At 38.9% G+C, this 71,718-nt stretch overlaps 5 protein-coding genes across 6 annotated transcripts; 2 read left to right on the top strand and 3 right to left on the bottom strand.

Annotated features, from left to right (window-relative positions):
- The first annotated feature begins 9,929 nt into the window (after positions 1–9,929).
- On the top strand, positions 9,930–13,375 carry LOC104226989 (WUSCHEL-related homeobox 8). Its single transcript, XM_009779115.2, has 3 exons — positions 9,930–10,291; positions 11,736–12,260; positions 12,776–13,375. Exons 1-3 carry the CDS (start codon positions 10,090–10,092, stop codon positions 12,859–12,861), a joined length of 813 nt encoding a protein of 270 aa, XP_009777417.1. The 5' UTR covers positions 9,930–10,089; the 3' UTR covers positions 12,862–13,375.
- A 9,403-nt stretch (positions 13,376–22,778) lies between these two features.
- Positions 22,779–23,477, bottom strand: LOC138885055 (uncharacterized). The gene is made up of 2 exons (XM_070165945.1): positions 23,312–23,477; positions 22,779–23,164 (listed from the first exon to the last, which is right to left on the bottom strand). The coding sequence occupies exons 1-2, from the start codon at positions 23,475–23,477 to the stop codon at positions 22,779–22,781; spliced, it is 552 nt and encodes a 183-aa protein (XP_070022046.1).
- Positions 23,478–40,228: 16,751 nt separating this feature from the next.
- On the top strand, positions 40,229–40,612 carry LOC138885054 (uncharacterized). The gene has a single exon (XM_070165944.1). It carries the CDS (start codon positions 40,229–40,231, stop codon positions 40,610–40,612), a length of 384 nt encoding a protein of 127 aa, XP_070022045.1.
- Positions 40,613–43,918: 3,306 nt separating this feature from the next.
- LOC104237290 (DNA mismatch repair protein MLH3) lies at positions 43,919–61,233 on the bottom strand. Of its 2 annotated transcripts, XM_070167972.1 has the most exons (25): positions 60,976–61,229; positions 60,567–60,696; positions 59,790–59,841; positions 59,636–59,683; positions 57,810–57,964; positions 57,663–57,720; positions 57,522–57,579; positions 57,316–57,408; positions 57,070–57,232; positions 56,962–56,977; positions 56,640–56,836; positions 55,488–55,554; positions 53,768–55,171; positions 53,556–53,685; positions 53,335–53,429; positions 52,991–53,064; positions 52,703–52,900; positions 46,951–46,995; positions 46,824–46,877; positions 46,588–46,694; positions 46,380–46,428; positions 45,272–45,331; positions 44,975–45,047; positions 44,587–44,672; positions 43,919–44,463 (listed from the first exon to the last, which is right to left on the bottom strand). In XM_070167972.1, the coding sequence occupies exons 2-25, from the start codon at positions 60,690–60,692 to the stop codon at positions 44,290–44,292; spliced, it is 3,582 nt and encodes a 1,193-aa protein (XP_070024073.1). In that variant the 5' UTR covers positions 60,693–60,696; positions 60,976–61,229; the 3' UTR covers positions 43,919–44,289. The 2 variants fall into 2 exon arrangements, with proteins under 2 accessions (XP_070024073.1, XP_070024074.1); XM_070167973.1 differs by lacking the exons at positions 43,919–44,463; positions 44,587–44,672; positions 44,975–45,047; positions 45,272–45,331; positions 46,380–46,428 and having other exon boundaries at positions 46,951–46,985; positions 60,976–61,233.
- Positions 61,234–65,116: 3,883 nt separating this feature from the next.
- On the bottom strand, positions 65,117–71,135 carry LOC138885053 (zinc finger BED domain-containing protein RICESLEEPER 2-like). Its single transcript, XM_070165943.1, has 4 exons — positions 70,893–71,135; positions 66,629–66,981; positions 65,730–66,582; positions 65,117–65,671 (listed from the first exon to the last, which is right to left on the bottom strand). Exons 1-4 carry the CDS (start codon positions 71,133–71,135, stop codon positions 65,117–65,119), a joined length of 2,004 nt encoding a protein of 667 aa, XP_070022044.1.
- Positions 71,136–71,718: the final 583 nt, after the last annotated feature.

Genomic DNA, 71,718 nt, shown 5'->3' with positions numbered 1-71,718 from the left:
ATAGACTCACTAGAAAGTTATAGCATCCTCTACCGAAAAATTCTTTTAACTTGATAATAATTGCAGTTGAGACTTCTTTTGTTAAAATTAAGCTATGACTAAATTAAATATGAGATAAACATCAAGCAAAACGAGAATTGAAAGTAGGATGGACAAAAGTTCACATGCTAAACCAAATTTTGATTTGACTTGGTTTACTTTTAGTGTTTTTGCTTTGACGGATTTTGGCATTATGTTCCAAATTCAATTAACATTCAACGTTACATTTAAAATGAAAACATAAACGGAGAGAACGTTGTGCGCATGTGCACTTTTACATGTGATACCATGAACTCTTGATCAGTTTGTGAGGTTCCAGATAATTATTATATGAAATACGTGGAATATTAATTATTCTGATAATCGTGGAAGTCAAATTAAGTCTAATTTACAGCCAAAAAAAAGAGGAAATATAATGACAAAATAAAATATATTTTTGAAGGTGAGCTAGAAATAGAAAGGAGAAGAAATTGATAGAATGAGAGGTCCATGTCACACAGGTGGGGTTTATAGAGAAGAAAACGTGCCTCATAAATTGGCGGCAAATTGGCCGCAACCGGCGGGTAGTTGATGGACAGGCGTACGTAGACCTTTTGGCTCGTGCTTCCTCTTCTTTTGTATTTCTCACCCATTTTCCTACTGTTTTTGTTTTTTGATTTCCCACCAGGTGTTCGGTATCCGCATTGGAGCCCGACTACATTCGGATTTGCACCGCGTAGGGCCCTATTCTGGGGAAAGCGCTCTCTACCAAGGATTTTTCCATACCCACGACTCGAACTCGAAACCTCTAGTTAAGGGAAGAGCAGTCTCATCCACTGCACAACATCCTTTGGTACCTATTTTCCTACTGTACTAAAACATAAAATGGTCATAACGCCTCTATACAACACAAAAGCAAATCCAAAAAAAGAGAGGAATAAGAGTCTGTTTGGATTTGTTGATTAAAAGTAGCTATCAAATGTTGAAAAATAATTTTAAGTGTTTAATTTAATTTATGAATAAGCTTTATGTATTTAGATAAAATTATTCAAGTTGAAAATAAGTACCGCAATTGATATGTTTGGCAAAATAGTGGTGAAAAATACTTTTTGCTAAACTAACTAAATGGCCTTAAAGTTATTTACAAAAAAAAAATGAATTTAAAAGAATTACATGAAAAATAATGAAAGACGAAAATAGAGCAGATATGAAATTATGAATTTTATTTTGGAAGGTACTTTATCGAATAACAAAAATTATTAGGGATAAAAGTAATCAAACTTTTGGTCAAACTAGAAGTACTTAAGGTTCTTTTGGCCATAAAAAATTTATATTTTTTCGGAAATTTTTTACTTTTTTTTTCGGGATCTTTACACAAATAACCGGTCATATTCATTCTTTATTTTTTTAAGTCATATACATAGATTATACATTGATTAACAATTATACACATAATACACAAATTATGCATATATTGTACCTCCACCGACTATTTTTAGTTTAAGCGATTGAGTAGAAGGCTATGCGGGTTAATTCTTCATTTTTTTATAAATTAGTTTTTGGTCAAAAAAATTTTAAATTTCACTTGAAGTTGAATTGATTTATCATTAGAAAGACCTATCTGTAGTAATTTGAGTTTATTCATTCTGTCTTTCTTTATGAATTTTTATAATCTATGGATAAAATAAATAAGATAAAAACTAATAATTTCAAAAAATAAATAAATTAAAAGTTCACTTCAAATCACTTATAAAAATTTAAAAATAGTTCCAAATTATGTTCATGTCCAAACACAACTCCAATTTCAAATATCATTTTCACTTAATTTTTTTTTTTTTCCGGAATTTCACAATCCCTATGTCCAAACACCCACTTATTAGCTGATCAACTTCTCGCTTTGGTTGATTTTTGGCTTTTAAGTATCTTTGGAGTTTACTAAATGCGTATATAAGTCAAAAGTGCTTACGTACTAATTTGACTACCTTATTAACTTACCCCAATACCCTTTAATTACAAGAATTTAAGTTATTTTTACTACTAATGTGAAAGCATTCTAGATCATCGCTTTAATTTAACAACTATAACAAGTTATCATATTAGGAGTATGCAGTGGATAAGATTGTTCCTCCCTTAACCAGATGTCTCGGGTTCGAACCTTGTGTATGAGAAAATTCTTGGTAGGGAGCGCTTTCCCCCGAATGGGACCCTACGCGGCGCGAATCCAAATATAATCAGGCTCCAATGCGAATACCGAACACCAGATGAGAAATCAAAAAAAATTGCAATGAAGAGCTATATGTTCTTGTAAGTTAATTTAATCTTTTATATCATAAAGAATTTATATACACTCAGTGCAATGGAATTAAACTACTGTAATAAAAGAGAAGTACAAGAACGCACATTACATTCCTCTCGTTAATTAAGTGGTCAGTGATCATTGGTCATTTGCCTGACCATAAATACTACTACTACTAGAAAGTGCGTACCTCAACATTTGCCAACAATTATATTACGGTACCTAAGAAGTACTGTCAGAACCGACCGTCCAGCTTTGGCGTGCACTAATGTTCAAACATTCACTCTGACTAGTGACAATTGCCTAATCCCCAAGCAAAACTGCACATCACAAATACCAAAATATAAATCAAATGTATACTCCCTTTCGTCCACAATAAGTGACCAATTTACTTTATACACACCTATTAAAAAATATTAAATTCTAAAAAAAAAATAGTTAATGTGATTAAATTACCCTTCATTAAATGTTGTAACATAGTTATAGTAGCACTTATTTCTCTTCTCAAATGTGAGAGTAAATAATTTTTTAGAGATACGTACATAAGAGTAATTTTGGAAAAACAAATTGAATTTTTTCTTAATTATATAAATGGACACTTATTTTGGACCAAAATAAAAAGTAAATTGGTCAGTTATTTTGGACCTGAGGGAGTAGTACGGATATGAGCCTATATCCGAGTTTTTATGTTTTTATTTTATTGAAAATTACTACCCAACTATGCGAAAATTAGAGATGAAAATTATTTATATTTGGCACCAAATATATATATATATATATATATATATATATATATATATATATATATATGGGGGGGGGGAGATTTTAAATTTATACATGGCTATTTTTTTTTCATTTCTGATTTTAAATTTATACTTCAAATCAGAGTTTTAAAAGGCTTGGACATAAGGCGAGACGTTTTACATATGCCTTAGCGAGACGTAAACCCCATAGGTATTTAATTTTTAATATTTTATAAAATAATATAATTACAGTAAATATTTATAAACAGGTAAAATTGCATAAAAATTGAAGAAAACTATAAATATGTGAAATATATATATATATATATGATCCATTCCCACAAAAAATTAGTCAAGTATATGCTACTTACAAGCACAAGTAACTTGAGTCTAAAAGAATAAAGTTTTTTACATGGAAGAACCAAAAGGATGACTAACCTGCAATTTGAACTTTGAACTTGCTACTATGAAGGAGCATGGAGTTCTCTTTGTATTTGTAAAAAAATTTGAATATTCCTTATTTTTTGGAGATATCAGTAGACTAGCAGACAAGATAAAGAATTGGGAAAGACCATGAATTAGGGCTTCAATCAATAAAAAAGATCTTGACTTTTAAATTTAATAAATTTCAGTTCCTTTTTTAAACTTTGGAGTAATTACCAAGGTGACTTTTGAGAATGTGGGTATTATATGAAGGACTTATTCAACAAATTTATTTTAATTTGAAAAAGTGTCTGGGGCTTACGCATGGGAGCACGTGATTTTTGCCCTACAAGAACTACTCCCACAAAAATTCAAAATAAAAAATAGTTGTGTTGTTTGTGATTTATTTGTATTTTTGTCTGTGCATGTTTATTTCTATTTTAATTAAGAAAAATACAAAAATATGTGTTGCATGTGTATTTAGGATTTAATTTTACAATTTAGGAATTAATTAAACAATCAAGTTTGTTTTACAAAATGAAAAAATCACAAAAATATGTACTTTGCATTTTTGCATTTAATGGCTGAATTGTGTGATTTTATCTTTATTTGATGTTTAATTTCGTGTGATAGATATTATTAAGAGTTAATGTTTTAGTTAATTGTCAATTTTATAATTTAATTAGGATTTTTAGTTGAAAAGGAATTAAAAGAAAATGAAAAAAAGAGTGAAAATCGGATTGGGCCCTTATTTTTGGACAAAAAATCAGGCCCAAATCACCCATTTACCAGGTCCAGTTGGCCTGGCCAGAGACGTCTTAAAACGACGTCATTTGGTCACTCTTAATCAAGGCCGTTGGATTAAATCGATCCAACGGTTGAGATTCAATCTCCCTTACCCGTTTTTGACCCAACCCGGACCGCCCCAGTACTACTCCAAACGACACCGTGCCTATCAAGTGAATTGATCCAGGCCGTTGATCGTGCTTGATCCAACGGCCAGGATTAAAACACCCCCTCCGTATATATTCCTAAATCCTACCCCGCCCCCTAAACCAAACCCCCCCTCACCTCTTCGTCTCTGAGCTTCAAAGATCGAACAAATCCTCCCCCTTCAACAACCGTGCTCCGCCCACCGGAAATCGCCTCACAGCGGTTCCAGTGGTCCAAACGACCCCATCTTTTCACCACTGATTCCCCTCGACCTCCCCATTCCAAATCCCTAACTCTTATCCCTCGAATCCCAGCCGTGTGCTTCGAATATTAGATAGAAAGTCAGGTTGGAACCCTATCTCGTCCAATAGCCTCCAATTTCACACCACAACTTCCCCAAGACTTCCTCGTTCCAGTCCCACGCTCAGTTTTCTTCGAATCACCCCCGAGCTCCTTGAATCTTAGATCAAAGGAATCGACCCAAACCCTAATCCGTTCAAATGCCACCAAACTCATAACATGTGATCTCCTGGACCCCCTCACCATGAATCCCTGATCGACTCTTTTCAAATCATCGTGGGGTAGCTCGGATTCCAGATCGAAGTTAGGCAGGCCAGGTTCCATGAATTTTGAGCCAGAGACTGACTTTAGCCATGCTGTTTTCCTTCGAAAACACATGGTTAAAGTCCGTCTCGGCTTGAAAATGGGAAGAGCCTCGAGTTTTTTTATCGAGTTGTGATTCGGGTAAGTCTTTTACGTCCAGTTTTGATTGTTCACTCTTGCAGTTCCGTTTGTTTACTTTGTCCCTTCCTCTTCTATAAATTGGCATGAATTTCTTGTTTGAATTATGGTCAGTAGTCTAAGGTCCAAACTTGGGCCAGTCTGCGAGTTGAATTTGTCAAGAACTGGTTTAATTTGTGTCTGTTTAGTTTGGTCAAGTTCAGGCTACCAATTATTTTGTCGTTGTGATCTCTTAATCAGTGATGTTAGCCTGTACAATAGACCTAATGCTTAGGAAATGGTTCGTGATTGTCTAAGCCTAGACTAGTGCTATTAATCAGGTTTCGTTTCATGACACTTGCTTTGCCTCATCTCTAATTGCAGTCTCATATTGATAGTAGTTAGGTTTAGCCAAATTATTGTGAATTAAAACTTATTCTATAGTGTATGATTCCCTTTGTTTGCAATTCATGCTGTTGATTACCTGCCTAGTTGGTCATCATGAGGTCTACTGGTCTTTCCAATCTGAAGTTTTGTAATCTGTCCAGTTGAGTTAGGAGTCAGTTGTTAGGATTTTGATAGTTTGAACTGGTTATAGCTGAAAGGTTCAATGCAGACTGAAAGGGATTGGGTAGGACAGTAATTTCAGGGACTTTATGAGGGTATTTTAGGATTTAAAAGGTTTGAAAATGGCTTAAGATGAATGGGCTGACAGTAGGGTACTAAAGTACCCTTAAACTAATGAAATTGTTTAGTAATAGTGGGGAACAAACATAATAGCATAGGGATACCTAAGGGGAAATTAATTAAATTATGCACTACCCATAACCATTGAATAAAATAAAGAAAAGACAAGGGGTAATGGGGGACAAAACAGATCTTAGTGGAGTTCTAGAGAAGATGATGGGAGAAAATGTTTGATTAATGGGTCTAAATGCTCCTAAGAGCTGAAAGAGGATAAAAAAGATTGGCTATAAAGGAGAGGGGTCTGGACAGTAATAAGGGGGGATCGGAGAGAGGTATTATGAGAGGTTTAGGAGTTCTTGAAGGATTCAGTTTTGAAACTAAGTCTGAGAGTTTGAAAAAAGAAGAAAAAATAGGAAAGGATTGAAAGTTACTGTTCCATAGGTTCTTAGTTGGATTTGGAGTCTTAAACACTGATTCATGCTCTCTGTTGTCTGCTGAATCTACTCTTGAAGTCTATTGGTCTACTTTCTGGTTTAAACTCAAGTTCTGTTAGGCTTACTTTGGGTGTTTGTGTTGCTATTGGTATTGTTGGAGCTTTAACTGGTTTTCCTGATTTATTCCTGGTGTGTTTTTCTACTGGAAGTGTTGTGGGTCAATCTCTTTTCTATTTCGTTCCTGGGTTGCATTTTGGTCCTTCTGGTACCACATTGGGTCACTTTCAAGCTGTTGGTTATCTGTTGCTATTTGTTGTTGCTGTGTTGTTACTGCTCTGCTGATTCTCATCTGCCTCTTCTTATATTTTCAAATGCCAGGTACACTATTGCATCCTTCGAATGACTGTAGGCTGAAAATGTGCGGAAATAATGCTATATGAAGAAGTGAAACTTGTTTCTGATTTAACCTCTCTTTGAGTTGTGTGTTTAAATTCTACACTCACTGATGATATAGATCTCTGTTAGTCTATAATAGTTGGACTGAAATTAAGTTGTATGAGTTTCTCCTGTTGTTTAAAAACATAGTTCATACTACTACATGTGGGCATCTGTGAAGTTAGGAACGAGCTTAATGGACTGTTAAAATCAATCGGAAGCTATAGTTGTTAGATTATGTTCTATTAGTTTTGAGTATTTAGCTTGCACACCATTTGATAATTCAGATATCACTGCAGCAATTGAAAAGAAGAGAAGATTGTAAATGTGACTAGCATTGTTAGATAGCACCAGTCATAGGCATCAATTATGATTTTAGCATTTCTGATTGTGTTGTTCTACTGTTAAATAATCACAGATTTCTCAAAACAATTGGTAATGGTTCACTAGTTTTGAAGCAGGAACATGTAATTCAAATTAAAGGTACTGGTTGCCCGGATTGACGTTAATAAAGGCAGTGTTAAACCAAATTGGACTTGATGCATGATATAAGCCATATCTTATATGTAAATAACGAACAGTAGAATGAGTAGGAGTAATATTCGCGTTTTATTCATGTAACTGATGCTGTGGAGATTTGACTTGGGGCCCTGCCTTCAACCGTTGTTCAATTGGGCTCACATTTGGGCCCAAGCTGGCGTTTGTACTGATTTCTTACACGGACTGTAGAAAGGCCCAAAACCGTTGAATGATTTGAATTCATGTGCCCATGAACCCCAGTTATAACAAACCTTATTGTACCAGACTTTGTGAATTAAGTTGATTGGGTAGGATTTCTTTTTCTTTTAGAGATAAATAAAAATAGAAAAAATGTAGTCACTTTAGGATTGTCCTTTTAAAATAAACGAGATAAACCTCGCCTAGTAAAACTCACAGATTGCGGGGCCCTCACGATTGTATATATTAATTACTTAGAACTCGGGATCGGCCGTTTAGCGAATTTTACGGCCTTCTTCCCAAAATAACAACGTGTTAGTCTTTTTAGGCGCGTACTTTAAATAATATTACCTTCTTAAACCGGGTGCACATTTATGTGACCCAAATCCAAATCCAAATCTCAACGAAGTCGAAATATGTCGATAATCACGGGTACATTGATTGTGACGTGGTTCGAGATGCATTTCCATGATGTTGCAATTCTTTTTTAAATAATGAATGAGACGAGCCTCGACAAACAAAATACATAAGCTGCGAGACCCTCTATAAGTGTTTGTAAAATTCCTTAGACTTCGGGATGAGCCGTTTAGCAAAAGTTCACGGCCTTCCCCAAAATGATAATACGCTAGTCGCTTTAGGCGCGCCTTTAATAATTTACTTTCTTAAATTCGGGTGCACATTTATGTGACCCAAATCCAAATCTCAACAGAGTCGAAATGTGTCGATAACCACGGGTACATTGATGTGACGTGGTTCGAGATACGTTTTCACAACGTTGCAATTCTCTGTTAAAATAATAATGATAATAATAAAAGCGGTTAAAAGTTAAAATTTGCACATAGGTTCATAATTGTATAAAAATCAGATAATTAAGCCGAATATGATAGTTGAGCGACCGTGCTAGAACCACGGAACTCGGGAATGCCTAACACCTTCTCCCGGGTTAACAAAATTTCTTATATGGATTTCTGGTTCGCGGACTGTTAAACAGAGTCAATATTTTCCTCGATTCGGGATTCAACCGGTGACTTGGGACATCATGAATCTCCCAAGTGGCGACTCTGAATTTCTTAAATCCCGTTTCGATTGTCCTTTAATTGGAAAAACTCTCTTATACCCTTACAGGGGTGTAGGTGAAAAAGGAGGTGTGACAACGCCTCACTAAAAAAAATACGCCTCAAACATCCCGGCGTATGCCCCGAATTGTTGAGCGTACGCCTCTTGAGACTCTCGCCTCATACCATCGCCTCAAAGCGTTTTTGATGCGCCTCGCCTCAGGGCTCGAGGACTCACCCCGAAAATGCCTTTTAAAACACTGCTTCAAATCATAGAAATCACAGAAAATATTGTTAAAATTTTGAATCTGAAAAAGGGAAAGGAAAAAAAAAGGCAAATAGTAATAGATTTGTGCCGCATATTAGAATGAATGTAACTTCAAGACTTTGGCATTGGTATCTACCAATATATATGAAAATCCATCCCTTTCCAGAAAAAAAATCATATCATGGATTAGTGAAATATTCTGAGCCAGCTGAGCTTTGATATTTTCTTTGGAAAATTCTTTGGCCTTTTTATTTAATTTCATAAATTAATATTCACTCCATTCTAATTTATCTGACGTTTGACCCAACACAAAATCTAAGAAAGAAATATAAGTTTTCTTAAAATAGTAAGTTTAAATATATCATAAATATTTGTATTGTTACAAGACTTTTGGAATTTGTGATTTTAAACATATACTATTAATATTTGTATTGTTATAAAACTTTTGAAAGCTTCTCAAAATTAAATTATTTTTAAATATAAAAATATATTATTTTTTTCAAAAATAAATTAATAAAAAGAATAATGTTACATAAGCTGAAAGGAATAAACTATAGAGTATATATTTTGTAGATGTGCTATTACCTAAAATCATAGAAAAGATCATTCAAAAATCGAACAAAGAAAACGGTGCAAAAATAAATAAATCTTATGCCCATTATTAGGACGAACATTACCGCCCAAATTAGGCATGGTACATAACCAAAGAAATCTGAGAATCCATTCCTTTCCAAAAAGAAAATCATATCATGTTTATGGGTGAAAGCACTGTGTACCTCAATCCCAAGAGAATCATTTGGTTTTAACCTCAAATAATTATTTTTCCTAGTCTAATATAAACCCCAAAAAGTCATTTCAATTTTCAATTACTAATACTTACTCACTCTGGTTCATAAGTGACCATTTTATTCTTCGCACACTCATTAAGGAATTGCGATATATTTATTAAATTAGTTATTATCTTGACACATTAGAATATGTAAATAAGGATAAATTTTGCAAAAAATAAAATTAATTATTTTTAATTATATAAATGGACGCTTATTTTGTATCAAAATTAAAAGATAAAATGATCATTTATTATGCACCGGATGAAGTAATAGAGTAGTAATTATTTAAAATGGAAAAGAATAAAAAAATAAAAAATTGTACCCCACATGGACTGTATATTAGTACAGGTACACTATACGTCCAAATCTTGTCTTTACTGTGTCCACTTCAGTAGCAGAGTCTTCTCTCCCGCTTTTGCTTTACTTTCTCGTTACCCTTTTCTCTCTTTTTATTCACTCTGCATTTACTTCAATTCTGACAAAAAAGAGTCACTATTATACAATTTTAAGAAGAAGAAGAAGAGATTATTATGGAGTGGGAAAAGCAACAGCAGCAGCCACCGCAGACGGCGGAGGAATTGGGAGGAGGAGGAGGGGGTGGTGGGATGTTTGTGAAAGTGATGACTGATGAGCAAATGGAAGTACTAAGGAAGCAAATAGCAGTATATGCTACCATTTGTGAACAGCTTGTTGATTTGCATAAATCCATGGCTTCCCAACATGATCTTGCTGGTCCCCCTTTTTCTCTCTCTCCAATTATTGTCCTGTTTGTATTTGGCGTCTTCATGTTTGTTTCTTTTTGGTTGATATATAAGCAAAAAATAGGGTTCTTTTCACAATTGTAGTGGTGATATAATTGGACCTTTCTCTGTCATTCTCTAAAAAATAGATCAAATTTTGTATCTTTAGCTGCCCATTTTATTTTACTGGTTTTCTCTTCTCTCTTTATTTTCTTCTTCTTCTTTCTGGTGTTGTTCTCTCTCTTTTTTGGTATTTTCCCTCTAATAATCGAGTTCAAAAACTTTAACCAACAATAGAAAAGGGAATCATTTCATACAGCATAATATTTCTGGTTACTTAGTTAAAATTTTCAAATAGTCCTTTAACTTAAAAAATGCCCCCCAAAAAATTGAGCCTCTTGGCTCATTTCTTTTGGTATAAAATTTCATTTTATTGATTCCTTAAGCTTTAAAAAGTTTGAAACATCATACCTTTTGGTATAGAATCTCTTTTGATTCATTCTTTTTATTCAGAATCTTCATTTCCAAATTAATCCTTTATGTTTTTTCTCCAATATTTCCTTAGTCCAATATAGTACTATAATATTTTTGAGACCTGACAACTTGTCTGAACCAAGAAAGAAAGAAATGAAAATTGATCTTCAGTGCTTAGACTTGTTATTCTAGATGCAGTGATGGTTAACAAAGTCATCCACTAAATTTGATTCCCTCCTTCAGACTGACCAGGTCAATAAACCCTGGCTCTTATGATGGAAGTCCTGAAAAAAATTAGCAAATAGACTTGCCACTACCCCGGAAGCGGAAATCTTGATGCATTATAATGATCAATGATTGTATGCTGAAATCTCTGTGTATTGAATGATCAATGATTGTATGCTGAAATCTCTGTGTATTGAATTATCAATGATTGTATGCTGACATCTCTGTGTAATGAATGATCGATGACTGTATTTAGTTGTATTTCACAGACTTCAGCATTCGTATTGTTATTCGATGAACATAGCAACCAGAAAATAAACTCCTCCTTAGGAGTGGTTCTTCAAATTTATATTGATAAACGATTTTGATGCCATTTCCATGGCACAAGAAATTATTTGGTCCGTTCAACTTCAGAACGAATGATAGTATTCGTTGTGTCATTGGGTTATTTGAGTGCTTTGCTTTGTGTTTCATACTAAAGGACCAAATTAGGTATGAAAATGACTGTTAAGTCTTAACTGGGGATGCAGACTCAAGAAATACCGATCACTTAAAATTGCAAGAAGCTGTTGATGATTCATTTTTCAATTAGACTTATTATCTTAATATATTGTGCAAAGCATCCATATCTTTGAATTGCTGCTTCTGCATGGCCTACTAAGAAATATATCTGTATGAATTCCCACACGTTTTTAACAACTTTCTGAACTAGAATTCATCTTTACCTGCTATCTCAGGAGTCAGGCTGGGAAATCTGTATTGTGATCCACTGGTGACATCCGCTGGCCATAAAATCACTGGCAGACAACGCTGGACTCCAACACCTATGCAACTTCAGATTCTTGAGCGCATCTTTGACCAAGGCAATGGAACTCCAAGCAAACAGAAGATCAAGGAGATAACCTCTGATTTATCTCAACATGGCCAAATTTCTGAAACAAATGTGTATAATTGGTTTCAAAATAGGCGTGCTCGATCAAAAAGGAAGCAACAGGTTGCTACAACAAACAACACGGAATCGGAGGTGGAGACAGAGGTTGAGTCACCCAATGAAAAGAAAACAAGGCCAGAGGATCTACAGTCTCCTCACATGCCAACTTCAAGGGCTGAAGATGTTGGCTACCAGAACCCTGAAGTGAGCTCTGGGATGCATTCACTAGATCCACTAACCAGTAAACCCGAGCCTGTGTTTCCATCAGAGGGTACTTCAAAACCTGCTGGAAGTTATGGCGAAATGTCCTTCTATGGAATGTCTAATCCAAGTATGTTTCTATTTCCTATAACAGCATTCTGTTTTTACCAGTCTGCCACCATATGCTTTAATGTTTAGATATAAATGACGGTGACAGAGACACGCTAGATGATGTGAAATTCTGCATTAGTTAATAACAGTCAGTCTATTTGTAATTTCTGCACTCATGTAACAAAACATTTGGAGACCTGAACGTTTTAAACTATTCTGCTGAGAATTTTTTGTGGAATTAATGCATCATATTCGTAAAAGTCACCAATTCAAGCACACTTCATCAACTACTGGAAAAGAATGTGACAATCTTTTCCCACTAACTCTTCTTTAGTCCTAGAAAGCATAAAACTTGCTGCTAAAAATTTATTCCAAACTCAATCACCAGAAATAGCAGCGAAAGAACATGGACTAATGCTCGCAATCCACCAATGGCAATTGGCAACCGCCTAGATCAAATGGAATGGTTATTTAGGATTCATATAGTAACCCTATGTAGCTGACCTGTAATTCTGTTCTTTTTGTGATATGCAGGAATGGACCAGCTAATGGGAAAGATGGAAGTGCCGGGGAGCTATCATCCATATCTACATGCAGAAGACTACAACATGACTGGCTAACAACCAATTTGGAAACTGGATTTCAAGCGTGTTTTGAGAAATTTAGATTGAAAGTAGAAGCCACAAACTCTCGCCAGAGTTTCTGATCTTAGCATTAGCCGCTGATGGTTATTATATTGCACAACATTTTTGTGTATGGAAATATGTACTTATGGACCACGCTTATAGGAACTATAGTAAATAGTACTATCTGTTTAAACTACTGAAGTACTTTCAGCTTTTCTGTGTTTGCATTACTTTGTCCCTCTTTAGCAATTCATATTATTTCCCTCTAAAAACAAGGTTGTTTTTGTTGGGCTGCTTGTAGATCAGAAGTATGGTGTTGTGAATTTCTTTAGAAATGTCTTTGTTATTCGTTTTAGTTTCTCCATTTACTTTGTAAGTTTTATTTTTGAAGCGATAGTGCATGAAAAGAGGGTTAGGAACCTTCTTCTGAGTGAAAGATTGTTTCTGCAGGATGCAGAATTATGTTCTGAAATTGTATCTTTCAAATAATTATGTGGCTTTCTCACTATTCAACCATTTATACAATTTTTTATTTTTTTAAGCACACATTATAGGAGCTTTGTTTCTTTAACAAAAAGAAAGTTTTTGACTTTTTGGTCCTTTCCTGATAATCACACATTCACAGTTTCGGATTCTCCTTATGCAGTGTATGGCTTTAATTTAAGCAAGTGTTTTGTTTTGATTTTTTTGGCAGCATCACTTTTATACCAATTTGAGACTCATATTAGGTTTAAATGTTCTTAGATCCAATTTGCACAGCTCAAGACAATCCATAAAATTTCCGCCATCTCAATAATTTATATTCATCATCTTATAAGAAAATCAGAGGGATATGGAGTTCCGCTTGTATATTGCAGGCTCTTCCGATGTAAATAGAAAAATCCATTGTATTTAAGGCGATTCGTTTGAGAAATCTCTGAACCCACAATATTCATTTATTAGTACCTAATATTTACACCAAACTAAATAACTTAAGTTTCACAAACAGAGGCGGATCCAAGATTTCGAGGTTCTGGGTGCCATACTGCTTTGAACATAGACATTGTTATTTACACGATTCAAACAGAGTAAATATTAATAGGTCGGGTTGATCAACTTTAGATTTCAGTTCGAGTTATTCATCTTTTTAATTTACATAGAAGTTGTTAGCAGTTTCAAACAAGAGTATTAGACGCTGCCAAATTCCAACTGTATAACCACAAGGCCTGGTGATGTACACAAAGAGGGTTAATATATCTAGTAACACTTTTTAGAGAGCATGGATTGTCCTCAACACCACAACTAATACACTTCTCAGCATATTGGTTGCCCGAATCCTAAAGTGCTATTCCAACGAACATAGCACAAGTCAGCGAGGAAATTCACATTGTGCAGAAGTGCTCTCCCTCGCCATGTTATTACTATTCCCCATCATGAAGTTCTACAATCTCATAGCAAGATTATGAGAGAAATTCTGAATCCTAATTCGCTTGGGAAGAGAAATCTGAAATATTGTGGATTTCTTTATCACTTTTTTTTTTTAATCTATCACTCATGCCCTCAAATTTCAATGCCCTCAAACCATATTCAGTAGTAGAAACTAAAGCAAACCCATAAATGGCTATCGTCCTTTGCATCTGGCATAAGGATTTGGTGAATTTATATCAATTACTCCTGCTTTGCAACAACAACATATCAGCATAATTCCACATAGTGGGGGTACGAGGAGGATAGTGTGTACATAAACCTTACCCCTACCTTATGAAAATAGGTTGTTTCAAATTCTCTTGCTTTATTAATTTATTTATTTTGTCAAACATAAAATATTAAACTTTATTGGTAGCAATATTTATTTTAATCGATGCTCTTTTTATTTTTCTTGAAAGAAGAAAGAAGAGAAGAGGAGGAGAATAACAAATGATCGGCTGAAAAATGATAGTTTGGAGAAGGATCAATTGAAACACAGCATACAAAAAAACATATCAACTGGGAATCGAACTCGCGCTCCTTGGGAGAGAAGGCTGACCCTCTACCACAGGCACCTTGCGCCATTACTCCCGGTGCCAACACTAATATTTAACCAATTACTTCTACATACATACATACAACTACATACATATACATAGAGTTTCAACCAAGTCGCCCGGGTGGCGTGGCACCCTCAAGCTTGTACACAGATCCGCCCCTGGTCACAAATTAAAGTAAGTGAAATATTTTCCAATATGTCGGAAAAAAAAAACTTTTCCAATATATCCCTGACAAATGAGCTATGCATCAACTTATAAATATTTGGCAAAATACATAGTTTACCCCCGGATCTATGGACCAAATCCCTATTACACATTTTTTGCGAACAAAAATTACTTTACACACCCAACCTTTTCAAAGTGTGTCTAAGACACACCACTTTTGCCAAATGGCCCGCGCGTGTTAAACAAAAAAGATTGAGCGCGTAAAACCTAGGTATATTCTGTCCAATTCCTTATGTAAGCTGACGTGTCAAGATATTATTCTATTTTCTTTTTATTTTTTATTTTTTAATAAATAAAAAGAAAAGAGAAAGAAACCCTGCCATCATGTTGTCACGACCCAAACCGAAGGGCCGCGACGGGCACCCGGTTCCTTACTCAACCGAGTACCAACGTAACATATCTTTCTTATCATGTTATCATGAGTAAATGAGACAGAAAACCCGTCATGAGATAACAAGAATAAAACATAAGGGAATACTCAACATATGAAGACCCAACCTGATATACAAACTAATATATGTAACATACGGGCCTATAAGGCCGACATGACCATTAGTAAACTCGAAACATAGGCCGACAAGGCCATACAATTATCCATACACCTGACATCTGTCTACAAGCCTCTAAAAGTACATAAAATCATAAAGGTCGGGACAAGGCCCCGCCATACCAATCAATACATATCCAAAACATACTGACCAAATAGGCAACTCCGGAGCAAATGGAGTGCACTAACACCTTCGCTGAGCTGATAACCTACTAGGAGGACTGTCAACCTATCAATCGGGACCTGCGGGAATGAAACGCAGCGTCCCCAGGCAAAAGGGACGTCAGTACGAATAAAGTACCGAGTATGTTAGGCAGGAAAGCATAAACAAGAACAGTAATGTAAAGAGAGAGAGATAGAGGAGATACAACCTGTAACATCTGAGAGCCTCTAGGGGCTATGATATGAAATGCATAATACATATATATACATAAACTTTTTAAAACATTCGCCTCTGTGGGCATCATCATCATCATATCGTACCCGGCCTCAAAGAGGACTCGGTAAAAGCGTACCCGACCATCATAAGGTTCGGTAGAATCGTACCCGGCCACGTGGAGCTCGGTAAACCCAACTGATCAGTGGTTGCACAATAGGTGCCGTACCCGGCCGACTATAGCGCGGCTCGGTAGAGTAAAATAGATACTATAATGCATGCTAGACTCATGGAATCACCTTCTAAACCTTTTGGAGTGACTTAAGAACACTATGGACATCCATACCCTCAATATGAATCTTAGGAGGATTCAAAGATCATACACACTTGCTTAGAATAATTTTATAAGGAAAGAACAACATGGACAACCTTAGTTGCTAGGAGTAGAGTCATTATCAAATAGCTTATCGTTTATGTTCATTTCATTTTAGATCATGCCAAAAGAAAGAAGAAAGTGCCTTAACATACCTTAAACCCGTTGAGTCCTTAATCCCTTCCAAGCAACTCTTCAAACAAGTCAACTCAACCTATCATAGTATAAGGAGATTCAAAATCAGTGCTGAGCAAAGGCTAAATCTATAACTTAAGCTACTAGCTCGTTTACGTAAATTTGGGCAGCATCTCCCTTGTAACAAGGGCCTCATCCAATACCATATACAAACAACAATGACCAGAGCAATCCATCAATACATAATTATCAATATCAAGACACCATATAACAACAACAAGTCACAACTACATTACGACGAGCGGCAAGCTCCGATTGGAATCCGTATACCCCTTATCAATCCTTATAGACTTCTTACTTCAACATAAAAGTATCATTAACATGATAATGAAGTCATTAATCAATGATTCCAGCCTTATACCATATATTTATAACAACGAAAATAATCCACAACTTCAACTATCCCCAACTAGCAACTTTATTCACTAGTTCATGTCTAGCCCATCCATTTAACTTAATCAACATCAAGATAACCTTAGGCACAAGAAAGAACACAATATACATACCTCCTACAGTAACGTCAAGTCAAAATCCAAGTTATATTCAGTTTACAACAACCCTTAATAGCACTACAACACCATAGAAGTGACTTAAGCTAATCCAAGTATTATCTTGTAGTTTATCATCCTAACAACTTAACCAACATACAAGCAAGATTAAGCACAATTAGTAGACTGTTATACTCACCTTAGACAGCAGCAACAACTTGGAATTTCATCCAAATACAGCCCACAACAATCCTCAATGACAACACAACCTCAAAGAGGTGTTGTTCTTCACTAGAACTAAGTTTTGATGTTGAAATATGGTGTAATCACTTTGGAATCACTTCAAACCCTTGTGATATATGTTTAGGAGGGTTAGGAGAAGTTTGGAGACGAACTTTAGTTGAAAAATGAGCAAAAATAGGCGTCCAAATCGTTTATAAATTGAAGTAGGTCAACCACCGCCTAAGTGGGTCCCATTGGGAGCTGCTTGCGCGGTCTCGCAAAAACACGAATATCTCTCTACTCCGATGTCGTATTGATGAACGGTTTAATGAGTTAGAAACTAGACTTGTAGACCTTCAATTTTGTAGGAATAACACCCCATGATTCCAAGTATATTTGGAGAAATTCTCAGATACATTTGACCTAAATTTCAGCAAATTTATGAATGTAACTTGTGATGACCTTTGCCAACTCTTGTTCCACAACTTGCTTGCCTTTAAAATGTAGAAAATGAATATTATACGACTAAAATAACTCATATAATAACCTCCTTATCATGTTAAGAACCATAGTCTCACCCCAAAGTACATGTTATAACATTCCAAACTTGTCGACTTTTGACGAAAATTATTTTCTTCAATTTGTTTAGCTTCTAAGATTTCCAACCCTCTTGGTACTCGTTATTCATGATCTTAAATATTTGTAACCTCCAAGGTAACATGATTAACTTACTTTATTTTCTTCAAATATAATCTCATTTCTGAGCTTACATCAATGACTTACGACGTACTCTCACATATGAAAACTTGGGGTGTAACACATGTCCCTCACCGAAACATTATCATTCCCGGTCGGTCTCCGCCACAACCCTCATGTCTTACTCTTCCTTACTTAATTTTCCCTTCTTTTATCTCCCCTAGTCTTCTACTCAAATCCCTTTCTTTTTCATTTTTCCCAATAGCTACTCCATAGCCACATTATACACCAGTAATTCCACTGTTACCACTTACTCCTCACTAATTTTTTCTTAAATCAGACGTTAACAATGATTTTAGTAGTTAAAATGGAATCGTAATTAGGGGTGGCAGAAGTTGAATAATGATTTGGTTGATTTTGTTTGTGGTTTTGGCAATTAGCTGAAATTCTTGAATTTTGAATTGTGATTTTGACATCTTTGTGATAACGTTTCTATTTTTACAAAAATTATTGTTGTGTGTTTGTTTATTGCTCTATCATATAGTCCTGTTATACCCCCTATGAGTTGTGTGAATTTCTGGGTTATTTTCTCCGTATTTTTATGAGTTTTTGTTCATAGCTTTTTGTGGTGGTTTAATGGGTCTTCATTGCAGTTTTGGCTAATGGAGATCAACTTGTATTTGGTACATAGGTGAATTGCTAGGATAAATTAGTGCTTTTAAAGGTCTTGGTAGTGTTGGTGGCGGCGTCACCCATGGTCCAGAGAGATGATGAAGTTGGAGAAATTGGATTTTTTTGGTAATTAGGGGGTAGAATTGTACTTTTAAGCATTTTTAATTTTTAAGAAAAATAATTACACGTGTTGCAATCTTATTGGTGTGTGATATTCACCTTCTTTAAAAAAGTGGTCAAAATAAAAGTGGTGTGTATTCGCTACACTTTGAAAAGATTAAGTGTGTAAAATAATTTTCGTCCGCAAAAGTGTGTCAAGGGGATTTGGTCCATAGTTCAGGGGGTAACTTATGTATTTAGCCTAAATATTATATCAAAGAGAGAAAAATGAATATGCACATATTATCCTTTTAATAGAAATCATTAGAGTTCACATAGGAGACTTAGAGATAAATAATTACTAGTTGAATCTTTTTTCATTTGCCAAAGTTTAGTGAGAAATAGCAAATACGGCATGAATTAGTACGCTGGCCGGACTCCATCTTTATTAAGAAAATTAGTTTCTGGACACGTGCGTTGCACGTGTATTTTACATCAATCAGTACAGACTTTTTTTCTGTATCGATAATATTAAAACAAGTGCAAATGGATATCATTAAATTTGAAGGGAAAAATTACAACCTCGAGTTGAAGAACATTCTACATATTTGAATGACTTGATTATTCAATGTAAAATGAGATTTAGATATATATGCTTTAAACTTGAAACTTGAAATTTGAAACTTGAAACTCGAACAACTAAAATTAGTTAGGTATATATGATGTAGAATGAACTAACTTTTTGTGTTATAAGTGCATAACATGTAGTACAATCGTATGGTACCTAATAGTTCTTATAGACGGCAGTCTTCGTGTATGTTCCATTTATGATGTTTTGATTGCTATGTAATGATTGAAATATGTTAGAAGGATTATAATACCAAATTAATGTCACGTCCTTAGTTGTTAACTAAGTACACGTGCGACACTTGACAACTCGCTCACGATCTTACACAACTTGCTCACATTCTTGCTATGTCAAGTCAGTCTTACTACACTCAAGATCGCTAAGAGAATGGAAGAAAGAACACAAGAGAATTGTTAAAGGAAACTTTGTATTAGAGAGAACTTGAATTGTTTGCTTGATGAATTACAAATGAATGACCTCCTTTATATACTATTCTCCTAGGGGCTAGTGTGTAAATATTAATTATTACACAAGTCCTTGATATTTACAAGATAAGGGCTTTTTCTACAATAATCTACAAGCCTAGAAGATTTCAAGGTCTTTCCTAGCAAATCCATAAGGATCTAGGTTCTCCCTAAGGAAATGTCCATACCTCTCTAGAATCTTCTCACAAATGCTAGTCTTCTTCTTATGTAAGCTTCCACATGGCATTAATATATGTCAAATGGTGCCTATGTGGCATGATGACATGGCAGGTAATCACACTCTCCCCCACCCAATATTGCGACGACCGCGGCGCAATGCTGCTGCATAAACTCTCTGATCTTATCTTTGAATTGCCACAAGTCTTCATATCGTTCCCACGTGGCCTCCTCAGGTGATTGCCCTTTCCAATGGACGAGGAACATAGCGGTGGTTTTTTTCCCTTGTTTTCGCCTGGCCTGGTAATCTATGATAGCCTCAATCTCCCGATCATGCGAGGCGGTGATAGTCATTGGTGCCCGACTTGATTGGGCCCTACTCGGATCATCCTTATCTTCATGATATGGCTTAAACATGCTGGCATGGAAGACAGGATAGATCTTAAGATACGATGGCATGTCAAGCTTGTATGAGATCTTGCCTACCTTGGCGACGATCTTAAATGGCCCCTCATACTTGTGAATTAGATTATGATGCATGCCCCGTAGTGCCTTGAACTGTCTTGGGTTAAACTTCACCATGACTATGTCCCCAACTCTATAGTATGTGGGACGCTGCTTACGGTCCGCAAACTTCTTCATCTTCTTAGCTGCCTTATCCAAGTAGGACTTAGCAGTGTCGAGCTGCTCATCCCATCCTTTGGCCATATGATAAGCCCCCAAAATCTTTCCCTTGAACGCGGATGGTAAGGAATATGGAGTTTGTGGTTGTTGGCATGTGGCTAGCTCAAATGGTGTCCGTCCTGTGGACTCACTCCACTGCAAGTTATAAGAGAATTGGGCGATGTCTATGAGCCTTGCCCAATCTTTTTGATGCGCGCTTACATAATGCCTCAAGTAGCATTCTAGTAAGGCATTGACTTGTTCCGTTTGTCCATCCGTCTGTGGGTGGAAACTAGTAGAAAAGTGCAGCTCCGTACCAAGTATGTCAAACAACTCTCTCCAAAAATTTCCAGTAAAGCAAGGGTCTCGATCACTGATTATATGCCTTGGTAAGGCCCAATACTTCACCACGTTCTTAAAGAATAGCTTGGCGGCTTCCTTGGCTGTGCAACTTGGTGAGGCGGGCATGAAGGTGGCATATTTGGAAAATTTATCCATGACCACCATAATAGTACCATAACCGTCGGACCTTGGTAGGCAAGTGATAAAGTCCATAATCATGCTCTCCCATGGACGCTCTGCAACTGGTAGTGGCTCCAAAAATCCTCTGGGCTGTTGTTGCTCAACCTTGTCCTGCTGACATACAAGACAAGTCTGCACATAACATTCTATATCACCTCGCATGCATGGACAATAGTAGACTCACTAAACCAAGGCCCTGGTACGATGTTGGCCTGGATGACCAGCCCACATTGTATCATGACTCTCCCTTATGATCCGCCGTCTAATGTCTCCAAACTTAGGCACGTAGACCCGCCGACCCGTGGTAAGCAATATGCCGTCTTCTACCCAAAAACGTCTCGCCTTGCCCTGGTTGGCTAACTTGATAAGTTGTTTGGCTGCTGGATCATGTTGCATGCCTTCTTTTATAGCCTCCCGAATATCCCATCTCGCTGAAGTGATTGCAGCAGGATCGGCTTTCCGGCTCAAGGCATCGGCTACAACGTTACCTTTGCCCGGCTTATACTCCAGCGCACAATCAAACTCGGCCAAGAAATCCTGCCACCTAGCCTACTTTGGTGTGAGCTTCTTCTGTGTCTGAAAGTAGCTAGTAGCCACATTATCAGTCTTGACCACGAACCTCGACCCGAGCAGATAATGTCTCCATGTACGAAGGCAATGCACAATGGCAGTCATTTCCTTCTCTTGTATCGTGTAATGCCGCTCCGTCTCATTTAACTTACGGCTCTCAAATGCTATGGAATGCTTATCCTTCATCAGGACACCTTCAATGGAGAAGTCTGAGGCATCTGTGTGCACCTCAAATGTCTTGGCAAAGTCAGGTAATCCAAGACTGGCTCCTCTGTTACAGTTGCCTTAAGGCATTCAAACGCTTTTTGACAATGCTCCGTCCAAACCCATGGCTTATTCTTCTTTAGCAACTCAGTCAATGGTGCGGCCTTTGCTGAGTATCCACTGATGAACCAACGATAGTAGTTAACAAGGCCAAGGAAGGATCTCAACTCAGTTACCTTTATGGGTGCCTCCCACTCCTGGATAGCATGTACCTTAGCCTCGTCCATGTGTATCTCGCCATTGCTAATGACATGGCCTAAGAAGTGCACCTTTGATTGTGCAAACTCGCACTTCTCTCTCTTGATATATAGCTCGTTCTCCCGCAAGACTTGGAAAACTTCCTTAAGTGTTCCATTAGTTCCTCCAAGGTGTTGTTGTAGATGACTATGTGATCTAGGTAGACTACCACGAACTGATCAAGGTAGGGATGAAAAATCTTGTTCATAAGGGTGCAAAATGTGGTCGGTGCATTGGTTAAGCCGAAGGGCATCACTAACCACTCAAAGGCTCCATATATCATCACACATGTTGTCTTTGGCCCATCCCCTTCTGCAATGCGAACCTGGTAGTAGCCATTTTGAAGATCCACCTTGGTAAAGTACTTGGCTTGCCCAAGTCTATCGAACAAATCAGTAATGAGCGGGATCGGGTACTTATTCTTCACTGTAACCTTATTAAGTACTCGGTAGTCTATGCACAAGCGCAGCGATCCATCCTTCTTCTTCTAGAACAATACTGATGCGCCGAAAGGTGCCTTAGATGGGCGAATGTGACCAACATCCAACAACTCTTTCAATTGTTTGTTGAGCTCCTCCAGCTCGGGCGGTGCCATACGATATGGGGCAAATGCGGGTGGCTTAGCCCCTGGCTCCAACTCAATCTTGTGATCCACCTCCTGCCTAGGCGGCAAGTGCTTAGGCAACTCCTCGGGCATGGCATCTTTGTTCTCCTCAAGCAACTTCCCTATGCAAAGCGGCACTGTCTCTTGAAAATTCTTGTCTTCCTCTAGACTTGCAATGGTTGCCACGAATGTCGGCTCCCCCTTCTTAATCCCCTTGACAACCTGCATAGCTGAAAGTTGTGCTTGGATCTGTCCATGTGGCATAGTCACTGTAGGTACCATGCAAGCTCCTTCTCACTCCATAACCAAGAGACATTGGAGGTAGGGGTCGATTAAAGTATGACAATGTCTAAAGAACTCTTTCCCCATTATGATGTCAAAGATATCCATAGCGGTTACGGTAAAGCTTGTCATACCTTTCCAAGTTCCCAATTTGACACCAACTCCATTAGCTACCTCACGAGCATTTTGTATCTCGGTATTCACGGTCTTGACGCAAGAGTTGGTTGGAGCAAGCTTCAATTCTAGTCTCTTTGCGCTAGCCTCAGTCACAAAATTATGAGTTGCTCCAGTATCCACCATTGCACGAGCGGGCTTGTTGTTGATGGTGAGATCCACGTATTGATTGCCATTCTCGGTAGTTGGATAACTTACTTCGTGACAGCACTACATCATTCGATCATACCCAACTGTGCGGTTCCCGGACTCTCTCCTTGTGGCTGCTCCTTCCGCTCACGTACCATGGCACTGAGGCTCTTGAGGTTAGGACAATTCCTGAAGCCATGTGGCCCTCTGCAAATATAGCATCTCTTCTTCTCGACCTGCGCCTTCTTCTCGGCGTAGCCCTGACGACCACTTGACTTTTTGAAATCTTGAGTCCTGGAGTATTGTTGTATCTCCTTGACTTTGCCACGGTCTCCCCCACCTTTTGTTTTGTTAACCTTTGACTCATTAACATTGCCTTTGTCGTGCTTGTCATGCCTGAAATCCATTAATGATTCGACCTCCACTATGGCTTGGTCTATATCAGTGACTTGTCGGCGTTGCAACTCCTGCTTAGCCCAATTTTGCAACCCGTCCATGAAGTGGAACAACAAGTCATCATTGGTCAGGTTGGGGATTTGAAGCATAAGGGTAGTGAACTCCTTGACATAGTTACGTATGCTCCCTGTTTGCTTCAATTCCCTAAGCTTGCGCCTTGCCTCGTATAAGACATTGTTTGGAAAGAACTGTCGCTTGAACTTTACTTTGAACTGATCCCATGTGTTAATAGTACATAGACTTTTATCCACGTTGGCCATCTTCCTTCTCCACCATAGCATGGCAGTCTCTGAGAGGTACAATACCGCAGTGTTGATCTTGGCCTCGTCGTCCCTCACTTTGTCGTTCCTGAAGTAGTTCTCCAAGAGCCAAAAGAAGTTTTCCACTTCTTGTGCATCACGAACACCTTTGAACATCGGGGGTTTGGGAGCCTAGATCTTGGCCTCCCTCATCACCACAACATTGCTGGCAACCTCGGTCACGCCAGCATTGACATGCTCCTCGAGTGAATCTATCTTTGCCTTCATAGCATCGATAGTACTCAAAGCCTCCATGAGTCTGCACTCTAAGGCAGTGATGGTTTGCCTTAGATCCATCTCAATCCGTGTACGTCCCTCCAAGTCATTTCGGATACTCTCAATCTCTTCAAGAGTGTTCCACTCAAGAACATTAAGGGTGCCTTCCACCTTCCCCAAGCGTTGGACAAAGATCTCCACGGCGTCCATCCCCGCATTTATCTTCATCACCCACTCTTTACTGAGCGAGACGTCCTCTAGAAGGACCTCCACTTCATCCTCGCTCGCCTCAGTGGCAGATGGTTCTTTGGATGTAAGTCCTTCATTTGACACAACCTCAGGTGGCACTTCCTGGCTCTTGTTGGTGGCAATCCTCTTTTTGCTACGGCCGCTCTTGCCAGCAGCATCCTGGATGACGTTGGCTTGGATGTTGGCAGTGTTAATTTCTCCGTCGTTCGCCATTCCCTTAGTTGAAACCTTCGCTCTGATACCACGTTGTCATGTCTTTAGTTGTTAACTAAGTACACGTGTAGCACTTAACAACTCGTTCACGATCTTGCTCAACTTGCTCACGTTCTTGCTATGTCAAGTCAGCCTTACTACACTCAAGATCGCTAAGAGAATGGAAGAAAGAACACAAGAGAATTGTTAAATGAAGCTTTGTATTATAGAGAACTTGAATTATTTGCTTGATGAATTACAAATGAATGGCCCACTTTATATACTAGTCTCCTAGGGGCTAGTGTGTAAATATTAATTATTACACAAGTCCTTGATATTTACAAGATAAAGGATTTTTCTAGAATTCTCTACAAGCCTACAAGATTCCAAGGACTTTCCTAGCAAATCCATAAGGATTTAGATTCTTCCTAAGGAAATGTCCATACCTCTCTAGAATCTTCTCACAAATGCTAGTCTTCTTCTTATGTAAGATTCCACATGGCATTAATATATGCCAAATGGCGTCTATGTGGCATGATGACATGTGGGGACATCACATTAACCTTAAAAAGCATGTGATCACAACCCCATTTCAAATAATAAATCATAACACCTAAAAAGAATCAAAGGCAGTTAATTGGGTGAATAAAGTATGGCAAAATTCTTGTATGTCGTTTCCATGTCAGTTGTCCAATGTTCTATGTATTACTGCTTTGTAAAAATTTAACACTCTATGTGAAGTACTAATTTTTTTAAGTTTAGCTATGTACTACAAATCATAAAGACACCAACGTATACATGTAAGGAAATAAAAGAGAGAAGAAAAATAATGAGGTAGATATTGCTTAAAATTAAAGAATAATGCGAAAGAGAAAAAATAATACAAATTAAGAATTAAAAAGATTCCACTTTCTTGATAATCTAAATACCTTCCGTATGTTGTAGCCCAAACATTTTACACCAAACACTAAATTTCTAATACACCTCAATCCGCAGAAACAAAATATGAAAATATCAGGATAAGATTGAAATTAGCATCAATCACAATCTGAAAAACTGCAACATACAAGCAAATGTACACTAATAAGCCACCTTACTTTAACACTGATTGAAACAAATTTCCTGAAAGCCAAAATTCATTTCTGCTTCTAGCTCAACAAAAAGACATTACCATGATAACTGCTAAAATATGAAAAAGTTAACAGCAATAACATTGTTCGACTCAAAAGATATTAGAACCTTTTTGCATAAATCAATTAAAGAAAATGAAGGGGTAAATCTTAGCTAAGTATAATAAGCTCTAGAACCAACATTATAAAAGATGAATACAATGGATGATATTTCTGGTGGCTACTGCTAGCTTGGCGAGACCGTCCGCTTCGATATTTTGTGCCCTAGGTATCTGGTCGAGGCGGCATTCGTCGAACTCTGGTAACAGTTTGTGAATTTCTGACTGGTACTTTTGTAGTCACTGTTCTTTGATTTGGAAAGTCCCAGTGACTTGGTTCACCATGAGTTGAGAGTCTCAATGGAGGACGAGTCGTCGAGCGCCATATTTGAGGGCTAATTTTAATCCTTCAATCACAGCTTCATACTCGGCCTCGTTGTTAGTCATCTCGAGGTACCGTATGGACTGGCGAATTACTTCGCCCGTAGGAACTTCGAGAACGAGTCCCAATCCCGATCCCGATGCATTAGATGTGCCTCGGTTTAGAGGACCCAGAGGTCGGAATGTGCGGAAGCGCCAAGCGCTTCCTGCTCTACTTCAGGCAATACTTCTAAGCTGAAATCGGTGACGAAATTGGCGATCACTTGCGACATTATAGCGGTTCGCGGTTGATATGTTATGTTATGCTCGCTTAATTCTATGGCCCATTTGGCCAACCTACCCGATAGTTTGGGTTTGTGTAGGATGCCCTTGAGGGGGGAAGGTTGTCGCTACCTTTATGGGGTGACATTGAAAATATGGTCTGAGCTTTCGTGAAGCTACGACTAATGCCAGAGCTAGTTTCTCAAGGTGGGGGTACCTTGTTTCGGCATCAACTAAGGTTTTGCTGATATAATAAATTGGAGATTGCGTACCTTTGTTTTCACGAACCAGAACGACACTTATCGTGACTTCGGAGACTGCTAGGTACACCAGGAGGCATTAGCCCGGGTCTGCCTTGACGAGTAGTGGCGACGAGGACAGGTAAGATTTCAGCTTTCTTAAGGCGTCAATGCATTCTGAATTTCATTGTAGCCCATGATCCTTCCTTAGTACATTAAAAAACTTATGGCATCGGTCCGATGATGGTGAGATGAACCTCGATAGGGCGGTTATTCACCCTGTCAATTTCTGTACTTGCTTTTTGCTGGTTAATGTCTCCGGTATTTCTTTGATGGCCTTGATCTGATCCGGGTTGACCTCGATACCTCTTTGCGACACCAAAAAACCAAGGAACTTTCCTGAGGTTACGCCAAAGGTACATTTATCGGGATTCGGTTTCATCCCGTATCGCCTCAATATTTTGAAGGCTTCTTTCAGATGACCAATGTGATCCTCCTTCCTTTTTGACTTCACTAGCATGTCGTCGATGTAGACCTCCATAATCTTTCCGAGTTGTTCTTTGAACATTTTGGTGACTACCTTTGATACGTCGCCCCTGCGTTCTTGAGTCCGAATGACATGACTCTGTAGCAGTATGTTCCTTGGTAAGTGATAAAGCTGGTCTTTTCTTAGTCTTCTTCTGCCATTAGAATTTGGTTGTAACCAGAATAGGCGTCTAAGAAGCTTAATAGTTCGTGCCCCGCTGTTGCATCGATAAGTTGGTCGATATGTGGTAATGGAAAGGAATCCTTTGGGCACGCTTTGTTCAGGTCGGTGAAGTTGACACACATCTGCCACTTCCCGTTCTTCTTTTTTACCATGGCCACATTGGCAACCCACTGAGGATACTTTGATTCTCGAACAGAGCCATTAGCGAGCAACTTATCAACTTCTTCGCTAATTGCATTATTGATTGCGGGGTTGAACTTTCTCCTCATTTGCCGCACTAGCGGGTAAAGAGGGTCAACATTCAGCTTGTGTGTGGCGATGTCCCTTGGGATCCCCGACATATCTGAGTGGGAAAAGGCAAACAAATCGGCATTGTTAGTTAAGAACTCATGAAACTTACATGGTTCCGAGATGTTGTGTCCGATATAAGCTTTTTTCGTGCAGTCGGTGCTGTCTAATTGAAAGGGTCAAGGTCTTCTATGGTTGTCTTGCAAGCTTCTACGACGTCTGGGTCTTTGATAGCCTCTATTTGTATGTCGGGTTTGGTTCCCAATATGGTTGATTTCTATTCTTCCGCACTTGCCCCCTTTAGTTGTTGGGTGTATGTGCATTCTTTGGCGATTCGGTAGCATTCTTGGGCAGTGCGGTGCTCACCCCGGATGCTGAATATCCCCCATGGGGTAGGAAACTTGATTACTTGGTAGAAACTTTACGGGACGGCTCGCATGGAGTGTATCCATGGACGCCCTATGATAGCGTTATAGGTTGTTTCCTGGTTCATGACGTGGAACGTCGTTTCTAGGGTGACTCCTGCTAGAACGGGCAGCACTATCTCTCCATAGGTTCGTTCCACTGCATTATTGAAACCCGTCAGTGTTATGCAATGCGGTACTATCTTATCCTCGAGTCTCATTTGTATGAGGACTCATGGGTAAATAATACACGAGCCGCTTCCATCATCCACCATTATTCTTTTTACATCGGTATCTGCGATACATAAAGTTATAACTAAAACATCATAGTGAGGGAAAGACAAACTGTTGGTATCCGACTTATCGAAGATGATACTATCTTCGAGGTCGTCATACTGTTCATGGGTGACTGTCCGCTTGAGTTTATGTGTGGTGGTGAATTTCACATGGTTGATTACCATATCATCACCGTCGCCAATGATCATTTGTATGGTACGAGCTGTTGAAGGTGATTTTGGGGGTCCTTGAGATTGATTGCGTCCACGAGCGAAGTTAACCCGTCCCCGATCGCTCAATAGTTCTTTCAGGTGTCCCTGGTTTAGCATCTTACCACTTCCTGTCGCAGACCTATGCAGTCTTCGGTCTTGTGTCCCCTTTCCTGGTGGAATTCACACAGAATGTTCGATCTCCGGGTGCTCGGATCTGACGTCATCTTTTGCGGCCACTGCACCTTTATGGCGAGCTTTTCCAGTGCATACCCTATTTCTGAAGGAGAAACGCAAAAGTTATGAGCAGATAACAGTGTAAGCATACTTCTTTCGTTTCGGTGTGGCACGGTGTGTCGAGGCATGACATTAGTATGTCGTGGAGGAGGCGGGATGGATGCCCGGATGTAGGGCTGATGCCTTTATTGATTGAAACAGGATGGTTGATCCCTTCGGCCATCGTTGCGGCGATCACTCCTTGTTTCAGTTTGGACTGACATTAGTCGTTGGAGTAGACCATTCAAGTCGTCCTCACCTGCCCTTACTTCGGCACAATAGGCATTATGGATTTCTTCCCACGTGGTGGGAGGGTATTTCATGAGTCTACTTAGCAATTTTTTGGTTGCTTTCGACCCGCTTCTATTTAACCCATTTTGAAAGGCTACTACCGCCATCCCTTCCGATACGTTTGGTAGGCTCATTCTTACCCTGTTGAATCGGTCTAGGAAGTCCCAAAGTCTTTCGCCTGTTGTTTGCCTATCGGCGAAGATTTCATTTACCCTGGCTTCTGCCTTTTTCGCTCCCGCGTGGGCGGTGATGAATTTATCTGCCATTTCTTCGAACGTTGATATAGACCATGGCAGTAGTTGGGAATACCATGTCAACGCTCCCCCTATCAGAGTTTCACCGAACTTTTTCAGCAGCACTGATGGCACTTGTTCTTTCGATAGATCGTTGCCTTTTACTGCAGTGACGTAGTGGATTATATGATCTTCCGGGTCTGTGGTTCCATCGTATATTTTCAAGTATGGTGGAATTTTGAAGGTTTTTGGGATAGAGTGGGGGGCTGCTCCTTTACTGTACGATTGCTCGATGAATCGGCCTACGTCACATTTTGGTAGCAACTTCGGAGCGCCCGGTATTTTATCGACCCTTTCCTGATGCTCCTTTATCTGATCACGGAGCATTTTGTTGTCGTTTTCCATTTATTCCATTTTCTTTAAGATGGCCGCAAGTGCATTGTTACCTGCATCAATGACAGCATGAGTGTTACCTGTGTGTGGATTTCTGGCTCATCGGCGACAGTTGCGGTTTCTGCGTGTATTGTGCCTCCGATATCCCTTTGAGCGGGTTTGTCGAGTATGTTGCTCAAGGTGTTTGTCAACCACTCCTCTAATAGCCTTTTCACAACCGGTGGTGCTTCTCCTGCTACGGATGTTGAGGTTTCCCTCTCGCGTGAGACAATCACGCTTTCGTGCAGGGGGAGACATCTCCCTTAGGTGTAGCACTTGGCGTTGCGTTTTCATTGTCTTCCCTACCTGCTTCGTTGATGGAATCCAGAAAGTTGTTCGTGACACCTACTATTGCCTTTAATCTTGCTTCTCCCTTTCCTGCCATTGTTGGCCTTTGCGAGGCTAAGAGGAGGCGATTATCTCCTTCAAGGATCTAGACAAAACTAAAATCTCAACTATAGAAATCCCCACAGACGGCGCCAAATTGTTTGACTCAAAAGATATTGGAACCTTTTTGAATAAATCAATTAAATAAAATGAAGGGGTAAATCTTAGCTAAGTATAATAAGCTCTAGAACCAACGTTATAAAAGATGAATACAATGGATGATATTTCTTGATCTTGTGAAGATGAGTGCTCGAATGTTAAGGATGCCAATTGCTTATGTAAAAATATTACAGTTAGTGTTCTTAGCTAGAAAAGCAGAAAAAGGTCCCCTCTATAAGATTTGTCTCTCGCTATGTATAAGGGACAACCCCCCTTCTGAACCCTAAAGGACATATCATAAGGAATATTCGAGAGTATATTCCTAATGCCCCCTGTTAGGCCTACATTACTATAAAAATCATATATCCTCCGTCTGTTGCTTGTCGTCCTCTACAGGATATCGCCTATAAAGACCTTGTCTTCTGTCGTGCTTGTCAATGGCTGTGGTCGTCCAAATTTGGACCCGTACAAACATAAGGAGCTTTGAATAAGCTAAATGGTCAATCTCACAAATTGTTAACATAGTACTGCATGGCCGGCCAATTTAAATTCTACAAAACTAAAAAGGGAACAAATCATAATCAAAAAACATGATTCATAAATAGATAAATAAAAGGAAAAAAAGAAGAAGGAATCAAACAGAAATAGAAGCTCTATAAAGGCTCTGCAACAAAAAAAACTATATTATGCTACTGCTTGCTTATATAAACTATATAAAATTTTCAGGTTTACGAATTTGAAACCGCATTTCTTAAAGGCTTTGCCTTTCACTATAATTTGTCTAACATTATTCAGTATCCTAATATACTTTGCAGGTTAAGCTTACCTTGGTCCTTCATTTATATTAGAAAATTAAGAGGTTCTAAAAAATAAATAGTTCTTGGAGCATGAAATTTTTTGAAGCGGAAGTCTTTTCATCTTTCTCCTTTAATTGTGTAATGCATTTAGACACTTCTAGAATTTTTAAAATGAGCTAAATTGTACATAAATTAGGAAAACCCAAAAAGTGAGAAAACGGATACATGTTATAAAATAAAAGCAATACAGTAAAATGTAAATAAGAAGAGATAGAAAGAAGGAAGAAGTTTTTTCTTCTTTCACTTTGGTGTGTATTTCCATTGCAATTACATAGCTTTTTATAGGCATAAAAAGTAAAGATGATAGACATAAAGTAGGATATTTAATCTTTAAGCTATTCACAACATGGACATCCAATATAGCATCCAATGTATAAACTATGCTATTCACAACATGGGCATCCAATGTACAAACTATTTATAACAATATGGATTTTCTAGTATAAGAGAAGCTATTTTTTTCTCAAGGACAAAATTGTCTTTTAGTTTTTAGTGGATATTCTTGTAAATTAACTTTTGACTTTGGTACTTCCACTTTTAGTATAGTATGATGATAAAGGATTCATTTCAGCCTTTAATGACATACTAAATCTTAAGAACGGGCCTTTGAGTAATAATCATGCAAATTAAGAAGAAAATCCTGGATCCTACTTTTTGGGGGTATAAGTAGATTAAGGAAACAATTACCATAGACACGAAAAAACTTTTGTTTTTTATCATCTATTCTGATTCAGTTACCTGTTCAAGGCTTGTTTGTATGCACTGCTAAGGAATTATCTACATGCTTCTGTTCAAGGCTTGTTTGTATGAACGCTCTCAAATGTGGGAAAAACACGGACGCGATTGCATACATAGCGCCAATTAGCTGACTCCTCATTGGGAAATAGATCTGCCAAATACTTGGTCGGCCCCTTAAAGTTGTCCTCCTTTTTCACTTAAACACTCAATATTAAGTCTGTTCTATTTGAACACTTTAACAAGGCCTTTGTTGTGTCATTCAGATACAAAATTCGTAGGCATCAAAATACAAAAGTTGCGTGTAATTAACACATCACAGTGACGAATAACACGAGGACACGTGGATTTAACTTTTAAAAATTAAAAATAAATAAATACACAAACCAGAACCCACACCACCCTACCCCATCGTCATCTTCCCTAACGACCCCTCATTGCCGAAAAATTAATTTTCGGTTTCCAGCTATGTCTTCTTCTCTAGAAATTTGGTCTTTTTTTCTTCTTCTTCATTCTTCCTTTTTAGCAGGGACGTACGCAGGAGTTTTTGTAAGCGGTGTCACCATTTTAGACATGAACAAATAAAAAAATTATTTTAATAATATCATATTTAAAAAACAATCAGGAAAAAGATATAACACAAGCAGCATCCTTCCAATTCAAAAAAAGTATGTGCTCGTCAAGTAGTACAAAAGTATTAAAACATAGAATGAGGCTACACAGGCTCGAACTCACGACCCTGCACAGAAATCTTTAGGCTTTTACCAGATAAGCTAGACACCTCTTTGTGACAAGTGGTGTCACTTATTTAATTTTACCGTTTTTTTTTTTTTTCATTTGAATTATATATAAATAATTAGTAAAAAATTTCAACAAAGCGGTGTCACGTGACACCGCTTGGGCTAAGGTAGATCCGCTCCTGCTTTTTGGGCTAAAATTACAGAGAGTTTTGACTGTTAATATAAGATTCTGGAACCAAATTGACTGGAGAATACTTTTATGATGACATAAATCAATGATTAATATTAAAAAAAATAGAAAAAATGAATATAAAAATGAGGACTCCACCCCACCCGTCTTCATCTTTCTCAACAATCCTTCTTCGCCGGAAAAATCAATTTTTCGGCCATATTTATCCATCTTTCTCATCATCTTCCACGCTCATTTTTTCTTCTATTTTTTAAGCCATAGCTTAAATACCATTCTTCCTCTTCCTCTTCATCACAGCATCCCATTCTTTCTCCTTTTAGATCCAAACTCATTTTCTTTAAACACTTTCTGGTCAATATCCAACATTATTTCTGCCATTTCAAGTCATTTTACTATTAATTTTTGAGCCACCTATTTTTTTAGCCATAGATTCAGTTAACTTGGAACATGAAAATATTTTGGGTTTTCAGCAATAGATTCGGCTAACAGGTGGTGATGGTGGAATATTTGGGTTTGGCATTTTTTCATTTCTTTCCTTTACAGATTTGGGCTTCTTATACAAGTGAGAATCCTGCAGATTTGCTGACCAAGGTGATACCAAGACACAAGTTTGAATTATGCAAAGAACTTGTCGATATGCACTCAAGCTAGAAGTCCAATGTTACCTCTTTTAGGAGAATGGGTCTAGAGGGGGAGATTTGTGGGATCCATCCCCATAAATGAAACAAAGAAAAAATGAGATTGTGTGGTCCATCCCCATAATGAAGAAGAAAAAGATTGTGGGGTCAAGAAAAATCTGCAAGATGCCAAAATTGGTGATAGGCTATGAGATTTGCAAATCTGCAAAGAGACAAAATGTCAAATATAATAGGCTTCAGAGAGTGAAGTTTTGACTATAAAAGGAGAGCTTCGGCTCTCATTTCTACACACCAATCTCAGAGAAAAAATATATCTGAGAGTTAGAAATAAAGAGTACAGTTTCACAGACAGAGTATAAGAAAATATTCTGTGAGAAAAATAGAAAGTGAGCGATATTGTAGTGAGGTGGGAATATTAAAAGAGGGTCATTTTTTTGAGTGTTGTAGTGGTCTTTGGAGTATTTTACTCGGACCTACAACTGTAAAATTCCTTAATATAGTGATATCAGTTGCTCCTTTCGAGGCCGTAGTTTTTTTCTTATTCAAAAGGAGTTTTCACGTAAAAATCTTGGTATCATTGTTACTCTTTTAGTCTTGTTAATTATTGTATCTCGGTGCTACGTTATTATTCCGCTTTTATTACCGTGAATATTATTCTATAGGGGGTTTATTCCCAACAACTGTATCAGAGTACAGGTTCTGCTCGTTCACATAAGTACTATTCACTGTCGGTAGTATTATACTCGGTGAAAAATAAAAATATCTGGAGTAAAGTTCGAGGTAGAAAAATTTAACGGAGATAGCGGTTTCTCAACATGGCAAAGAAGGATGAGGTATCTACTCATCCAACAAGGATTATACATGGTACTAGATGCTGATGCCAAAAAGCCTAATACATGAAAGCTGAGGATTGGGCTGACTTGGATGAAAGGGCTGCTAGTGCAATCAGGTTGCACTTATCAGATGATGTGGTAAATAACATCATTGATGAAGACACCGCATGTGGCATTTGGACAAGGTTGAAAAGTCTATACATGTCCAAAATGGTAATAAATAAATTGTACCTAAAGAAGCAACTATACGGCCTACACATAGGTGAAGGTACGAATTTCTTGTTACATTTAAATGTATTTAACGAACTAATCACACAGCTCACCAACCTCGGAGTGAAAATCGAGGAAGAAGATAAAGCGATCTTGTTATTAAACTCGTTTCCATCTTCGTACGATAATTTAGCAACAACCATCCTACATGGTAAGATTGATGGTTAGACTACCATTGAGTTAAAGATGTCACATCTGCTTTTCTACTTAATGAGAAGATGAGAAAGAAGCCTGAAAATCAAGGACAGGCTCTCATCACAGAAGGTAGAGGTAGGCGTTATCAAAGGATTTCAAGCAACTATGGTAGATCCGGAGCTCGTGGGAAGTCTAAGAACCAATCAAAATCAAAAGCCAGAAATTGCTACAACCGTGATCAACCAGGTCACTTCAAAAGAGATTGCCCAAACCCAAGGAAGGGCAAAGATGAAAGCAGTGGCCAGAAGAATGACGATAACACAACTGCCATAGTGCAACATAATGATAATGGTGTCCTCTTTATAAATGAGGAAGAGGAATGCATGCACTTGTCAGGTCCAGAGTCGGAATGGGTGGTTGATACATCAGCATCTTACTATGCCACACTGGTAAGAGATCTTTTTTGCAGATATGTAGCAGGTGATTTCGGCACTATGAGAGTGGGTAACACAAGTTACTTAAAGATTGTAGGGATCGGTGACATTTGTATCAAGACAAATATCAGATGCACATTGGTTCTAAAAGATATGCGGTATGTACCTGATTTGCGGATGAACTCGATCTCGGGATTACTTTAAACAGAAATAGATACAAGAACTATTTTGTAAATCAAAAGTGGAGACTCACCAAGATATCATTGGTGATTGCAAAGGGAGTTGCTCGTGACACGTTGTACAGGACAAATGCAAAAATATGCCGAGGTGAATTGAACGCGGCACAAGATGAGATTTTTGTAGATCTGTGGCACAAAAGAATGGGTCAAATGAGCGAGAAGAGATTGCAGTCTTGCCAAGCAATCATTCATTTCTTATGCCAAAGGTACAACGGTAATACCTTGTGACTAATGTTTATTTGGTAAGCAGCATAGAGTCTCATTTTAGACATCGTCTGAAAGAAAATTGAATATACTTGATTTAGTATTTTTTGATGTTTGTGGTCCAATGGAAATTGAATCGATGGGCGGTAACAAATATTTTTTTACTTTTATTGATGATGCTTCACAAACATTATGGGTTTATATTTTGAAAACCAAAGATCAGGTGTTTCAAGTTTTCCAGAAGTTTCATGCTCTGGTAGAAAGGGAGACGGGTCGAAAGCTAAAGGGTATCCGAAGTGACAATGGAGGTGAGTATACTTTAAGAAAATTTGAAGAGTACTATTCAAGTCATGGGATCAGATATGAAAAGACAGTTCCTGGAACCCTACAGCACAATGGCGTAGCCGAGAGAATGAACCGCACCATTATTGATAAGGTGAGAAGCATGCTCAGAATGGCTAAACTTCCTAAGTCATTCTGGGGTGAAGCAGTTCAGACATCATGTTACCTGATCAATAGGAGTCCATCATTTCCATTGGCGTTTGACATCCCAAAGAGAGCTTGGACCAACAAGGAGGTGTCCTACTCACATCTGAAGATGTTCGGTTGCAGAGCTTTTGCACATGTACCAAAGGAGCAAAGAACAAAGCTGGATGATAAATTTGTTCCCTCCATATTCATCGGATGTGGAGATGAAGAGTTCGGATACATATTGTGGGATCCTGTAAAGAAGAAAGTCATCAGAAGCAGAGATGTAGTCTTCCAAGAAAGTGAAGTTGGAACTGCTGATGATATGTCAGAGAAGGCCAAGAATGGTATAATTCCTAACCTTGTTACCATTCTTTCTTCTTCAGACTATCCCACAAGTGCAGAAAGTACGACCGACGAGGTTGTCGAGCAGGGGGAGCAACTTGATGATGATGTTGAGCAAGTGGAGCACCCCACTCAAGCAGAAGAACAACCTCAACCTCTAAGGAGATTAGAGAGGCCAAGGGTAGAGTCATGCAGGTACCCTTCCATAGAGTATGTGCTCATCAGTGATGAAGATGAGCCAGAAAGGCTTAAGGAGGTGTTGTCCCATACAGAAAAGAACCAGTGGATGAAAGCCATGCAAGAAGAGATGGAATCTCTGCAGTAAAATGGCACGTACAAACTGTTTGAACTTCCAAGGGGTAAAATACCACTCAAATGTAGTGGGTCTTTAAACTCAAGAAAGATGGAAATGGTAACCTGGTCAGATACAAAGCTCGATTGGTGGTTAAAGGCTTCGAATAGAAGAAAGGTCTTGATTTTGAGGAAATTTTCTCACATGTTGCCAAAATGACTTCTATTCGAACAATTTTGAGCTTAGCTACTAGCCTAGATCTTGAAGTGGAGCAGTTGGATGTGAAAACTGCATTTTTTCATGGTGATTTGGAAGAGGAGATTTATATAGAGCAGCTAGAAGGATTTGAAGTAGCTGAAAAGAAACACATGATGTGCAAATTGAACAAGAGTCTTTATGGATTGAAGCAGGCACCAAGGCAATGGTACATGAAGTTTGACTCATTCATGAAAAGTCAAACATACATAAAGACCTATTCTGATCCATGTGTATGCTTTAAAAGATTTTTTGAGAATAACTTTATTATATTATTGTTGTATATGGATGACATGTTAATTGTAGGAAAAGAGAAGGGGTTGATCGCAAAGTTGAAGGGAGATCTGTCTAAGTCATTTGATATGAAGGACTTGGGTCCAGCACAACAAATTCTGAGTGTGAAGATAGTTCGAGAGCGAACAAGCAGAAAGTTGTGGCTGTCTCAAGAGAAGTACATTGAACGTGTACTGGAACGCTTCAACATGAAGAATGCTAAGCCAATTAGCACACCTCTTTCTAGTCATCTAAAGTTGAGCAAGAAGATGTGTCCTACAATAGTGGAGGAGAAAGGGAACATGGCTAGAGTTCCTTATTCTTCAGCAGTCGGAAGCTTGATGTATGCAATGGTATGCACCAGACCTGATATTGCTCATGCAATTGGTGTTGTTAGCAGATTCCTTGAAAATCCTGGAAAGGAACATTGGGAAGGAGTCAAGTGGATACACAGGTACCTAAGAGGTATTGTAGGAGATTGCTTGTGTTTTGGAGAACCTGATCCAATCTTGAAGGGCTACACGGATGCTGATATGGCAGGTGATCTTGATAATCAAAAATCTACTACAGGATACATGTACACATTTTCAAGGGGAGCTATATCATGGTAGTCGAGGTTGCATAAGTATGTCGCATTCTCTACAACTGAAGCGGAGTATATTGCCGCTACTGAAGCTGGCAAGGAGATGATATGGTTGAAACGGTTCCTTCAAGAGCTTGGATTACATCAAAAGGAGTATGTCATCTATTGCGACAGTCAAAGTGCAATAGACCTTAGCAAGAACACTATGTACCATTCAAGGACCAAACATATCGACGTGAGATATCACTGGAATAATAGAGAATGAATCTCTAGAAGTCTTGAAGATTTCTACAAGTGAGAATCTCGCAGATATGCTGAGCAATGTGGTACCAAGAGACAAGTTTGAATTGTACAAAGAACTTGTCGGCATGCACTCAAGCTAGAAGTCCAGTGTTACCTCCTTCAGGAGAATGGGTCTGGAGGGTTAGATTTGTAAGATCCATCCCCATAAATGAAACAAAGAAAAAAATGAGATCCTGGGGTCCATCCCCATAATGAAGAAGAAAAAGATTGGGGGCTCCATCCCCATAACGAAGAAGAAAAATCTGCAAGATGCCAAAATTGGTGATAGGCTATGGGATTTGCAAATCTGCAAAGAGGAAAAATGTCAAATATAGTAGGCTTCAGAGAGTGAAGCTTCGACTATAAAAGGAGAGCTTCGGCTCTTATTTCTACACACCAACCTCAGAGGAAAAATTCTTGTGCATACCTCTACAATCTGAAGAAGCTGCAAAAGACTCGTCTAGGTATGAAAACTTCATAGATTAGATCTGGATCGGATAATTGTCTCATGTTCTTTGATCTGTGCTTCTGGATAATTTATTCGCTTCTGGGTCTATCTCTCTACGGGGCATCATCAGTGGTAGCGGTGATAGCCCCCTATTGGTTTGGTTCCGTGGAATTTTCTGTGTATTGCTGGCTTTGGACGACGAGCGAGACGGGCACGTGCAAACAGTGAAGTACAACCCAAGTGTTAGCAAGGGACGGAAGGAGTTGGACATGAACGAGCTAGGTGGCCGCAACACCGTCGGGTATACTGAAACAATTCCCAGGTTCTACTCACGGGAGTTGGTACCTCCCATTTTCATGTTTCCCTCTATTGTATTAGTTGTGTTAGTTGAATTGTTGTAGTGTGAGTTCTTATCAGTTTGTTCACCGCATTAGTGTGCCTGTAGTGGCATCTTGTCTTCTTCTAGTTTGATCTGTTGTGTGTGTTAGTGACTCCCCTTAGTTCGTCGGAGGTATGGTGGCTGTGGTCTGGTATGGTCGAGTGTGATCATGTCCTCAGGGGTGGGTTGGGAGATAGGGAGGGGTTAGGGGGTGGGTCGGGAGGCAAGGGAGGTAAAGGGAACAAAGGTGTTTATCAGTTACGAATTGGGTCATAGAACGTAGGTACATTGACAGGTAAGTCTATAGAGTTGGAGAAGATCCTCCAGAAGAGAAGGATCAATATAGCGTGTGTCCAGGAGACAAGGTGGCCAGGGTCGAATGCGAGGGATGCGGACGGGTATAAACTTTGGTACTCAGGAACCGAGAAGGGTAAGAATGGAGTGGGTATTTTGGTGGATAGGGAACTTAGAGAGTCTGTGGTTGAGGTTACACAAGTGAATGATCGGTTGATGATTATTAAGTTAGTGGTAGGTCAGTGCACCCTAAACGTCGTTAGCGCCTATGCGCCTCATGAGGGCCTAGACGAGGAGGTTAAAAGACGCTTTTGCGAGGGGTTAGATGAGATTGTACGTCAGGTACCACCTGCTGAGAAGTTATTTATAGGAGGAGATTTCAATGGTCATATTGGGTCAATAGCAGGTGGGTATGACGAAGTACATGGAGGCTTCGATTTTGGGGAGAGGAATGGAGGAGGAACCTCATTACTGGACTTTGCTAAGGCTTTTGGGTTGGTGATTGCAAACTCTATCTTTTCAAAGAGAGATGAGCATTTGGTTACTTTTCAGAACGCGGTAGCACAGACTTAGATTGACTATCTCCTTCTTAAGAGGCGTGACAGAGAGTAGTGCAAGGATTGCAAGGTGATTCCAGGTGAGATACGCGTGATGCGGCATAGGCTCTTGGTGATGGACGTTGGTATTGTGGTGAAAAGGAGGAAAATGTCTGCTTGAGGAAGACCGAGAATCAGGTGGGGAGCCTTAACTAAGGATAAAGCCCAAGAGTTGGAAGGGCGGTTGTCGGCGATGGGATCTTGGAGGAGCAGTGGTGACGCGAGCACTATATGGTCAACAATAGCAGACTGTATAAGGGAGGCTGCGAGAGAGGTGTTAGGGGTCTCAACGGGCATCTCCGGCAGGCACAAAGGTGACTGGTGGTGGAATGAAGTGGTACAAGGTAAAGTGGAAGCGAAGAAGGAGGCGTACCAGTCATTAGTGGGGAGCATAAGCGAGGAGGAGAGGCGAGCGTGCATAGAGAGGTATAAGGTAACTAGGAAGGAAGTGAAGCTGGCGGTCACGGAGGCTAAGACTGTGGCTTATAGTCATATGTACGAGGAACTAGGGGAAAAGGCGGGGAGAAGAAGTTATTTCAACTGGCCAAGCGGAGAGAGAGGAAAGCTCGAGATTTAGACCGAGTGAGATGCATCAAGGACGACATGGTAGAGTATTGATGGAAGATTCCAAAATTAAGAGGAGATGGCAGACTTACTTTCAAAAACTTCTTAACGAAGTAGGGGATCGGGATATTGTGCTCGGTGAATTGGAGCATTCCGAGAGTCACAGTGACTCTGGGTACTGCAGGCGCATCAAGGTTGAGGAGGTCGTGGGAGCTATGAGTAAGATGAGTAGGGGCAAAGTGACCGGGCCTGATGAGATTCCGGTAGAATTTTGGAAGTGTGGGGGAAAGCAGGTTTGGAGTGGTTGAATAGGTTGTTGAATGTTATTTTTAAGGCGAAGAGGATGCCGGAAGAGTGGAGGTGGAGTACGATGGTCCCACTATATAAGAACAAGGGTGATATCCAAAGCTGCAACAATTATAGGGGTATCAAATTACTGAGTCATACTATGAAAGTATGGGAGAGGGTGGTCGAAGCAAGGTTGAGGATGACGGTGTCCGTTTCCGACAACCAGTTTGGTTTCATGCCGGGTCATTCTAATACAGAAGCTATACACCTTGTTAGGAGGTTGGTTGAACAGTACAGGGATAGGAATAAAGACATGCACATGGTATTTATTGACCTAGAAAAAGCATATGATAAGGTTCCTAGAGAAGTTCTTTGGAGAAGCTTGAAGGCAAAAGGCGTGTCGGTTCCCTACATTATGGCGATTAAGGACATGTATGATGGGGCGAAGACTCGGGTTAGGACAGTAGGAGGCGACTCTGAGGATTTTCCAGTTATTATGGGGCTACATCAAGGTTCTATACTCAGTTCGTTCCTATTCGCCCTGGTGATGGACGCGTTGACACATCACATTCAAGGGGATGTGTCATGGTGCATGCTATTCGCCGATGACATAGTTCTGATTGATGAGTCGCAAACCGGTGTTAACGAGAGGATGGAGGTTTGGAGACAGGCTCTTGAATCTAAAGGTTTCAAGCTTAGCAGGACAAAGACGGAATACCTGGAGTGTAAGTTCAGTGCTGAGCAGAGGGAAGTGGGCGTGGATGTGAGGCTGGAATCACAGGTCATCCCGAGTAGAGGCAGCTTCAAGTACCTTGGGTCGGTTATCCAGGGGGGAGGGGAGATCGACGAGGATGTTATACACCGTATTGGGGTAGGATGGATGAAGTGGAGATTAGCATCTGGAGTATTGTGTGACAAGAGAGTGTCACTGATACTCAAAGGTAAGTTCTATAAAGCGGTGGTTAGGCCGGCCATGATGTATGGGGCTGAGTGTTGGCCAGTTAAGAAATCACATATCCCGAGGATGGAGGTAGCGGAAATGAGGATGTTGAGGTGGATGTGCGGGCACACTAGGATGGATAAGATTAGGAATGTTGATATTCGGGAGAAGGTATACGTGGCTCCCATTGATGACAAGATGCGGGAAGCAAGGCTCAGATGGTTCGGGCATGTTCAGAGGAGAAGCCTGGATGCTCCGGTAAGGAGGTGCGAATGTCTGGTTGTGGAGGGCACGAGGAGAGGTAGAGGGCGGCCTAAGAAGTATTGGGGGGAGGTGATTAGGCAGGATATGGCGAGGCTTCAGATTTCCGAGGGCATGGCACTTGATAGGAACATGTGGAGGTCGAGTATTAGGGTTGTAGGTTAGGAGGTAGTTGAGTCTTGTCTTATACCATATCTTTGTGACACTAGTTTGGTAGGGATACTATTTTGCTTTTGCCTTGCTTTTGCTTTTGCCTTGCTTTGGATCATTTTTCTTGATTTTTGTTTCTATTTGTCATATTTGTTTCATATTATTTCGGTGGTGTTACTAATATTGTCTTCTTTTGTCTTTTTGTTTTCTTAAGCCGAGGGTCTTTCGGAAACAGCCTCTCTACTCCTTCGGGGTAGGGATAAGGTCTGCGTACACACCCTCCCCAGACCCCACTAGTGGGATTTCACTGGGTCGTTGTTGTTGTTGTAACATCCGAGGAAAAATATATCTGAGAGTTAGAAAGAAAGAGTGAGCTTTCACAGACAGAGTATAAGAAAATAGTATGTAAGAAAAATAGAGAGTGAACGATATTGTTGTGAGGTGAAAATATCAAAATAAGGTTATTTCTTTTGAGTGTTGTAGGTTTTTGGAGTATTTTACTCGCACCTACAAAGTGTAAAATTCTTTACTATAGTGATATCAGTTGGTCCTTTCGGGGCCGGGGTTTTTTCCTTATTCAAAAGGGTTTCCCATGTAAAAATCTTGGTGTCGTTATTACTCTTTTATTCTTATTAATTACCGTATCTCGGTGCTACATTATTATTCCGCTTTTATTACCGTGAATATTATTTCTGTAGGGGGTTTATTTCCAACAATTTGTGAGTGAGAGAGACCGGAAAGTGAATAAAAAATTAAGAAACCAGTTGCCGGAAAAATTCGTTGGTTATTCCAAATTTTCTGATGAAGAGGTAAGAGGGGAAGAAACGAAAAGAAAATAAAAAGAAAAGACAAGAAAAATAATGAGAAAAAGGGTGAGGAGTTTGTTTTTGGGACCATTTCACGCGCTTGAAAAATGTGAGAAATACTTGCCTTGCCATGTCAGCTTTTTGTGTCTAAATGATACAGTTAAAGATCGATTAAAGTGTTCAAATGAAACAGACTTAAGATTGAGTGTTTAAGTGAAAAGGGACGACAAATTTAAGGGGTTGTCAAATGTATTTGGCCAAATAGATCTTGAGGCGCGTGTTCATTATTTTTAAAAGCTGTACTGCATGTTGTTCTCCATTATGTCATCTCATATATGCTTCTCTTCAAAAGGCCAATACAACTGGTTGATTACTGTGTTAGAGCTGCTCCCCGGTACTAAAGATTTTCTGCTACACTTCTATTTTGCAATTCTCAGTCCTTTTCCTTCTATTACGTGTAACGAGGCTCCATATCTCTTTCAGATCAAGCACAGACAATGAGTATACATCATGATGTTAACATGAACATCACAGGATAGGAGTCCACCAATAATCTATAGGAGTATAATATCCGTATTGCCAATAATAATTTCTGTCAGGTACGGTTCTGCAAAAAAGGCAATATGTTTAACTAAAAAAGATCTGATTCATGCAACGATATAGCACTCAAGTTGTGGCAGCGTAGCTGGCTCCTGTGTAACTTAGGAATGAGCGGTAAAACAAATGTCAATTGAAGTTTTATATGTTCAGGACATTTGTAATACCGGCGTTCCATTATCTTCCAATATTGTCTAGCAAGATTGGGAGGGTTGCGATGGAACATACAAACTTAAGCATGTGAGCAATTCAATCTGAATGAAGTTACAAGGATCAATAATCAAATTACCTATTTCATTATCATAGCATTTCTGCACGTTCTGTACACATGATGAATGGGAGTTATTCTGGCTCTACATGGAAACTGTAGAGTCCATTCCCTTTTCCTATTTTTGTTCAAGTGTGTGTGCATGTGTGTGACAGAGAGTTGCTACCACCAAGGGGCTAGAGTTACAAATTTAGTATTTACATTCATATAGTTACCTATCATTCTTTAGTATATGCGTTCATATACGAATCAGTATTGATGCATCATTCTCCAGATTCAGATCATCCTCCATTGCCATGATGCAGACTGGATATCACGAGCTTTGCTTGATAGGTAACAACCAGAATGGGATTAGGTATATTCACGAGCGCTTTGCGACACTAGGATACAGCTGATCTTAGTCGCTTTGCTGCATGCTCTAAGCTGATTTCATGCCGATGTAATTCATGCCATGCCTCAGATGAACCCCTACCACACGAACCTAACTTGGCAATCTGCTCATGCAGAGCATCCAAGTTGACAAGAGGGACAGTTGTTGGTCGCCCATGAGCACACTAGCAAAGAAAACATAATGCAGTCATTAGTAATATGGAATTCCTCTCTTAAAACACACCCATTAACTGCAGATCCAACACAAATCCGGGTATATATTTTCTGAAATGCAATTTTCCACTCACTTGAAAACACAACGAAGTCTGCTTCAACTCCTCAACAATGAGAGAACATTCTGAAGGTAACAGTGCATCTCCAAACATAATTGCACCTAAGAAAAATTAAATAAATAGAATGGTGACATCAGGAATCAATAATCAACCAAGCTTCAACCTAAAATTGGTTTGTCAGCTAAATTGATCCTCTGTATCTGTTCCACTCCATCCATGTCATAATTATCATTCCAAATTCGAATACTTGGTAAAAAGCCATGACATCAGGAATATTAAAGAAAGATATCCTAAACCAACTAAGTTTGGTTCTAATTCCTTTTATTTTTTTCTGTGGGGGTGCGGTGGAGGCAAAGAAAGCATCAAGGCAGCTCTTAATTCATAAAGTAGATAATTAACTTACTCCTGCAAGCCTTGCTATTCAGGACCCGGTTCACTGATGGGGGTATTATAGATGATCCATCTGTATCAGCAAGCTAAGGGTTGCAAACACATTGTTTAGAAAGCATGACACGACATTTAAGGAAGAACGTAAGCAAGATACCAAACGAGGATGTTAGAATAGAGTTAAATGAGAGTGAAATACGAAAATTAGTTAATGTATATCCACAAGGGTCTGCTGTAAGTCAATCGAAGCCTATGCTACTTATTGATTATCAAAAACCGATCCCCCGACCCTTCCCACCTTCATTAGACTAACCTGTTGAAGAAATTCTAAGAGATCCACGTCAGTTAGATTAACGCCCAAAATACACGGAACCTGTATTGTCAACAACAAAAACGACAGCGCCTCAGAATCAATTATTTTTAATGAAGCATGTGCAAAAGAAACTGGTTAACCAATACATTTCTTAAAACCATGAAAGAGATCATGAATGGTTTGCCAAGCAAGTTGAAGCAATTCAATCTTCAAGGCCTAATATTCAGGAAGAGAGAACCTCTAAGGTAAGTAAAAAGAGAGAACCTCTAGCATTGTCTTCTAACTGATGGTATTACAACAACAAAAATCTCTTCCCTTGGAAGTTATACTTCAAAATTCACCCTCTGTATCCAACCCAATTAATAAATTGGATAAATTACACTGAACTCCCCTATAATATCGCTCAGTTTCTGACACACACCCTGTATTTCTAAATCAAACACTTACAACCCTTACCTTAAAATTGGTTTAACACTGTTAACAATAGTGAGTTAAAAGACAAAAATAACCCCATTGCAGCTCTATACCAATTTATCATATCTATGATTGTTTTGACGATGAAGTGGCTGGCGGAAAGAACATTCATTCAATAATTTGGCATTAGCTTTATAAAAAGAAGATTCTAACATATCAACTAATTACATTTTGAAACGAAAATAACTTGGCAGCATCCTCTCTGTTCTTCAGCACCTGACCATATTGTTGGAGTTGAAACAATGGCAACAAAGTACATTAATGGTTCGGTGTTGGCTTCATTTTCAGTTACAAATGTTTGCAACAATGTTGTTGCAGACAAGAAGCTGTTTGGAGGTACTAATCCACATAATATTGCAAGTAATGGATGGTGGAAAAAGGAGAACTAAAAGTTCCAAGCATAGACGCGCACTCCCTTCCCTTGTTTATTTACACCGTATTGTCACGTTATTCCCAAAGATTCCTAATCCCAATCCCTAATTGTTGATGTGACTTCTTAATCTTGCAATACAACAACTACAATCAATACTATACATATTAATTTTCCCTTCTAAGACAGAATACCAAATGGCTCACATATACATAAACTTTTTGAAAGTATAATATAACAGAGCCAAGTATTACAGAATGTTACCGCAAGAAGTGTGACTGCTTTTGGCTTCTTGTGGATCAGATTTAAGTTCCTGCTTTAAGCAAAACATAAAGCCTCATGCTCAGAGTTGGGTTCAACTTTAAAAACATTGAAAAATTTAGTGCAATGGAAGTTCTGGTAATTTTATCAAGTTCATAGACAGTGGTTGTGTATTGAACAGCTAAACAAAGATCCATAGGCCATAGCTTACCTGGTAAATGATCTTGAAGCTTGAGAATGAATGTTGCAGATCCAACCCCAGTTTTGAATTTGTTCAGCATAGTTGTGTAGTAACTGGTAACCAATTTCAGGCATAACCTGCCAAAGCATGGTGAAAGACTCAGAATCAACATTTTCTATTATAAATAGTATCAAGAATTTCTCCACATGCCAAGCAGCACGAGGCAAAGATAAACTCTATTTCACATTAGATGACCGTAAGCGTACCAATTCTTGTTCAGAATCAAGATATGTAGTTGTCCTCATTTGTCCAGATAGAACCTGATAATTAGCCTATCTAAGTTACAGGTTCCAAGTTGAAATGACACATCAATGAGTTTTGGACATTCTGTACCTTCTCACGCAGTTCTTCCAAACGAATTCGCTCATCTGCAGCATGCTGTAAAATATTACAATGCCAGTGTAAGCACAACGACGATAAATGCTAGAAGCAAATAAAAGATCATAATTCATGACTATGTAAAAAGGGTCGCACATTCGTTTTGAGATGGGCCTAAGTTTCTACATCAGAATATACTATACACTGCCAGACGGTCACAAAGCGACTGAAGCAAAAGACAAGGCACCCTATATCATTCTTCTTTTCTTCAGAAATATGAAGGACATGACGAACTAGAAAGTAAGACATTAATGGGTTGTTTGGTTGACGTATTATCCATCCAGGGAATGTTTATGCAGAATAATAATGCGAAGACTGTTATGCAGTAAATAATGATGTAGGGTTTCTTATGTGGTAAATAATAATCCAGGGATGTCATGCAGGGATTACCTGCTTTAAGGGGCATCTTTGTTCTTAAATACTGTTAGCGGAAACGTAAAAGAAAGAACACAAGATTTAACGTGGTTCGGATCAAAATAATCCTACGTCCACCAGAGAACAATTGCCCTTTTTAATATTAACAAAGGAAGGGGAGATTTCCCAATTACACTTAAGAGAATTTCTCTCTTAACTCTCTACTCACTACAATGTATTGTATTATTTTGGGATGATTTCTACAAGTGAAGGAGTGCATCTATTTATAGAGGTAAAGACCTCCTCTTGATGTCATTGGTGACATCAAACTACCTCCTCTTGATGTCATGGGTGACATCAAAGGAGGAAGCTTCCTCCTAGCATCCACACCAACTCTTTCCACCAACTCTTCCAATTGGCATGCCATTGTTGACTAAACATAAACCAACATTTTCAGCATGCCATTGTTAACTAAACATAAACCAACATTTTCAATCTCCACCTTGGTTTGCGTTTCGAGCGTGTGAACAACTCTGGCCAAAACTTCTAAGCTTACTGGGCAACCCCGTTGTAAGAAACAAGAAGAATCAAACCATTGTTGAACATACCACCTCCACCTAGCAACTGTTCTCTTCGGAGTTGCATCAGTTGATGCACACCCCCGCCAAGTCCTTGCAGTGTGCAAACTTAGCGAGCGGGACTATCTTGGTCAACATGTCTGCAGCATTATCGTCTGTGATAACCTTCACGACCTTGATAGTTCCCTCATCAATAACATCTCGAATAAAATGAAATCTGACATCAATGTGTTTAGTGCGCTCATGAAATCTCTGATTTTTCATTAGATGAATAGCACTCTGACTATCACATCTAAGAGTTGATTCCAGCTGAACCAAACTCAATTCCGCTACTAAACTTTTCAACCAGATAGCTTCCTTTACCGCCTCCGCTGCTGCCATGTATTCTGCTTCTGTCGTAGACAAAGCGACAATCGACTGCAAAGTCGACTTCCAACTGACGGCACTGCCAACGAGGGTAAAGATGTATCCAGTTGTGGACCTTCTTCTGTCAAGATCTCCTGCATAGTCAGAATCCACATAACCGAGAATTGAAATACCTGTACCACTTTTTCGAAAGGTAAGACCAACACCAGAAGCTCCTTTGAGATATCTCAATATCCACTTGACAGCTTCCCAATGCCTCTTTCCTGGGTTGGACATGTATCTACTTACCACACTTACAGATTGAGCAATATCTGGACGTGTGCATACCATAGCATACATAATACTACCAACTGCACTGGCATAAGGAATCTTTGACATATGCTCCACCTCATCCTCGGACTGAGGCATTTGTGACTCTGAAAGTTTAAAATGAGGAGCTAATGGTGTACTTACAGGCTTGCACGTTTGCATATTGAATCTCTCGAGAACCCTTTCAATATACCTCTTCTGAGAAAGATGTACAACATCGTCTTCTCTTGAAATCTCCATACCAAGGATTTTCTTTGCAGCTCCTAAATCCTTCATGTCAAATTCCTTACTCAATAGTTTCTTCAAAGCATTTATCTCTGTAATGTTGTTAGCAGCAATAAGCATATCATCAACATACAACAGTAAATAAATCATTGAGTTACCAGACATCTTCTTGTGATACACACAACTATCAAATGCACTCCTTGAGAATTCATGTGTAGTCATGAATGCATCAAACCTCTTGTACCACTGTCTAGGGGATTGCTTCAAACCATACAAAGACTTCTTTAGTTGGCATACGTGATCTTCTTTTCCCTCAGCTAGGAAACCTTCAGGTTGATCCATATAGATTGTCTCTTCTAGATCACCGTGTAAGAAAGCAGTTTTGACATCAAGCTGTTGAAGCTCCAAGTCAAATTGTGCAACCAATGCTAGTAGCACGCGAATTGAGCTATGCTTCACGACCGGAGAGAAAATCTCATTGTAGTCAATTCCCTCCTTTTGGCTGAAACCTTTTGCAACCAATCTCGCCTTGAACCTAGCATCTTCCACTTCAGGAATTCCCTCTTTCTTTCGGTAGACCCACTTGCATCCAACTGTCCTCTTCCCCTTTTGTCTTTTCACTAAGACCCATGTCTGATTCTTGTGAAGAGACTCCATCTCTTCAGTCATGGCTAACCGCCATTGTGCGGCATCCTTGCAAGAAGTTGCTTCAATATACGAGGAGGGCTCCAGATCTTTAATCTCTTCTTGTGCAGCTACGAACGCATATGCAATCAAGTTTGCTTGATTTATAAGGCGTTCCGGTTCTCGTGTCTGCCTCTTCTCCCTCCCCTTCGCAATTGTGTATGGTTCATTGACAGCAAGTTCTTCAACGCCTACATCTTCTGACTCATCTTTAACCTGAGTCTCTTGATCCTTTTCCTTGGCAAGCTCCACCGGAAGCTCCACCTGCTCGTTGTTCTTGTTTCCTGAAAACTCCACGGAAACTTTACGGGGATCAAGTATAGAGGATTCATCGAAGGTGACATCTCTACTAACTATAAATTTGAGTAAAGACAAACACCAAAGTTTGTACCCTTTTACTCCATCCACATACCCTACGAATATGGCCTTCTTAGCCCTTGGTTCAAGCTTTCCTTCATTAACGTGATAATAAGCTGGACACCCAAATACTCGTAAGTATGAATAGTTAGAGGGTTCACCTGACCATACCTCATTCGGAGTCTTAAAGTCAATTGCCGATGCTGGAGATCGATTGACAATATGAGCAGCAGTGTGAACTGCTTCAGCCCAAAATACTTTGGACATTTTGGCTTGTAGGAGCATACAACGAGCCTTTTCAAGAAGAGTTCTGTTCATTCTCTCGGCAACTCCATTCTGCTGTGGGGTATGCCTGACAGTCCTATGTCTTGAGATCCCATGAACCTTGCAGAATTCATTAAACTCTTCATTGCAAAACTCCAAGCCATTGTCTGTGCGAAGATACTTGATTTTCCGCTCCATTTGATTTTCAATCAAAATCTTCCACTCTTTAAATGCTTCAAAAGCATCACTTTTTGCCTTCAAAAAATACACCCAAACCTTTCGTGAGAAATCATCAATAAAAATGAGAAGATACCTCTTTCCGCCCTTCGATGGAAGTTTAGAAGGACCCCATAAATCTGAATGGATGTAGTCTAGCACTCCTCTTGTCTTGTGTTTGCCAGTGCTGAAGCTGACCTTCTTCTGCTTCCCTAGAACGCAGTGCTCACAGAAGTCAAGCGTGCTGATCTTCTCACCTTCCAAAAGTTTACGATTGCTCAACATCTCCAGTCCACGTGCGCTCATATGACCCAGTCTCATGTGCCATAGTCTTGCCTTGTCATCATTAGATAACTGCACTGTAGATGCATTTGCAGAGCCAACAATGGTGCTTCCGGCCAATGTGTAAAGGCCGTTCTCCAGCTTGCCTTTCAGCATGACTAAAGAACCTTTAGTCACCTTCATAGTTCCTGCTTCGCTCATGTACCTGTAGCCTTGTTCATCCAGAGTACCCAAGGAGATCAAATTCTTCTTCAGATCAGGAACATGACGGACTTGTGTAATAGTCCTCACGATTCCATCATGGCAGCGAACCCGAACTGAGCCAATGCCAACTATTGCACAAGTTGCATTATTGCCCATTACTACGGTTCCTCCACTTTTCTCGTAGCTGCTAAACCAGTCTTTTCGGAACGTCATATGCAGAGTACAAGCAGAGTCTAACACCCATTTGTTTTCATAACTACTATTATTATTACACGATGTTGTTAGTACATAATCATTATCAAAATTATGTACCTGTTCAACTGTAGATGCACTCGCCTTTTCCTTGGACTTTGACATTGGGCAATCTCGTTCAAAGTGCCCCTTCTTGCCACAACCCCAACACTCTGTATTCTTCTTGTTCACACGAGACTTTGATCTGTGCTTTGATTTGGTCTTTCCCTGTTGGCTAGTCCGGCCTCTTACAAAGAGGCCACTTGCCTGGTCATCTCTATCTCCTTCAATGTGCCTCCGCACATCACTAGAGTTAAGTGCCTGCCGCACTTGCTCAAGCTTGATAGGCTCCTTGCTATACATCATTGAATTCTCAATATCACGATATCCTGAAGTCAATGAAAATAGCAAAGCACATGCAAGCGTCTCCTCCTCCCTTTTAATTCCTGCAATCTGTAAGTCCATGACAAGTTTATTAAACGCATCTAAATGATCTTGTAACGAAGTACCTGGCCCCATCTTAAATGTGTGAAGACGCCGTTGTAACAACATTCTTGTTGTCACTGATCGGTCTTGGTATAGCCCTTCTAGCTTTTCCCACAACTGTTTGGCCGTCTCTTCGGTACCCGTACTCACTTCACAAAGCACGTTAGGTGCAAGGGATAGTTGGATTGCACTCAATGCATCCCCTTCAATCTTCTCCTTGTCGGGAGCTGATATATCCGTAGGATACTTTCTGTCAATAGCATGGATTGAACCTTCCCTCCGCAGTAACGCCATCATCTGGATCTTCCAGATATTGAAGTTGTTGCGTCCATTGAATCTATCAATTTCAAACTTCATGGAACTCATATTTGCTTGTTCTTCCTCCTTGGATCGTTAAAGAATCTTGTCGCTCTGATACCAATTGTTAGCGGAAACGTAAAAGAAAGAACACAAGATTTAACGTGGTTCGGATCAAAATAATCCTACGTCCACCAGAGAACAATTGCCCTTTTTAATATTAACAAAGGAAGGGGAGATTTCCCAATTACACTTAAGAGAATTTCTCTCTTAACTCTCTACTCACTACAATGTATTGTATTATTTTGGGATGATTTCTACAAGTGAAGGAGTGCATCTATTTATAGAGGTAAAGACCTCCTCTTGATGTCATTGGTGACATCAAACTACCTCCTCTTGATGTCATGGGTGACATCAAAGGAGGAAGCTTCCTCCTAGCATCCACACCAAATCTTTCCACCAACTCTTCCAATTGGCATGCCATTGTTGACTAAACATAAACCAACATTTTCAGCATGTCATTGTTAACTAAACATAAACCAACATTTTCAAATACTCTTATCCATCCACTGCTTATACATGTTATCTTATTTCACATTCTAGCCCGCATAAAACAATGCATAGGTTATTGCATAAATTATGAGGGCATTAATAATGTAAAGTTTAATACCACCAATCAAACGCTGCATTAGTTATACTGATATTATATTTTCTTACAAGGCAAACAAGATTATATTTTTTATGTCAAATTTTATGTGACCTCTAAGAGAAACAATCTTTAAAGTAAATGCATAAAGGAAATTCACGAGAAAACAAGAACGGCCACAATGCACTATGCAAAGATTAGAATAGACCTGATCAATTATAGCAAGAGTTTTGCCCGCCACAATCGGAATATACTTCTTATCAACCTGTTGGAGAACTTTGGCACCCTCCAGGCAGTTTTTATCAATGGTATCAGGAACCAATGAATCACCAACAAAATGCAAGATGCCAGAAGTGACATTGAGTATGGTATCCTGATTCTTAAGATCCTCTGCTCCACTCCCGCTCTGTACCTCATGTTGAAAAAGCAAAAAGTTCACCATCTCAACAATAAATAAAATTCACAAAAACATCAGGGAGTTGCTAAGGTACTCAACTGCAGTCTCTGGACAGTAGTTCCTCCATTTTGCCCCAGAATCTAAGAAATTTTGAGTTTTTGTTGATGCAAATTCTGAATTATTGAATAGAAATGTAAGGCATGACAATTCTATCACAAGATCAAAAAATAAGCAGGACGGAATAGAAAGAGACTATGTGGCTTAGGAGACCACAAAAGAGACGTTGTAACCTATGACTGAGGAATACTTTCATGATTAATAAGAACGGCCTCTGAGATAATCTTGAAAAGCGGGTGAAAGAAATGAGCTAACAAACTGAAACATGCACTAGGAATCATTCAGCTTTTATTCAGGTCAGGAACGAATGGCAGGAACTGGTTTACCTTCTTTTGACTCCAGATTGTGTGTACTTGTCCACTCCCCTTGAGTTTGTAGTTCGCTATTCCAGATGTTAACAAGTTTCGTTTTCACATTTGGCCTGAAGAGAAAACATCAGGCTGTGTGAGTTACAAACATATTTGATAGAGATAATATAAGAGAGAGACCTGAGCGCCCCCCCCCCCACCCGCCCCCCCACCCACACAAAAAAAATTGATAACAGTACCTGACATTAGAGAATATACCATCACCACAACTTGGGATGGAAGATTGATCACATTGACGGGATGACTGCTGTGGAAGCTCCAAGTTAACAGCTTCTGCAGAATGTTGCAGTCTCCTTGCAGCACTAGTTTCTGCATGGTACAAAAGAGCATTAATTAGTTATGCACATCATCATTCATTATTAGCACAAACAAGCACTCAAGGACAAAATACCTGGCATGAGTGGTACATCATGAACAGTTTTAAGGTTGTTATTTCCTGCTGCTTTTCTTAAAGACTCACTCATGGAAAAGAACTTCTTCTTGCCTTGGTAAAATGGAGGAGCTGAATGACTTCTTCCACTGTGCCTTCTTAGCTTATCTGTTATACCTTGATTTCCTGTATCAATCCATTTATGCGAGTCTCCATCCACCCTAGAGGAGAGCATAGCTCGTGGTATCAAATAATTATTAAGATTTTCTTCACCATGAGAATGTACACGTGACAAATCACCTCCATCATAATAGAATTCAGAAGGACCTGAACTGTAAATGTCCTGCGGATCATGAACCCCTATTCTGCCCATATCCTCCACAGAACAAGCATTAAAATTGAGATCGAACTTTGCAGAACTTCGGAACAAGCAATCCTCTTTTCCCAAATTGTGTAGGGCAGGACCCAGGAGATTATGTTTTCCAAAATTATACGTGACACCAATTTCATCTTTAACGGAGGTTTCAATCCCATTTTCAGCAATATAAGGATCAACATCTTGAAAACGGGTACCGAGCAAAGGAACTGGTAGCAGCGGACATGGATCTGAACTAAAAGGCAGCTGACTAGAATCACAATTTTCAGTCTGTTTAACAAAGTCAAGAAGATGATTGTCTTCATCTAGGATGTCCTTGCTTTGAGTTCTGCACCCGGAGAAATTTTCAAAAAATAGCTCCTTGCCCCTAGGAAACCTTTGATCTAGGACCTGGTTAACAACATCAACTACTTCAAATTTAACACTGTAATCATCTTCAAGGATATCTCGTTTAATTCCGTAATCACTTATTTTAAATTTAATATCTTCATCACTATCAAAAGATGCTCCATCATGTATCTGGCTTCTACGCGAAGAACAACTTTGCATAAATGGTTTCCTCCTGTCATGTGTCACATTTGAACTATAATCAAGCTCAAGAGACTCCATAAACGAGGCTTCCTCTGATGAGCCAGCTACAATTGTTAGGCACTCATCCTTCCATCCTGAACCTAACTGGCAGTCTGATTTATGACTGGAGCTAGCTGGAGAATTGAATTTGTTCTCCGGGAAATCATCTCCTATAGAGAAAACATTAGATGAAAAAGGCTGCGGAGAGCTTCTGGATTTCCAGTTCACACCCATTGTGCAATGACCAGTAGATCCATCAACTGACCGATTTGAACTTTCAGTCTGACAGAGAAATCTGGACTCAGGATCATGCTTTTCAGAAGCACTTCCCCACAGAATATTCTGCGAAGATTGAATCTCTCTCCTGACAGAGTACTCTTCAGTTAGTTTCTTTGGCTGCGGGGAAGGAAGCTCAAGCGTAGGATTGCAACTCCGGGCCCTGCACCTCTTTTTCCTGATCTCATGATTCACAGACATATCTGAGAAGAGAAGCAGGGAGTGGGATAGCAAGAGATGAGGAGGATACTTCTTATCTAGGTTTTCTAAAGCTAATTAAGAGAAAAGAAAGTGACAAATCTAGACGATACCATAACAATGAAATACTTTGCACCATCTGATGCATAAGTAACTCTGTCTCCACCCCCCCACCCCCCACCCCCCCAATTTGGAGGTAGGTGGAAGCTACAGGGAAGGGAATGTGTGTGGGGTGGTCAAACCAAAATGTACAGAATACATCAAGTATAATGAATCCTAAGTGGCGTTGCATAAGAATGTCGATAGTGCAATTGCTCTCACCAGAGTTACTTTCTGCCCAGAGATTTGTGACAGTATCCTTAATAAAGGGAAGGACAGGGCTCCAATCCTTCAACAGTAAAATGAAGAAGCAACTGGTTATCAGAAGAGATTCTTGAAAAGCACATCAAAATAGCATTATTAGATGAACGCAACCAGTATCAGTGATACCTTAAAAGGAAATTAAACGCTGCACATCATTTTTGCAATTGGATTGTGCATCTAACATGGAAGAAAAATGAACAAGTGACATATTCTAAGACTAAGATAGACAAACAAAACCAGACCCCCCACCCACCCACCCCACCCCACCCCGCCCCTTTTTTTCCTTGTGGTGATAACTGATACCTCAAGCCATTCCTCTCTTAACCTACATGGCACATAAACTCAATGAAGTAGATTGATGTAGCAAATTCTTTTTTATTTTGAGCATGGTAAGGTTGTATAAATGGAGCATAAAGATTGTGCCAAAATTACAAACAGTGCAGACCCTTTACAGTTACTGCAGGAAGCTGAAGAAATCCATCATCCTATCCACAGTATTAACATTTTATGGTCTAAACCAAAAAGCTAAAAAGGAAATGTGTCTATGTAAATCAGACTGCAAAATTCATTTAAAGGGAAGTGGAAATGAATGGGTAAGCAAAAACCAGGAGAATTTGAAACTGTAAGAATTATCAGTCACAGATGCAGCAAACAAGTCATACTAAGAAATACAACATTCCAATCAGTAAGACAAATTTGTATGACATATCGTTGTTAACACTGACCTGTTTGGTTTTGCAACCAAAGAAGTTTAGAAACATGGTTTTGCACTGTTCTCCCACAACAATAAGGAGATTACTCTGTTCTCCAGAAACAGCCATTATGCCAGGGTCTTGCCTGTTGGGGTCCTTTTTTTAACACTTTGAAATCCTATATGTTTAGTAGCGACCAATGGTGTTTATTTAGTAAACCTATTAATTTCGCCCTTATTAAAGTCCCGAAAAATGATAAGGTGTTTAGTGATAATTTTTCAAAAACAACCCCAACCAATACTGAAAAACAAACCCAAAAACCTGAACCTAATTCCATAAAGAATATATCCAAACACTCACATTAGATTTCCAAACCCCAAAGCAAAATAAAACCATAGACAGCAACGAACAATCTCACCTTAAATTCCACAGAGGCCTTTGATGGCTCCAAAGTTAAATCATAAAAAGATCTTGGGCAGTTTAGGTTCAACAAAAACAGTGGATACATCTGGGAGCTACTTCGCCGCTCAACATCAGAAGCGTTGTCAAAGCTCATTGCTAAGTTATTGAGTAGTTTATGTATTGGTCCCTTGGAAACAAATCTTAAATTGATGTCTGCATTAGTGAAGGTCAAGGAGAACAAATTCACTGTAAAAGACAAGCATCCAATATAGTAATTGTCAACCAAAGATTAGTTTTTCTTTCTTTGGGCAGGAAAATGTACTGAAATAAGTGGATACAGAAATATTGAAGGACCTGCAAATTAAGCAGTTCTAGTTAGGGGAAAAAAGTGTAGAAAGATAACTTTATCACATCTCTTATCCATCAATTTGGCGGGACGTATATACCTTCATCGTGTAAACATCAGGACCTGAGATGTATCCAGAGAGGTTGAGTGAACCATCACTTGCATTCAATTTGTTTAGGGAGCTCAAATCCTGAATACCAAACCCACTGGACAACAGGGGCAACGGAGAAGGAGAAGCACGCGTGCAAAGCAGGTCATCCTCACTGCATTCAAATCGTCAAATGGAAAAAAAAAATCTAAGGAAACAGACAGGAAATACCCTTTAGCAAGTGTAACAAAGAAAGACCTTTCAATATCAACAATTCTGAAGGAGACACTGGGATGCACAAGGGCGATTCTTAGCAGACACTCTTTCACGGAATGCAAGATCCTCTTTGGGCTTCCAGAAGATATATGCAAACCAAAGCCAATCAGGTCTGAGAACAGCTTTAGAAATACATTATGTAAATCAATAACTTTGTTTTGTCTGAATTGCAAGAAAACTAGAAGTACTTGGAGAGCATTTGCTTCCTTCGAACTGGTTGGTTGTAAAATAAATCACGAACAATGACTGCAAAAAGAAAAATGCCAAGAAATCTCCTTATTAGCAAACAGCAGTCAACTCGCGTATCAGGTAAGCTTAGACACAATTACCTGTTGTACCAACATCTTGTCTATCATCATCAATTCCAAGGTACAAACACTTGCCGTCCTGTAAACAATGTTAAGAAAAAAGACCAAGTTAGTAGTTTTATACCTATCCTGATGGATACTACCAACTAAAACTAAAAAGATCTTTACCTTCAAAACCTTATGATATCCATTTGGCTTTCCGTGAGTTTTCGTAACAATTTCCAACAAAGAAACGTCAGAAATAGAGCTCAGAGCCTCTCCTTTAAAGCCAAAGCTTGCTGGGAAAGCATGCACATCATCCAAGTGTCTGTATTTTGATGTCACTGGCATAAAGCAAGCATTCAGACCATTGTAAGAATGGGCAGACAAAAAGGAAGCTTAACAGAAGATGAAAGAAACAGGCACATATACTATCTCCGTAAGCTGAGCCAAAACTTCCTCATCACCAATATGTATGTTCCGGCTCAACTTCAGCTAAGATAATAATCGAAACTACAGCGGAACTCCAAAAGCATATTCCAATAGCCACCGACTTCATTAACTCCACAAGGAAGACCCACTTGACATGATCATAAGCATTTCCCAAGTCCAGCTTAGAAACAATCCCAGCTTCATTCTTCCTCATTCTAGAAAGTATAAACACTCATCAGCTAACAATACTGCATCCTAAATTTGTCTGCCATTAACAAAAGCCTTCCGTATCTCTGAGATGAAAATGCCAATTATTGTCTCCAATAATTTTGTTAGTACCTCGGCAGTAATTTAGCACCTAACTCTTTTCTTTTCAGGAATTAATCCTATGAAGGTTGAATACCAACTCTTCTGAAACACTCTCTGTCTCGTGAAAGTGCTGCAATGCCTTCTTTACATCATCCTTCAAGATAGCCTAACATCTCTGATCGCCATAGTATAGCCATCTTGTCCAGAGGCATTGCCCTGCATGTTCTTAATTACCAGCTCAACTCCTCAGCAGAGAAAAGATCTCTACAGCCATTCCTTCTCTTTCTCTGATATCCCCTCGAGTTCTCTACATATCCATTCGATTATTCGAGTCTCAGTTTCTTGGAGTAGAGTTTCATAGAGACTCAAAGTCTCGCTTTACAGCCTCATCAAAGTTTCATATAAATAGCATCATACTACCTGCTCATCTCAAAAGTAGTATATCCATAGATAACTCGGATGAAAATGATCAAAAGTATCTGTCAGGTTGCTCAAATCATGAGTCACAGAATTTTAGACTGCCACAAACTTGTGATTGGAGCAGGAGAAAAAGGGGGAGGAGACAAGACAGATTTTGTTTGTTCAGCCTTACTTTTTTTTGCCACGAAAAGAAGAAAGAATTTCGAGAAGCAAAGTGAAGGAATTCAAAAGAGGGATGCCAAGTGAAGAATGTGAACTGTGAAGAAAGAAGATATATGGGGAATGTCTTGCATGATTATTCCATCAAGCATGTCCGGATTTAAAATAGAGTTTACAAGTAATCTCAAAAAGGAAAAGAAATAAATTCCTACTTCTTATTACACGATTAATTCTAAATCTTTTCCATATTTACAAGGAACGGATTCTTTCCATATTTACAATTTCCTAATATTAATATCCATAACAGATAGAAAAACTAGGATCCTAACCCAATTGTAGCTAGAGAAAATGATAAAAATATCAATCTACCAAATATAGGCATCAACTGCATTTGTCATTACAGCAAATTCGACAATGAGTCCACCATGCAAATTAAAGATCATGATGATACCACTAAAAGTTTAGTTCTATTTTATTTCAAGAACATTTGAAATCAAGTTAGCCCGATTACAAGTAAAACCACTAAAACGTGTATGCCAAAAGAAGCTAGTGAACACACAAACCGACAAACATCCTATCAGCAAAGTAACTATGCATGCTCCTCCATCCAAGTTGTCAGGCAGAAGAAATTACGTACAGCAGCATCAATACAATAGAAAAGATTATGTCAGTCCAACATTTTGCAAAAAGATTACCATATCTTTCTCCTATCAGCACCAGTCCGTCTCGTGAAACACCAGATCCTTCAAAAGAAAGTACAATTTTACGAGATCAAGTAAAATAATAAATTGAGCAGAACTTTTCTGCAGATCAAAATGCATTACATCAATCAAAGAAACTAGTACTTACCGTTGTCATTCACCTTAATATAGCAGGTCCCAACACTAAGAGCAACATATACCTGGTAGAAAGTGGGTTTAAGATCAATCTTGGAGTACTATTTATAAGAATAACAAACATAAAATAACAGCCCTATGAGGAAATAAATCTCATGAAAAGAAAAGGAATTGTGATATCAGAATGGAACACCAATCATACTAACAGGAGAAAGACGTATCAATTTTCATACAAAAGGATCATCCCATTACTGGGAAATGTTAACTCTGTCAAATTGTTAGAACGTGAAGCATATGTCATTGTCATCTGCGGTAACAAACGAAGGAAGGTAAAATTCATTGAAGTAATGAAGTGCCTCGCCGGGCACTGCCTTTTGTCCCAGCAACTCACAAATTCGCAGGTGCAATTAGTCTACGCAATTAAAATTGGATAAAAGCACAACTTGCCAGCATTAGTTCACTTACCTATGATATTCTCAACCCCGCCTCTAATGATCCTCAAATCATTAACAAACTCAAAAAAGAAAAAACATATACTTCCCCCATTATCTTGTAAGGCACAATTTTAAGAATCAATCGACCTCGAAAAATCTAGACCCCGTAAAGGAGAAGGACAGGTGAGGGCATTTATGAAAATCTGGCCAAATCGCTACTTTTTATAATTATAATTACTTAGTTTCTTGAAAAAGTTGTGTGACTGGGACCTTTAAGAACAACTCCACAATTTTCCATTCAATACCTTGCAAAATCATAAAGAGTATTGAAACATTGAAAGGGTAAATGGGAGTACCTTGGTAGCACCAGCATCAAGGCTGTTGAAAACCAACTCCTCAACAACCCTTGTGAAATCATACAATATAAACCCTGATCTAATTGAGCTCCGAATACCCTCAGGCAATCGCTTAATGCTTCCCATATCCCTAAAGAAAATAAAAAATACATTCTTGAATATGATTTACCTAAGCTGTCGGAACGCCAACCTTTTTTTTATTTATTTAAAAAAAGAAGATTTCTTGAATTTCCTTAAAATGTGCATGCAGCAATGTGAATGCCAATATAATCGTAAAACCCTACTATTTTTATAATTTCCTTATAATATTCAAAAATGCCTGTGTAGTTTTTAAAACCGAACGAGCTCTGGAACTTTTTAAAATTATGCAAGCAAAATGCCAAGATAATGGTAAGAAGAGTAGAATTACCTGAGAAAAGAAATTGGCGGGAAAATTGAATCAGGGTTTAGGGTTTTGATCGGACATCGTCAGTGAAACAGTTAAGAGAAACAACTCGGCGGAATATGCTATGCTGCGCCGGTAGGGTACCAAGTTCGGCTTTTTCAGTTGAGCGGGCTTTTATAATTTGAAAGCAAGGTGAAGATTGGCGGTCGGTTACGGTATATGATGGTGGTGAAAGGGCGCAAATTTCTAAAATGCGCTGGTGGTATTTCGATGACGTGTCGGCGTAAACTTCATCTACTGTTATTTAATTTTATATTGCTTAATAATCCTTTTCAAGAACAAGAGGGGTGTACTCTCACTTTAATTTTTATTATTATTATATTCTACAATGACTAAATTGTTTTATTTAGTGCAATTTGCAAATATTGACGCCTAAGATAATTACTGGATGTACTTTATAATATGTATTGACCAACTCTTATGTCTCTAACCTCAGTATAAACTTCCAAAATATTTAAGATTACTCTACTTTTATTAAATGTTTGTAGCTAACAAAAATATAATTTATTTTAAAAACTTGTACATGATATCTTCTTTAGTTAACTTCAATAATTATATAGTTACTATATGAAATCTATTACTGTTTGACCACAAAAATTGATTTTGAGATTAAATAATTGGATTTATATTTTTTGAACCACTAACATCAGTTGATTCGGAGCATTAAAAAAGTAGTAAACACTAAAAAGCAAATAAAACATAAATCAATTAAGCAGTAGAGCAAGAAATTCTTCTCAATTTCTAATTTTCGAACAATCTTCCAAAAGCCAAAGAGATCAAATTACATAATGGCTGAAAAAGTTATATTTCAATATTATTTTGTATGTAAAGATCGTTTTTCTCTTCTCTTCGAGCACCCTACCCACCTCCACCTCCCGGGATAGTCACCTATTTATAGCCGAAGGGATAAGCAGCAACTCCAAATCCCTCAGTTGCACGTTGGAGAGGATAAATCGTATGAGTGAGATTCCAACTAATGCTGATCTTTTCGACGCAACATAATGGATCACAATCTCCAAAAAGATTCGAATTCTATTGACCAAGTCTTCGAGAGTCTTCAACTCCATTCCCGCCTTTGCCCTTTCGAGTTGTTCCATATCATATAGCTCCAATTACAATTCACGCATTTCGAATCCAGCCACGCGCCGTCTCCTCATGATGCCATATAGAGTCCGGATTTTGCCAATACAATTACCAAGTTGATTAGATAATGTATAATTCAAATTATTATATTAAATTTTGTATAGGGGAATCTTACACAGGAAATAAAATCGAAGTGGGATTACAATATATATATTGTTGTTTGACGTGTGTTACTTGTAACCTTTTTTATTTTAAGAGGCATTAGTAAATTGTTGTCCAAAAGAAAGAAATAGGGTCCATTGCTCCAGAGATGAGTTAAACATTACACGTGCAGTTTCCATTGGCTAAAAACCGAATGTATTTAGTATTTGGCGTTGATTCTTTTCTTTGATTGGTTAGTGAGGTAGTTAAGTGACAGGCAAGTAACCTAGTCATGTTATTTCATTTTCTCTTCTTTTGCTAACTTTCATGAAAAGCCAGTTTCTTGTACTTGTGAGTTTTTATTATTAGCTTGTTGAAAAAAAGAAATTATTTTTAGTTGGGGATGTCAAAGTAGGCGTTTAGACATAAATTCTAAGATTTTTTTTAATTTGAAATTTCACTATAATTTGATTTGAAGATAAAGTTGTGTTTGGTTATGTCACGACCCACAAAACCAACCCGATCGTGATGGCGCCTATCATAAAACTAGCTCAGCCGACACAATCCCAATCAAATCGATATTTCAAAATAAAGATGCTTCAAACTATTAATTAATAAAATTTCACAGCATAAGTCTAAATAACAAGTGCGGAAAGAACAAAGGCCCGACATCGGGGTGTCACAAATCACGAGCATCTACTAAGGGTTGTTTGAATATAGCTAAGACTATTACAGTCTGGAAAAACACTAATATAATCTAAGGAAGATAAGAGGGAGAAAAGCAAGGTTGCGATCGCCATGCAGCTACCTTGCTGACTCCGAATATCCGCGACGGATGAAAGATCAACGCTCGCTATCACGTCCAGCAACTCCTGGATCGGCACATAAGGTGCAGGGAGTAATGTGAGTACACCAACTCAGTAAGTAATAAAAATAAATAAGGACTGAGCAGTAAGAAACACATAAATCCACATCATGAAATCACAGTAAGTACAACCTGCCTTCAAAATAGAATATAGTCAAAACATCTCGTTTAAAATCCATTTTTCAGTAAAAATCATTTAAAGTTGCTTTTCAATAGTTTCAGCAGAAGCTCAATGCAATTTTCGAGTAAAGTGATAAAAATTATAAATACCCATCGGGCAAAACATGTATCATAAACCGCCCCTCGGGCATAACATCACTCAAAATCAGCCCCTCGGACAACCTTACAATCACTCGTAATTAGCCCCTCGGTCACAACATCAACCAAGAACAACCCCCCGGGCAACATTATATCACTCTTTCAGGGTATTCGCCCTCATTGGGGTGTACAAACTCCGGAGGGGATCCTATAGCCCAAGCGCTATAACAAGCCATCTCGTGGCATAATAAATCAGGCCCTCAGCCTCTCATATATCACATACTAGTACAACATGCTGCGACGCGCAGCCCGATCCCATGATATCCTCACAACACAGGCTCTCGGCCTCACTCAGTCATAAACCTCTCAATCTAATCGGGCTATCAATAAAACGGGGTGCTCAGCCCAAAATATCATTTTATGCATCAAAACAGAGTAAATAAGACTGAGTTATGAAATCAGTAAAATATAGCATGACTGAGTACATATCTTAAATCAAATCAGTGAGGAGATAGTAGTGAAAAGTAGGCATGTGCACGGATCGGATCGGATTTAGCATATTTCGGATTCGGATTTCGGATTCTGAAAAGGGCAATCCGAATCCGATCCGAATTAACATTGGATCGGATCGGATTTTAAACTTTGGATCGGATAATTTTTCGGATTGTCGGATCGGATTGTCACTTTTCAGAACTTGTTCGAAGTACATAAACAAATGTTGGGAATTACTTTCCAAATACAAATTGAGCAATCACTTTTCAAATACTTGTTTGAACTTCGAAATTAAGTACTTAACATTGTTAACAATGTTCAATTTACAGTACACAACTGACTGAACTGAGTACTCATAAAAATTAATAATGCAACTGAGTTCAATTTACACAACTGGGTAACAATGTTCGAACTTAACAAAACAAAACAACAATCTGAAATTTACACAACTGGACAGTAAACCAAACTGAAGACCCCAAACAAAACACAATCAATTGTCTTTCAAACCATATTTTCATAGCAAAATAAAACAAACCAAACTACTAAAGTCCTAACAGTTCTTTAACATATTACACAAAACAAAAGAGTTCCAAGTTCCAAGTTTTGGGAAGCCGCAACAGTCAACACAAACCAGCAACCAGGCCAAATGTAGCTCTCAATCTCAGATTCTCAGTAGGACTGTGAGACAAGTTAAAAATCTGCAATTTCAAACAATACAAAGAGCATTTTCAGAGAAAGAAAAAGACAGCTCATGGTCCAGAAATACCTGTATAATACAAAGATCTTGTATAATGAACTACATGAGAGCAAGTGTATAATGAATCAATACAAAGAGCATTTTCAAAGCAAGTGTATAATGAAATACCTGAGCTTGTACAACAAATGGAAAATCACTATATGTCGACAATGCAAGGCTCTCTTCCCGTATTCATAAATTCTGTATAATAAGATAGTAACACAAGAAATTAGTTTAGAAGTAATCTAAATAAACATACAAATAAAGTATACATTAAACACAAGTAATAAGATAGGCTTACCAGCTTCAAGTTGTTCAAGATTATCTAAATCTTCTTCAATTTTAATCAGAGTTGTTGATTCATTACGAAGCCAACCTTGGACACACACAAGAGCTTGAACCAATCTAGGAGTCAATGAACTCCTAAATGGATCAAGTATGCGTCCGCCGGTGCTAAAGGTTGATTCTGAGGCAACACTAGAAATCGGAATGGCTAGCACATCACGTGCCATCTCAGCAAGAGTGGGAAATCAAGGTGAGTTCAACTTCCACCACCCCAGAATGTTAAACTTTTCATGGTCTTCCTCAAAATCTTCACCCAAATATTTATCTAACTCCGTTTTAAAATCAACTCCGCCACATTTCTTATGCTTCTTTAAATCTAGCATGAATTTTGAGAGCAATGATGAAGAAGCTGGAGAAGATGGACCAGAACATGGAGAAGATGGAGAAGATGGAGAAGATGAACATGAACCAGAACCACCATTTTTCATTGCATACACATTAAACAAAGTATCCATGTATGTTTTCACATCCTCTTGTATTTTCAAACCTATTGTTTCTCCAAACATAGAACCAAGTGCAAATGAAAGAGTATTAAACTTATGGTGTGGATCAAGCACACATGAGATAAAAATCATTTTGTTCATCTTATGTGGATCCCCCCAATACTTGTCAAATTTCTCTTTCATATTCTTTGCCATTTCTCTCAAGAAAGCATCTTCATTTTGCATCAACTCTTTCAAAGAAGAATCAACAAACACATATTTCAAGAAAGTGCACATTAGACGTAATATAAAGTGTACCTGATATTTTCAAGGTGAGTTCATAAAAAATTTCTAGAAACTTCACAATACGTCTTACACTATCCCAATCACCACGTAAAAGTGGACCTGCAGGTTGTCCATCCTCACAAATGCAGTTAGAAATACATGACATCAAACCATAATCAATATCACAATACTTTGTAAAGGCTTCCTCATAAACTGTAGCAACCTTCAACATCAAATATGTGGAGTTCCACCTAGTAGGAACATCCAAGCACAATGATTTTTTAGAAGTTATCCTATCAAGATCACAACATTCTTTAAACTTTTTCCATCTTGCGGGAGATTGTCTTATGTACCTAACAGCTTGTCTTATTCGTTCAACAGACACACTCCCATCTCTCAACCCATCTTGAACAACTAGATTGATGATGTGAGCCATACATCTCACATGAACATGCTTACCTTCCATCAAGTTAGTGTTCCATCTAGTAAATTGCTTGGATAACTCTCTAACCATCACATCATTAGAACTCGCATTATCAACTGTCACAGTAAATACTTTATCCACTCCCCATTCAAGTAAACACTTTGCAATACCACTAGCTAAATCTTGACCTTTATGACTAGTAATTGGACAAAAATTCAATATCCTTTTATGTAATTTCCAATTATTGTCAATGTAATGGGCTGTAACACACATATAATTAATTCTTTGAATTGAAGTCCATGTGTCAGTAGTAATACATATTCTCTGTTTTGATTCTTTAAGAATAGACTTCAAAGCAAGTCTAGCTTCATGGTAAATCTCAAGACAATCCCTAGTCATAGTAGTACGAGATGGAATATGAAATAAAGGTTGAAGACTTCTAACAAAGTCTCTAAATCCATCTTTTTCAACAGAAATAAAAGGAATTTCATCTTTAATAATCATACGAGCTAAAGCCCTCCTACATGCCTTTTGATCAAATTTCCAAGGGATAACTGAAACATCACCTGTTAGACCTTGCGGCTGAAAAACCTAATGTTGTCTGGCTACCTTCTGCCTTGTAGGGATTGGTCGGACATTTGGGAATATGCAATAACAAATTGCTTGTGCCACTATGCTTAGTATCAGCTACATATTCTTCTGAACAAAACTTGCATCTCGCTTTTTTCACACCCTCGGAATCAGTGAACTTGTTGAAGTAGCGCCAAGCCATTGATCTTTCTTTAACCATTTTTCTTTTCTTCGAACCAGGTTCAGATTCACTGTTATTGGTTGTTGAATGTGAATCAATTGAAGCATTACTTTCACCAACTGTTTCAACAATTTGAAGTTCATTCACTGTCTCTGTCTCGTTTTCCATCTACCAAAACAAACAAAAAAACCAAAATAAAATCAGAAATAAAAGAATAGAAAATGAAAGAGATAAAAAACAGAACATAAAGACAAATCGATACATACATAAAAATTGAAAAAACAGTATGAAAATTCAAAATAAAGATGTTGTAATATCTCTCTAACACACAAAAACACACATTATTTGATTTTTGTCGAGAAATAAAAGGTGGAAAACATCACATTTGAGCTCTAAGACAGAGGGGAAAGCAACAATGAACCAATAATAACTAATAGTGAAGAAGAAGATTACTTTACTGGCTTGAGACTTCGAGACCACTTGGAGTTCACTACTTCACTGGCTTGAGACTTCGAGACCGAGAGGACTGAGTCACTGAGATAAAGAGTGAAGAAGAAGAGAGGCGGAACCGCGGAAGCTTGGTCGACTGAACTCTGAACTTCACTGGCTTGATTGTGGAAACAATGAACTCTGAAGTCTGAAGAGTGAACTAGTGAAGAGAGGCGGAAAAGAGGAAGCATCGATATAACCTAGGAATAGTATTTAGGGTAGTATAGTATACTTAACCGGGTTAAGTTAACCCTAAAATTTTAGGGTAGTATAGTATTTAACTATTTATATATAGGCCCATATAATTTCGGATTTCGGATCGGATCGGATTAAAATCATGTCAATCCGAATCCAATCCGAAAATCCAAAATTTTATAAAACATAATCTGTATCCAATCCGAAAATCCGAAATCCGAAAATCCGAAATAGAGTATGTCGGATCGGATTTCGGATATCCGATCCAAATGCACAGCCCTAGTGAAAAGCCCTTAAGGGTCCAACAGCTTGGCACGAGGCCCAAATATGGCATTCAGTCCAAAACATAGTAATACTTTCCAAAGCACATAAGTATCAAATAGTTTTCAGTCAAATACGCAACTTAATAGTCGTTACGGACCAAGTCACAATCCCCAACGGTACACTCCCTCACGCTCGTCATCCAGCGTATGCGTCACCTCAAAATAGTGAAACGATGTGAAATCCGGAGTTTCATACCCTCATGACAAGATTTACAATCATTACTTACATCAAACCGGACAAAACTCTAACCCGCGATGCCCTTGCTTCTCGACTCGGCCTCCAAATGCTCCGAATCTAACCAAAATCAGTATATTAACATCAATATACACTAAAGGAATGAATTCCACACGAAAATAATTAAATTTGACCAAAGATCCCGAATTGGACTCAAACCCAACCCCCGGGCCCACGTCTTGGAATCCAACAAAAATCGCAAAACTAGAAACTCCTTTCACTCCCGAGTCTATACATTCCAAAATCATCAAAATATGACCTCAAATGTCCCCTCAAATCCTCAATAAAAACTCTCCAAAACTCAAGCCCTAACCCTTCAAATTCACCCCAAATCCCCCACTAATTTAATGATTAAATAGTGGAAAAATTATCACAAACACAAAATATAAAGTCCAAATAACTTACCTCACTGATACCCCTCAATTCCCTCTTGAAATCACAGCTCTAAGCTCCAAACTCGTCCAAAAATGGTGGAAAATGAATTGAAATTCGCAAAGGAGAACTTATATAATTTATGCCCAGAACTTCTGCATTTGTGGTCCATAAGTCGCTTCTGCGACACCGCTTCTGCGATCAAACCAATCGCATATGCGGTTTTCACTTAACCGCCCTTATTCGCATCTACATCTGAATACCCGCACATGCGGTCACGCAGGTGCGTTCCCCCTTCCGCACCTGCGGCTCCTGGCTTCCTTGGCCTTGGCCGCTTCTGCGGCTGCTCTCCCGCTTCTGCAAATCTCGCACCTGCAGTCCCCACTCCACAGGTGCGATTATGACAGCTGAAGAAAATCTTCAGTACTTCCTCAAATCTCATCCTTGATCCGTCAACCTTCCGAAATCAACTCGAGACTCTCGGGACCTCAACCAAATATTCCAACAAGTCATGTATCACCATTCAAATTTATTCAAACCTTCGGAACGCTCAAAATAACATCAAAACGCCAAATCACCCTCGGATGCAAACTTAAAGATTTCCAAACTTTTGAATTCAGCAAACGATGTCGAAACCTATCAAACCTCACCTGAATGACCCGAAATTTTGCACACACATCACAAAACGACATACGGACCTACTCTAATTTCCAGAATTCCATTCCGACCCCGATATCAAGATTTCCACTACCGACCAGAAAATGACAAATTTCCAATTTCGCCAATTCAAGCCTAAATCTTTCACGGACCTCCAAATTACATTCCAAACACCCTCATAAGTCCAAAATCACATAACGAAGCTATCCAAACTATTAGAATTCACATCCAAGATCTTCTACACATAAGTCAATATCCGGTTAATGTCTCCAGCTTAAGCTTCTAAATAAGAGACTAAGTGTCTCAGTCCAATCTAAGGCCACTCAAAACACAAAACAACCAATACGATACGATGAAATACAGCTGAACAACACATAAAAAAGAGGAAATGGGGGAAGCGGGGTTGTAACTCGTGAAACAACCGGCCAAGTCATTACATCATCCCCCTCTTAAACAAATGTTCGTCCTCGAACGAGTCAAGAAACATACCTGAATCCTCAAACAGGTGTGGATAAATGCTCTGCATCTTCCGCTTGGTATCCCACGTAGCCTCCTCCACGGGCCGACCTCTCCACTGCACTTTCACTAAAGCTATATCCTTTTATCTCAACTTTCGGACCTACCGCTCCAAAATAGCCACTGTCTCCACATCATAAGTCAAATCACTGTCTAACTGAACTGTGCTGAAATCCAAAATATGAGACAGATCGCCAATGTACTTCTAGAATATAGAAACATGAAATACCGAATGCACACTTGACAAGCTAGGTGGCAAAGCCGGCTCATAAGCCAACTCCCCAATCCTCTGAAGCACCTCAAAAGGCCCAATGAACCAAAATTTACCCTTCTTTCCAAATCTCATGACACCCTTCATGGGTGAAACCTTCAGTAGAACCTTCTCCCCAACCATGTAAGATACATCACGAACCTTCCTGTCAGCATAACTCTTTTGTCTCGACTGTGCTGTACGAAGCCACTCCTGAATCACTTTCACCTTGTCCAAAGCATCTTGCACCAAGTCTGTACCCAAAATTCTAGCCTAACCCGGCTCAAACCAACCTACTAGAGATCTAGACTGTCTCCCATATAAAGCCTCATATGGAGCCATCTTAATACTCGATTGATAACTATTGTTATATGCAAACTCCGCGAGCGGTAGAAACTGGTCCTATGAACCCCCAAAATGAAGGACACAAGTGCGCAACATATCCTCCAATATCTGAATAGTGCGATCGGACTGCTCATTCGTTTGAGGGTGAAAAGTTGTGCTCAACTCAACCTAAGTACCTAACTCTCGCTGCACGGTTCTCAAAAACTGCGATGTAAACTGAGTACCTCTATCTGAAATGATGGAAACTGGAACACCATGCAGGCAAACAATCTCTCGGATATAAATCTCAGCTAACCGCTCTGAAGAATAGGTAGTACACACAGGAATGAAGTGCACGAACTTGATCAGTCGATCCATAATTACCTAAATAACATCGAACTTTCTCAAAGTCCGTGGGAGTCCAACTACGAAATCCATGGTGATCCTCTCCCACTTCCACTCTGGAATATCCATCTGTTGAAGCAAGCCACTCGGTCTTCTGATGCTCATATTTTACTTGCTAACAATTGAGACACCGAGCTACAAATCCTACTATATCTTTGTTCATTCTTCTCCACCAGTAATGCTGCCTCAAATCCTTATACATCTTCGCGGCACCGGGATGGATGAAATACTGCGAGCTATGGGCCTCCTCAAGAATCAACTCCCGAAGCCCATCTACATTGGGCATACATATCCGGCCCTGCATCCTCAATACCCCATCATCACCAATAGTCACATCTCTGGCATCTTCATGCTGAACTCTGTCCTTAAGGAAAAGTAAATGAGGATCGCCAGACTGGCGCTCTCTGATGCGATCAAACAAGGAAGACCGAGAAACCACATAAGCTAAGATCCGACTGGACTCCGAAACATCCAACCTCATAAACCGATTGGCTAAGTCCTGAACATCAACTGCAAGAGGTCTCTCCCCAACAAGAATATACGCCAAACTACCCATACTCACCGCCTTCCTACTCAAGGCATCGACCACTACATTGGCCTTCCCCGGATGGTACAAAATAGTGATATCATAATCCTTTAACAGCTCCAGCCATCTCCGCTGCCTCAAATTGAGATCCTTCTGCTTGAACAAGTGTTGGAGGCTACGATGATCAGTAAACACCTCACAAGACACACCATAGAGGTAATGCCTCCAAATCTTCAACGCGTGAACAATGACAGCCAACTCCAAATTGTGAATATGGTAGTTCTTCTCATAGGGCTTCAACTAACGAGAAGCATAAGCAATCACTCTACCCTCCTACATCAACACATACCCAATACCAACTCTAGAAGTATCACAATATAATGTATATGAACCTGAAGTTGATGGCAAAACTAACACTGGAGCTGTAGTCACGGCAATCTTGAGCTTTTGAAAGCTCGCATCGCACTCATCCGACCACATGAAAGGAGCACCCTTTTGAGTCAATTTGGTCAAGGGTGATGCTATGGATGAAAATCCCTGAACGAACCAACGGTAATAACCTGCCAAACCAAGAAAGCTGCGAATCTCTATGGCTGAGGACGGCCTGGGCCAA

Source organism: Nicotiana sylvestris, chromosome 2 (assembly GCF_000393655.2).
Source record: "Nicotiana sylvestris chromosome 2, ASM39365v2, whole genome shotgun sequence".
In the NCBI taxonomy this organism is placed as follows: domain Eukaryota; kingdom Viridiplantae; phylum Streptophyta; class Magnoliopsida; order Solanales; family Solanaceae; genus Nicotiana; species Nicotiana sylvestris.
The sequence above is the reverse complement of the archived record's forward strand: the minus strand, read 5'-3'. Positions and strand labels throughout refer to the sequence as shown.

What these genes read in the sequence shown, in the direction of transcription:
- LOC138885053 (XM_070165943.1), bottom strand. Translation starts at nt 71,135, where the DNA reads ATGGGTAGTTTGGCGTATATTCTTGTTGGGGAGAGACCTCTTGCAGTT. An exon ending in TGACTATTGGTGATGATGGG is followed by an intron (nt 66,982 to 70,892) that starts GTATTGAGGATG and finishes TTGTTTTGGTAG; the next exon opens with ATGGAAAACGAGACAGAGAC. An exon ending in TCAGCCGCAAGGTCTAACAG is followed by an intron (nt 66,583 to 66,628) that starts GTGATGTTTCAG and finishes AAAGGCATGTAG; the next exon opens with GAGGGCTTTAGCTCGTATGA.
- LOC104237290 (XM_070167972.1), bottom strand. Translation starts at nt 60,692, where the DNA reads ATGGGAAGCATTAAGCGATTGCCTGAGGGTATTCGGAGCTCAATTAGA. An exon ending in AGGAAGCAAATGCTCTCCAA is followed by an intron (nt 57,409 to 57,521) that starts GTACTTCTAGTT and finishes ATCTTCTGGAAG; the next exon opens with CCCAAAGAGGATCTTGCATT. An exon ending in GAATAGCAAGGCTTGCAGGA is followed by an intron (nt 44,673 to 44,974) that starts GTAAGTTAATTA and finishes AATTTTTCTTAG; the next exon opens with GTGCAATTATGTTTGGAGAT.
- LOC138885054 (XM_070165944.1), top strand. Translation starts at nt 40,229, where the DNA reads ATGGGATCTTGGAGGAGCAGTGGTGACGCGAGCACTATATGGTCAACA.
- LOC138885055 (XM_070165945.1), bottom strand. Translation starts at nt 23,477, where the DNA reads ATGGTGGATACTGGAGCAACTCATAATTTTGTGACTGAGGCTAGCGCA. An exon ending in CAAATTGGGAACTTGGAAAG is followed by an intron (nt 23,165 to 23,311) that starts GTATGACAAGCT and finishes TGGTACCTACAG; the next exon opens with TGACTATGCCACATGGACAG.
- LOC104226989 (XM_009779115.2), top strand. Translation starts at nt 10,090, where the DNA reads ATGGAGTGGGAAAAGCAACAGCAGCAGCCACCGCAGACGGCGGAGGAA. An exon ending in TTCCCAACATGATCTTGCTG is followed by an intron (nt 10,292 to 11,735) that starts GTCCCCCTTTTT and finishes CTGCTATCTCAG; the next exon opens with GAGTCAGGCTGGGAAATCTG. An exon ending in CTATGGAATGTCTAATCCAA is followed by an intron (nt 12,261 to 12,775) that starts GTATGTTTCTAT and finishes TGTGATATGCAG; the next exon opens with GAATGGACCAGCTAATGGGA.